Raw genomic sequence first — 72,089 nt, forward strand, 5'->3', positions numbered from 1 at the left:
CGCACGTCAAATGGGTTTACTGCGAAAGCTTTTTCGGGTAACATAATGCTCCAAGTGATCTTAAGTGTTACTAATATTCCTTAGTAAGCCTCAAACTGCAGGCAAAGTTCTTTGGAGATTTAGTCACCCATACTCGTTTCTGTGTGTTATTTCGTCGGGAATAACTATCTTTTATATTAGAACTAGCGTAGAATTTACATCAAAATATGAAATTCACTTAATCTTTAAGTGGGCACTACCAGAAATACTGTTTCCGCCATCCTGGCAGGGGCAAAAGCTGGCTTCACTTCTGTTGGCAAGGCATTGTGAGAGCTGCCCCTCCAGCATTTTTTTAATCCTCCTTGGCTAAAGTGTGCAAAGAAAGAAAAAAAAAGAAATGGCAAATCATATTTCAGAATTATATAAAATAATAACAAAGTAAAAATAAATCAATCAATGAAAACGAGAGGTAGTGCTATATCGAAAGACAGTAATTTTGAGCTAACCTCAGCCGATCAACATTGAATGTATGTCCTACATTTATTCACTTTACTAATTATATCGCTAGTGTTTGTCGAGTATATGTGACGCAGGAGGCGCGATGGCTGTACGATGAACCATTTATTTGTCTTCGTCTTCCTCCTTCTCTACCATTCCACCACACCGTTCTCGTGTGGTTCGTCACATATATAATAAAGCAGACGTTATATTAGCATTCGTTATTATTCTTCAATAAGATTACATACTGCATCAAATACCTTTCTCTGGCAAAGTCTGGCGACAGAGGCACCAAAACTTACACCATGAACTTAGGCTGAAACTTGGACATAAACCTACCTTAGAAAACGCAATACCTAGAAGTCTTTTCCTAAATAATGAATAGTTCCGACATGATATAATTCTCGATGGTGTATGTTTTTTTTTTTCGCATAATGGGCACAGTGGAGACGTCGCCAGACCAGCACGGTGTAAATAAAGTTTAATTGGGCGACACGGTATCAAAACTTGGTCAAAATAACTACTAACTTTCTATAATGACTCCACTGTGGTTTCCAAGTTTATCTGAGGTACTGATAGCCTGATTGATTGATTGATTGAATAATTGATTGATATCTGAGATTTAACATCTCAAAACCACCATATGATTATGAGAGACGCCGTAGTGGAGCGCCCCAGAACTTTCGATCATCTGTGGTTCTTTAACGTGAACCCAAATCTGAGCACCAGGCCCACAGTATTTTCACCTCCATCGAAAATGCAGCCGCCGCAGCCGGGATTCGACTCCGTGACCTGCTGGTCAGTAGCCAAGTGGTGCTGATAGTTTGTCTATTTAGTAAAACTCTTCATCAAACCTGCACAAATAGCCGATTTTCTATATCTGATCGACGCTAAGAATTCTTTTTCCTGGAGTACCGAAATCATAGTACCAACAAGGGAAGCTCGGGCAAACGCCAGCGCGATTTGATTACTTTTTCGTCTGTTCCATTCGAAGCAGGTGTTCTGCCCCACTACGGAGCAGAGTGGAAGCGCTAGTATGCTGTTCCTGGGACAGAGAGGGGTTGGGATCAAGGGGGTTTACAACGTTTGGATAGTAAGACAGGTCATTTACGTGGAGATTACGCAGCGATCTCCCGAGATCACCAAAATCCAAACTAGGGTCAGTGGCATCCGAAGTTGTTAGTGAAAATCTCGGGGGCCAGGTATTTTTGTGATGACCTGCAAATGTGGCCCCCCTTCCCAGGGACCCCCCCCCCCCAAAGAACAAATTTGCGTGACGTCACTGCCACTTCGAATGCGCAGGCTAGTATCCTGAAAAAGTCCCTTTGGCATGGTCTTAGCCCCAGTGCCTTTGTTCGTTTGTTTGAGCCTAATAGAATATGGTACATGCTCACTCTGGGGGATTAGCCAAAGCTAAGTACTGTTTCTCTTCATTTTTAACCGTTCCTGTGCTGCTCCTGTGTTTTCTTCAAAAAGCACACACATTAAAAAGCTTCATCATTGCGGACCCATCGTGTCAACCTAAATGGGTGTGCTCGTCGCAGACTTTATCATCCGCCAGATTACTAGGCGACACCGAAAAACATACAGTAAGTATAGTGATTTGTCAACTGTATGCCGCCTAGAGTAAGTTTTATTTACAGCCGGTATCAATAGTCAAAACCCGATGAAGAAGAATACGCAGTGAGTATACGCGCCGGCTGCCAAGTTAATGCGTTGCACGCACTAGGTGCATCATAGTTTCCTACTTATAGGAAATGATGAAATGAAAACCTCAAAGTGCTCTTCAGTATAAGAGAACCTTCAGCATAGGATCTACCTGACTTCTTGTATATAGTTGCGGTTAGGAAACGAGAACGATACAATCCGAACTCGAAGGGCGTCGTTGGGGGTTATGAAAGAAAATAAATATTTTTACGTAAGATAATCAAGCATCGTGTTCAACGCACTGAACTAGGAACATTTATAGCGAGTTATGAACGAATAACTATTAGAAAAAAATCACAAAAGATATTCTAATATGCGAATGTGATTAGTGCTGGAATATGAAAATATTTCTGCCCTCGCCGGCTGATGTATACGCACTGTCGCGCGCATCATTGACAATCTATAGGCAACCTCACGAGCCCCACCATAGCAATACACCCTTGTTAAGTGCTCTGTGCGAGCCGTCTGAAATGAAAAACGCGGGATCACTAGTTTCTTTGAGCCAACAACGCTTTATAGCTTTGCTCCACGAAAAGAACGCAGGAGGTAGCAGATCTGCGCCGAGCAAAACAGCTGATATTGGCCCGTATTTTGAAGTCACACGAAGGTATGAGCACAAATGAATATAAGCATGATGTATTTGCAGTGTTCAGCGTCGGAAAGTTGGTTAAATATGCTAGGCTTTCTAAGCAATACGCTGCGAAAGCTGAAAGTCAATGGTCTTATTTTTAGTCTTTTCTTCTGCTCGAAACTGCGTGGCAACAATGCAATGCGTGGGGTAGTTAGCGTATACGCACACACGCACGTCTTCGCCACACCCACCTTGGCAGCGAGTGATAGCTTGAATTCCAGTCATGTTAACCCTCTCACTTATTCTTCTCCTCCTACTACCCATGTTCAATTGCTATACCATTTTCTTCGAATAACAGCCGAAGAACTCTGACAGCGTCCATGAATTCCGCTCCACCTAGAAGATCATTGTCGAAGGCTCCGTAAGACAGCACCTCGCTTTAGTCGGTATTCCCTGTGCTTGGAACAAATAACTATTCAAAGCACTGCGTACTCTGACAACGAGAGAGTGGAAAGTCGTCGCTATATATCGTAACAGCCACACGTCACGGTGTTGAAAGAGAAAAGCATACGGGTAAAAACAGTTCAAAAAAAAATGACTTCATTGGGACGCACAAAAAAGAGATCATAGAGGCAATGTAACTTACAACATTGCGATACTATCCCAGATCACGGATTACTGAAGGAAACAAGGAGAAACGGGAACACAAAAAAAACACTATGCTCTAACAAAATCACATATTTTTGTTAATAATAACACAAATTTTCACCCACTAATCATTTTAAAATAACAGTAGAGCAAATTAAATATTGTGCTTTTATAAAAAAAGTGTGAAACAACTTAGAGTGCGTGACACTCGACTACATTTTATGAGGCCGGTTGAGAAAGCTTACGCCGTGGCGTTCGCACGTCGGCGAGAAATGCATAACCCCGCGCTTTGTCCTTGACACTAGAGGTAATGGAAGTTGGTACTAATGGTTCACTATAGTCTGTTTAGGAGAAATTTTCGATGATTTGGAGTGCGATGTACTCTACCCTGGGAGAGCGGTGAGCTTTCCCAACGGTCACCATGAATGTTCTAAAGGAGTATAGTTTTGCCAGCACTTGAGTTTGGTGACCGTTTAGAAAAAGTGGGCAACGGTTTAAAGTACTATGAGTGCCCTTCTATGAAAGAGCGTGGAGCCTTCTCGTGGGCCGCTCACTTAATGGGGTCTGGTTGACTAAGATAGCGCCGTGAACGAGTTAGTGGCGTTGGGTATTGTTTACAAACACAAACACTTGATGACATCTTGTTTCGTCCGCTGATGTGCCGTGATAGCGTCGGTGGACAAGAAGAGCTTTAGTGAATAGCCTGCTGACTTTCTACACTTTTTTCCCTTATTTGGCTAAATATATTAAAATAAATGTTTCTTTGAGCTACATAAAAATAATAAGAGAGTCCTTGCAACATTACGCACGTTTTTTTTTATCTGAAAAACTGACGACAGACTTCTGATATCTTTGGAAGAAACCTGAAAACGCGCTTTTAGTTCGATGTTAGGAACTGGTAAATTAGGTGACCGGAAGTTTTTTGGGTAGAACGTTTGCAGTCTTGAAACCGTATATAGGCACAGACACAAGCGTTATCGTCCACGAAACAGTGAAGGACACCCTTGTACTGCTACATTGTGTTTATGAAAAGTGACCAACTATTTGAAGTACTTGGTACGTCACTATGGGCGAGCTCAAAGCCGTTCCGTGGGCCTCGCACTTGATGCAGCCCTGTTCGCGAAAATCCTCTAGAGATAAATATCCAATAACGGGACGATTTCAGAACAAAACAACCGTTTAAACTATAGTGCCTGTTCACCACTTAGTTGGTTTATAAGTATGGTTAGAACTACTCTACAAAATGGGGCAGCTTAAGAGGAAAACTCTGTTCAAATAAAACTAGGTTCGAGCAGATATCGGAGAAAATACGTCCCTAATGATCACTCTTTTTGGTGGCAGAAATCGTCTTTCAGTTAGGTTCTGAAGAACTATAAAAAACGCAAGCATTCGTGATAAAAGAAAGCAGATTACTTTTACGGTGAAACTGAGTGCGTTTTTCTTCGCAGAACCATATCCCAGTGAAAAGTGCAGTTCGAGACCATTTCTGTCCGTCAACTTTAGCAATGCGTTTAGCATGAGAACATAAATCAAACGTCCAATAAACAATATTCTCATGAAACAATACCACATTGTGGTTATGTAAGTATGCGAATTCACTAATTTCTGACATTAACTCAAATATCCGGCTGCTGCAGTGACTCAGTGGTTGCGATTCTCAATGATGACCCGATAAGGCCCGATGAAATAGAAGAGGGTTTTAAAAAACTGATGGAGTTCAAGTTATTGTTCAGGAGTGAACCCTGTCCACCAAGAAATGGCGGCTGCGGCCGCCATTTTATTAGTTGCTAGATAAACCATCGGCGTTTGACAGGTTTATTTGACAAGTAGGCAATATTGTTGACCTCAGAAAAAGGTCAGGCAAACGACACACATTCGAGCTTCAGCACTTCCCCGCTAAGTTTAGATTTATTTAGAGTAGACCTGTTTTATTTAGTTGACAGAATAAGGAACCGATGGCGTCCACTGTTTTCGTTTGTTTGTTTATAGAAATGAGGTAATGATTTGTAGCCTGGTGACCGAGGCACATACCTTCTCTGGGGGATAGGCCAAGGAGACATATGGTAGCTGTTCTTATTTGAATAAACGTGGGGTCTTCTTCGTCGTCGTCCATGATCGCACGTTCTGTGGTCATTAGCACTGTCGGAAAAGAAGTTCATTGCATCAAGGCAAGTTAATTTTATCTTTCTGTAGAAGGGTGCCACCAGAAGCTATTTTGAAATTTTCTAAAGTTTTCTTGCGTTTGGTGAGTTTTCTCGAGTGGTGTGTGACGCTGGTCAACGAACTTGTTGATAAGCCAGATAAGGGTAAAATGACGCGCTTGTTGGGGTACTTGTGTTGATGCCATATAAATAAACTCTGAAAGTTAATCTGTGTCGTTCTTTTATAAAATCTTCAACTCTATAAAATCTTCAACAAATTTTACTGTTGTGCTCAGTGGCTATATTTTGTCTCTCAACGCCATGTAATAGAACGAAGTTACAAATAATTGCTTCATGGGCATGTGCTTTGTGGGCATACACTTGTCGTCACATTTTTTGAAACTCGATTCAGTTATATGGCAACAATACACAAAAAAGCTGCCACTCATGCACAATAGCTAAAGATTTGGCCGACTGTACAACATAAAATGAGGCAGGTTAACAGTCTAGGCATCTTTTTTATCAATATTTTAGGCAGGAGCGCTGCCCTAATGTACGGATCGGAAAGAAAACTGCGAGAATGGCGCTGTTTCCACTTCACACAACTTATAAAATTTTCATGTAGACTATTTGTGATTTTTTTAGTGAATTATGCGCACAAACTAGAATTAGAGATGTTTTGTTGGAAGCAGTCGGTTCTTGTAAAGGACTTTGAACACGCTTATCTCACTCATTCAAAAATAGCCAACTGAGGCTTTTGGGGTCAATAAAGCACACGACGCGCACATTTATAAAGAAAAGAGGCATCACTAGAATATAAATAGAAATAACATAAGAGAAAAAAACCACTACCCATAAACTTACCCATAAATTTCCGGAAAAATGGAGTGTGGCTTCTGAAGTGGCACTTTTCCCGAAAACTTCTTTCCGGCCATTATAGTAGCGATGTCTTCTGCCGCCCACCAACAATGAACCGGTGCTCCTAGAAACTGAAATTAAGAAAAACTGTTTTGAGCAGTGTTCACAAAAAAAAAACAGGCAAGTTTATTCAACTTACAGCAAGAGCAATAAAGTGCCACCAGAAACCTACATTTTAAGTTATGTTCTACCTGCTCCAGAGGCCTCCTTTAAAAATCAAATTGTCCGGTCCCTTTCCTGGTGTCGCATACACTGTTGAGACTTTTCTCTTCCATCATATAGCTTTAGGTGTGTAGCGCAGTTTCTCGCAACTTGTGAAGTACTCTGCAAGATTGACAACTGAAAATTACAGAATTTCCGACAACGCAAGTAACTTATTCTCCAAAGGTTGGCTTTCCACAAACGCATGATCTTCACATATTCGCAGAATCAGAGGCGCAGACGCACGCAAGCTTTGGCATGAGGACGTTTTCACGTTCACGTCCACACCTTAGTTTACACCAAGGAGGCTTTAAAAGAATTTTTTAACCTTCCTGGTTTACACTGTGGTGTTTACATTTGAGTTTGCCTTTTGAACACTCTATCTGCAACGGCAACTTTGCTATAAATACCTCGCACGTGACGTGACAGATGTATAGCTTCCCAAAGTAACAGTACTGCAGCATAGCGGGAAAGAAAAAGAGAGGGAAAAGTCTTTATTGAATTATTAGGTGGACGACTGTACTGATGATATTAAAAGCTCGATTCACACGAGCAGAGGGAGGAGGAATTCTCACAGCGGATGGCGCATCACATGACGCACACGTTATCACCCCCCCCCCCCCCCTCGCGCCGTCCAGCCTTCTCCGCTCACTCCACGGGTCTAAATGCCACGCGGACAAAAATAGTTTTGATATCGTGCCTTGGAACTATAGCTTCGAACAGCGTCCCTTCTTGGAATGCTCTCTTGTACCCAGCGCTCTAGCAAGACAAGCGCTCCGTAAGGACGAGAGTCGAAAGTATATCTGCATGCATATTCCGTGAGCCGCGCTCCAGTAGGGTGTGCGCTCCGGCAGTGTGCATGCAACACCTCCGCGTTGTCGTCGTGTGGAAATCCGTGTCCCGCCATGCGGTATTTCCACGTGGTAGTTTTGGTGACGTAATTATCATCCAAATACACACGAAATGTCGCCTTTATAACCCATTATTCTTACTTCCACACTGTCGTCATCATCAACATAGGCAAACCCAGCGCGACGAACTGCCCTGAAAGGTGGCGATTACTTTTATTTGCGAAGAATAACGTGAGAGGCAGTGAAGTTTAATGACCCATACTGAAATATTTGGGAGCGCTAACTAATGGAACACAAGAAAGGAGACAAACAAGCGCAGCTCGGTTTATTCAACGAAGACATTACATACCAGAAGGAGAAGAAGAAAAAGGGAAAACTAGGGAGAAGGTTCCACCGTGATCGAGTGTCGTCCAGAAACACGATTTCACAATCTAACAGTGATATAGACGGTGAACGGACACAACTATCAATATTCTTTTTAACAAAAAAGGCTTCCACAATCTCTCTAGTTTTAGTGTCATCCTGGCTGTAAAAGACAAAGGTGAGCGAGAATTCAAGTACGCAGCCACACTTTTTGCAATGGGCGGACAAATGTAAATCCGGGGCTGACTTCAGCGCATTGTAGTGTTCTCGCAGGCGAACATTCAGGCAGCGCGCAGTCTGCCCAATATATAACATGCCGCAAGACAGTGGAGTACAATAAACGACGTTAGTCCGACAAATGGTGAAAAAATTGGTATGATTAACACCTCAACCTTTCTTCACGAGGCCTGCCTTCATTCTGCTTTTTAATTGAATTCTAGAACACGTTTGCTGTAATTTTCTACTTGCGGAAAAACGCCCCGCCGTGGTGGTCTAATGGCTGAGGTACTCGGCTGCTGACCCGCAGGTCGCGGGTTCAAATCCCGGCTGCGGCGGCTACATTTCCGATGGAGGCGGAAATGTTGTAGGCCCGTGTGCTGAGATTCGGGTAACGTTAAAGAGCCCCATCTGGTCGAAATTTTCGGAACCCTTCGCTACGGCGTCTCTCAAATTCAAGTGGTAGTTTTGGGACGTTAAACTCTACATATCAATCAATCAATCTACTTGGGGAAAATACAACGTCAAGGTTGAAGTTTTTAGCTCATTTCTTTATCTTATGTGAGAACCCATGCACATATAGAACTACCGGGAATTCCTGTGTCCCCTTAGTTTGCGCTCCTAATCAATACATTAGGAATATATACGAACTAGCCCACCTTTGCACCTTTCTAACATTCAATTAGATAAACAATGCGGCTACGGCAACATTTATGATAAAGAACATCTGTTTCGAACGTCATGCAGCAAGATAAAGCCATCCATATATAAACTGTGGAAGACGTGTATTTGTTATTGACTTGATAACCACGTGTCCGACCTGTAAGGAATTGCAGCTCTTGAAGCACCACATTTAACAACCATACGCTTCAGCAGCGTTTGTGGGAAAACGCTTATGTATAGTAATGCTACATATTGTCGGTATTGATGCGAACATTGTCATGTATATTAGGGCAATGATGTCTTAGTTGCAACATAGGGATGTTTGTCTTGATACAGAGATGTGTCAAAGTGTATGTGCCCTTATTACTGAAATGTTATAAAATCTTTGTTCTCTGTACATAGTGTAAATAATCTTTTTCTAAACAGACAACAGGCTTGCTACGAGTGTTATTTCTGTAGATGCGGCCTCGTCAGGTGCAAGGCCCAAGGAAAGACTTCCAGGTCTCGCATAGTAGAGTACCAAGGAGACAAAAAGGCTTTTCCGAAAAACAATTGGCAGATCCCACGTAGAGTGAGCATAGATGATACGCGAAGCACGAATGAGAAATGTTGATATTTCACTTTAAAATCAGCACAACGTTACGAGGTTGAGGTGAATTATGCCGTCCATGGCTTCCGTGTCGTAATTATCATGTTTGGATGTGTCATTTACCTTTGTTTTCGATTCACGTCACGTGATACCAAATTTAGTATATGTGGAGCTAGAGAAACGGCCGCGAGCACGCTTTGAGCGTCGTATGTTGTCATGTTCTTACATGACACACTTGTCAGGGTTATCATGTTTGCACCAGTCATATATATAGTCGTTCATTGACGTCACGTAACTCCAAATTTTGCGTATGTGCAGCTAGCAAAATGGCCGCTAGAGCATCATGAAGGTCCCAATATACTCCTGTGTAGCGCTGACGCGCATGCACGCTGGGCACAGCGACGCTACGTTAGCAAAACACGATCACTCTATTGTCTGACGCCAGGTGCGAACAGCGTCCCTCGGCGCGGCCTGATGGCAACCGGCACGAAGTGCGACATGCTGCATTTCCCGCCGATGCGTTACCCAGGCAACACTGCGTCTCCCTCCTTTCGTGACAGAGGGATGCTGGACGCGCTGAAACACGCATGCGCCAAAGCAGTGCAGCGCGGCGTGCGCCTGCGAGTGTATGGCAGGACCAGCACCTGGCGTGGCAACGCCGGCATGACGCGACGAAACAAACGCTGGCGAGCACGCGCGCCACGTCACGTCGAAATGTGTTGGTGCCTTGACTGTGGCATGTAACCATTTTCTCACATGACGCATCTATCATGTTTGCACCAGACACACACCTTCGTCATCCATTAGTGTCACGTAATATCACATTTGGCATAAGTGAAGCTAGCGAATCGGCCGCGAGCACATCATCAGTGTGGCATATAGTCATATTGTTACATGACACGCATGTCGTGATTATCATTTTTGGATGTATCATTTATACCTATGTCGTTCGTTCGCGTTGCGTAATACCAAGTTTGGTACATGTGAAGCTAGCAAAATGGCCGCGAGTGCATCATGAGCGTGGCATGTAGTCATGTCGTTACATCAAACGCACCTCATCATTATTGTGTTTGCACCAGTCACATACCTTCATCATCCATTCACATCCCGTAATACCAAATTTGGTATAAATGAAGCTAGCAAAACGGCCGCCAGCGCATCATGAGCGTGGCATGTAGTCATGTTGTTACATGACGCGCATGTCATGATTTTCATGTTAGGGTCTGCTCTTGTGTTCGATAGAGGCGGAAATGTTGTAGGCGCTTGTGCTCAGATTTGGGTGCATGTTAAAGAACCCCAGGTGGTCGAAATTTCCGGAGCCCTCCACTACGGCGCTCTCATAATCATATGGTGCTTTTGGGGCGTTAAACCCCACATATCAATAAATCTCTTGTGTTCGCCATGCAATCATGTCATACCATACCAGTTTTGCAACGAGTCATGCGAACGACACCACCGAAAGAGCAGCAAGACCATGAAATGTAAATCATGACATTCTTGACATACATTTCTTCATTTTCATGTTATGACTAGTCAAATATGTTCTTCATACGGTCATGTTGTGCCATTCCAAGTTTGGTGTTGATACCATTATCGAAACAGCCAAGGGAGCTCAAAGTCGTAGGCGGCTAGACCGATAGACAGTTAGATAGATAGATAGATAGATAGATAGATAGATAGATAGATAGATAGATAGATAGATAGATAGATAGATAGATAGATAGATAGATAGATAGATAGATAGATAGATAGATAGATAGATAGATACGCTCAAAATCGCCGAAGTTCGCTAAGAAATGTTTCGCATCTAAAATAACGGAGTGTCTAGCGTTACGTCTATGTTGAATAGTCAGTTACGCATCGTACGCATCGGTACTGACGACAAGGTCTTGAGGTGGATTGTCAGGTCCCGCAAAATCTCGAAAATCTTTTGCTTGGGAGACATAAAACGTTTTCGCGCTAAAATATCACGCTTGAGCGTAACCAACACTTTACTTGTGTATTTATTTATCATTTTATTTACATTATTAATAATCAATTTACCTTCAGGGCTGATTGGCATTGCAGAGGGGGGTGAGTTACTACATAAAAAAAGATGTATTTGAACAAAATATTTGAATACGGTGAGATTGTACAGATGCGTCTCGCATAAATCGCAGACAGCAACAGTGGTTCATCTTGTCATCGCTCTTCCGTTATTTTTGTCGACGCGGCCTCATGAAATGTGAGACTCTTGGGACGGCTTCTACAGCGAAATCTGTCACGAGATCCCAACTCGGGTTCGGATCCCAACCGTAGTTGTCTGTCGCCGCCGCCGTCACCAACCACAACCACATCGCGCAAAAAAAAAAAAAAATGGCCCCGTATCTGCATGTTACGCCGCAAATGTCGTCTAAAGACAATAGTCTTGCATCTGGAGAGAGTGAACAAAACGTTTATTTGATGTTCTGCGCAAGAAAATTGGTGAATGGTATACTGGAGGCGCTGCGTTAGAGTGCCTCGAGCGTGCAGCGGAGGCGAACGAGCGCATCAAGTCACATCACACGTGAGAAAATGTACGCTATTTGGCAGTTATCCTGGAAAACGAAGGGCGCGCCGTGCGTGCCTGTGATAAGGTTTAAAACGCAAGACGACGGGTAGGTGCCGCCACCGTGTCGTCTTAGCAAAGTGCTGAAACGCTTTCTTTTTCGTGCAAGCGTTGCATGGTCAGCGCGACGTGATAAACGCTAAGGTCTTTAGAATTACTCATGTATAAGTTTTCTAGTAAGAGATACACATAGAGAATATTGACGTGTTGTTGTGGTGGCTCAGATATGCGCAATTTTGCTTTTTAATTGACAATCGCACAAGTATGAACGCTGAACCTTGAGCAATATTGGTGGGCGCTGCGGATGGGGTCGGTCGTTTGGAGTATCGTTTGGTCTCTTCGCTGCCGTTTAGGGTACCGTTAAGGCTAGACAAACAGACAAGTGTACAGACAGACCAAAATTTTTGCGTCGAAGGTCCCCAAGAATGACTATCCTCTTTAAAAACCCAATACCAATGACACAGTGGGGCTCGAACTCGGGTCTGCTGGGTGCCAGCTCAGTATTCTACCACTGAGCCACGCTTGTTTTTATATCTTTTCTTTCTTTATCGTCTGTGTACAAACAACATTCACTAACAAATGTACATAAAACAAAGGACAAACATGAACAAAATAAAAAAGCTAAAAAGCATCAAACTTAACAGGCTTTTAAAAAATACTTCTTCTGTAGAAGGCTTTCTAGGCTTCACCAACTGAGCCACGCTGCTTGGGGCTTATTGGCGAACTTGCCATAGGCAGGATTGATAAAGGGAAAGCAAACACGGTAATACTACTTAAAATGGTTTTACAACAGCTAAAGAACAAGCAGTCGTCGCAGAATGCGAATAGCATAACGAGTGCATCGTCTTATGCTCCATTACAAAAGCTTGTTTTTGTTCAGCTAATAACTGTGGCGGATACCGCTTTTAGGCAGAATTCCTAATCGTCGTCAGCCACTGCTTGAACAATTGGCACACACCTCGCAATAGTTTAGTGGATACCACGCTCTTTAAGCATCTTTTTGGATGAAGCTTGACTACAACCTACCCAGTACAACACAGTTGTAGACATTTGTAAGAAAGCTAAAACATTCCCTTATCGACAATGTAGAGCACACTTGCTGGAAGGCTTTTGTTTGTTTATTTTCCATATTTACCTTTAAAATACGTTTTATTATAAGCTATTGTTGAAAAAATTTTTATTTGCTGATGTTTTATTTTGTACTGGACATGTTTGTCTGCATAATTTAGACTCTTCTATTTCTTTTTTTACACTTTTTGAACAGCTGCTACAGATGCATGTTATGCTACAAATATCTTCGGTAGGGACCCTTTAACAAACCTGCTTGGTCTCAAAAGTGTGTTTTTCTAATCAATACATGTTTTATATAAATAAACTTTCAAACTTTGAAACTTTCAAAACTTTCCAATGAAGCTCAATATTACGCGACGGCAGTCACTACAGGTAGGCAGGAGGCACAAAATATAATTATTATGGGGTGATAGCCTTGAAAACAATTTAGAAGCAATAAAAACGTTCAGACTGACTGACTGACCAACTCCGTCTATGATCAGGTACTACCCGCTACCATACCAACTTCCCATAACCTCTCAATCGCCTCACAGGGGATGTAACGAGATTGCAAGATTATTTAGGAAGTTCCGGGTGTTTTCCTAACAAACATATGTTAGGAAAACGCTTCTGCCGATGGCATCTGGGATGTTGCCTACTGTACGAACCAGCTGTGGTTAGGAGATGATTAGTTGAAGGTTACCGGCTCTTGTAAATTAACTGCACAACGCGAAAATTTCTTCGAAGAACACTGCTATTACAAATCCATGCAATATTGTAATTGATCTCTCCAGCAGAGAAACTGCTTCCAAACATTGCACATTATGTTTATTTAGGTGTGGACACATGCGACGAATGGCTGTCTACTGAATGCTTCACATATATATATATCACCACATGTTGTACTATTTGCGCTAAATCCTTGCCAGTGAGTTCTCTGCAAGCAGACTTGTAATCTTGCATCTCTGCTATATTTATGTACGTGCACATGCTGCAAAATGAAATGAGCAGGAATGCGCCTCACTCATTGTTTTTCTTCTGCGTTAGTTTCTTTTTCTTACCTTTTTGTTCTCTTTTTCTCCCCTTTTTTTTTAATTTGCTCTTTTGTGAACACAGCTGCTATATAATTATGTTTGCTGTTGCTGCCTACTATAAGAGGTGCGAGGCTTCTGTCAAGCGTTCCTCACTTTTAGTCTGCCAACCTCCATGAAACGTGATCCCATCAAGTGGAAATAAATTATTATTATTAATAATAGCATTTTCATTCATGATTTGATTGATATATGAGGTGTCGCGTCCAGACACTAAAATATGAATATAAAAGACGCCGTAGTGGAAGGGTTCTGGCAATTTCAACTACCTGTGGTTCTTTCACATGCACAAGGGGCTGCAGCATTCTCGCCTCTATCAAAATGCAGCCGCCACCACCGGGATTCGATCCCGCAACTTGCAGGTCAGCAGCGGAATACCTTTGCCTCTAGACTTCCGTGGCGGGGTGCTATGATTATTATTATTATTATTATTATTATTATTATTATTATTTTCGAAGAGGAAAGAGCCCAAGGTCTCTTTAATGCTGCATCAGTTATCGCAGTATTAGTTTCTTTTCTAGTTTCTTGCATACAGGGTATAATGTGTTTAAAATTTTTCAATTCATGGCTTCACATTTCTGCTGTTTAGGTAGTATTGCTTCCACTAATTTGATTCTCGATTGTTATTGTGCTTATATGTAGCGTAAATGAGCTACATGTATTCTTTTTCTGATTGTTGCCTGTTATTTGTTTTGTACAACTCAAGATGACAATAAAAATTATTATTATTATTATTATTATTATTATTATTATTATTATTATTATTATTATTATTATTATTATTATTATTATTATTATTATTATTATTATTATTATTATTATTATTATCATTATTATTATTATTATTTTATATTATTATTCCAAACATGTGCAGACTATTATTACAATATTTTAAATTTATTTATTTTATATATTACATACTGCTGACCTGTTTACCAGGTCTTAAGCAGGAACGGGCATACAGAAATGTTTACTATAAAAAACATAATTGACAACACACAGCATACTGACAGTGGGTACAATCCAACACTTTTGTATTAATTTACAAAAAACTAAGGAAAAACATTACAACAATGGCATAGCTTTGCTGGCAGAAACGTACTAAAAAATTGGAAGCATTGCGTAACTCTGGGCTGCATGACTGTACAAAAAAACTGTTAGTGGTTATTGAGAGCATGTATAAATAAATGAACTGTTAGACACTGTACAGTATCAGTGATAGGCAATTCCACTCACGAGTAGTTCTTGGAAAAAATGAATACCTGAATGTGTTTGTGTGGTTTACGTAATGTAAAACTTTCTTTGAATGATGTGAACGCACAGAATATTCACTTATTTGTCTAATGTGCACTGTTTTGTTGATACCGATTTTGTTGTGGAAAATGAGGTAAAAAAGCTTGAGCCTCTCCAATCTTCTTCTCTCCTGTAGTTTTTCGAGATCCGCTTTAATTAGTAGAAGTGAAGGGGAAGTACGCCAACTATAACAATTAAAAACAAATCGAACAGATTTTTTGGACCATTTCTAATTTTTTAATATTGGACTGAGTAAAGGGATCCCACACTGCAGCTCCATATTCTAGTACTGGTCTAATGAAAGTTTTGTACGCGAGAAGTTTGATGTGTGGTGTGGCATTCACAAGCCTCCTTCGCAAATAGCCAAGGCTTTTCATTGCCTTTCTTTTAATATATTCTATCTGTTCATTCTATTTTAGGTCTGATGTTAGTATGAGTCCTAAATATTTGTGTTTAGTGACTTCGGATAAACCATGGGCATTGACGTGATAGATAAACAGAAGCGGCTGTTTCTTTCGCGTAATTCGCATTGCTACTGTTCTTTTTATGATAATTGTCATCTGCCAATTTTCGCACCACGTTTGTAGCGTTGCTAGTGCAGTATTTAAAGATTCTTGATCACTGTAACTATAAATTTTCTGATATATTATACAATCGTCTGCGAAAAGCTTTATTTTTACTAATACTAATATTTATAATATTATTTCTCCTAATTATGTCTTCTACAACTTTTGTATACGTCTTAGATCTAGAATGGTATTGCTAACTCTGGAAGTGGTACCATTCAGCGAGTCGACAAAAATCCATAAGCACTTACAACCATCGCTTCGCTAAAAGTGACTCTAAAGCTCGTGCTAACACTGCGAGATTATTATCATTGCCTTAGGTTCACTGCCGATGAAATGCTCCTGCCCTATTATTTCTTAACAAACAAGTTTGCGGTATACGATAACCTGTCCTGTAGTTCTGAATCGTGTAAATTTTTGGATTCCGCATAAGTTAGCTAAGAGAATCGACCATTTTATGTATCTACGAACTTCTTTGAACAAACTACCACTCTCAAAACGCAAAGTCTCTATAATGTTAACTTTCATGATCTTGATGCATTTCACAGCCCAGTGTTATTGTTTTTATCTCAGCTTTGTACGGTCTTAACATGGTTTTTCACAATGTACAGATTCTTCCTTTTTCCATCTTTCAGGAGGCCTTCCGAATAGTTCTGTATTTTCTCCTGCATTTTTCACTCTCATTCCACGATTTTTAATGGTGTTTTTATTCGTCCTATATTGCGCTGATTTTGTTTGGTCTCAGGGTTTTCATTTTTTTATTTCTTTATTTTTTCTGAAGACTCTCTCTATGGTATAGCTTATTTTCATTGTTTATCTGCGTGCGCTTGGACAAAGACCTCATTGACGTTCCTAGGCATGTTAAATAAATTATTAATTGATTGATTGATTGATTGATCGATTACAAGGTAATATAGCGAAGCGACGTATCATTGAATACGTCGAGACATGCGTACTGTACATGCTGTGATAGTGTTTTGGAAAACTACTTCAGTTGCATTGTTATTTTCACCAGATACAGGATACTTATCAAGCAATGACATTTAATTGTCATTGGTGCAACTTACTCCCGCGAGCCTGATTGATTGAATGTCACGCCAGGGTAGTCTTTCAGAGCTGGGACTTGAACAAAGGTGAGGAGACGGATTAAGGTCAGGTTCGGATTACTTTGTTCTGGTGGTCGAGCATCATTGAGCTCCACGCCCTGCATCATACGTTATACCGACTCAGTCACACCCTGCAGCAGCCTCTCTCGACACTCGCCGCAGACTTCTGTCATTCCTCCACAAGCACTGGGTATAGCGTATTCTACGCACGTATCTTGGCTACCAATCAGAAGTGTCGAGAGGCATGAGCGACATGTACGAAAATTGTTCTATAGATAGGCAGTGCATTGTTCGGGCATACCACAAAAATTAAGCACATTGCAACGACCTTCTATACGTACCACAGCACTCGGAAAGAACAGGCAAACGGCCTAAAACCGACAGCGCAAACTAACCGCCGACCTAATTACCCCATTGCATTAGAGAACAATATTTCCCACAGCACGTGCTTCGCCTGGGTGGTGTGCAATGTATAAGCCGGATTAGTCGCCGTTTGTTTTCTTCTTCCAGCAACAGTGGTCTGCTCCGACAATAGCTGCAGAATCACAGAAGAAAGTACGATAGATGAGCTGTTCTGTATGAAGGACAACTGAAAAGCAGAACCAAAAAAATCTGGTGTTATCTTATCATCTGCCTAATGAATTGGAAATATTCCGACTAACATGAATTTCTCTGCATAAAGAGCGAATTAGATGGACAGGAAGCAACACAACCTGCTGCGCTTTTATTGATCAAACAATATTATCAAACAAAACCGGCCCCTGTCTGCTGGCCGGTTTTGTTTGATGCATCTCAAAGCATCTGTGAAGTCCACAACATTCCTCTCCGGCCGTAATGCAAGATTATAGGTAATGAAACACAACACTATATGTTATTGCATTACAGCATTTGCCATGTCTGGTTCTCGCGTACAATTTATAGAGCAGAACTCATTTGGTCAAGGGTTCCCGTGCTTCTGGATATCACATGAGCAAATGACGCACTCTGTCATTTTTACCTTTTCCTTGGGTGGTGGCTAACAAGAGAAACTGAAACGTCTGGCCAGTAATCGGGGTTCGCCCCTTGCGTGTTCCCTTAATTTTGGTGGACCGGCACTGTGAGTAGTGCAATTTGCCCAATATCTGTGTCACGTTAATATAGAAGGCATCAAGCATATCCATATGCAGTGTAGTGTAGAGTACAGTGTAGCATAAGGTTAGAAAGAGACAGGGGAGAAGCTTAGCCTAGCCAGGAGAATAGCTAGATTCATAACAGCTTTTTAACGAGCCTTGTGCGACTTTGCTCCACCAGCGTGAAATTTTAATCGAGAGTGCCCCTGTCTCCTTATTGGAATTGTCTCCTTATGGAGACCTCCTTATTGGAATCAGAATTACAGATATATGTAAACGCATACAACAATTAACATAGGTAAGCATCAAATGTTTTACGAGGTATCTTCCGTTTTTATAAAAAAACCTTGATATTAGCCTCAATTGTTTCAAGACTTCTTCCCACCTTTTATTGAATGCACTGGCATTTATACTTACTCATTGCTCCTCAACTGTCATGTTATTTTTGTCCAGGGTAACAGTGAAGTAATTGGTGAAGATAAACAGTATGCCAGGATATTCAGAGACAGTTGTTGAGCTAGCCGCGTGATCTTCCCTCAACTGAAATCGTTTCAAAGCAGTGCAGACAAACTGAGTCTTGAAAAATTCATTTGGCTGCATTGTATGAATGAATCGGTGTACAGATGGCCTATAACGAGGAACAGCGATTCCGAAGATCACAAGCTGATATTGTCATTAAGTGGCAATACGTATTCTAGGCCACTTTAGCAATACTTCAAAGCCAGATAAGGTGCTTCGCATGAGCTTGGATTCTCCCGTTGAATATAACCGCTCACTCAACTAATAAAAGGCTAGTCAGTTCAACTTTCTGAATTACTGTCCCAAAAGACGTCTTTAGTTATCTCTAAACGCCTGCCGTTACAGAAAACGTAATTCTGCAGGCAAGTAGCTAATACCACAATTAGTGATTTTAAAGAATTTCGGACACATTTGCTGAAACACCTGGTATAGAATAGCCATGTAAAGTATTGGAATGGTTGGGAAAGGGAAGTCGGGGTGAGGAGGAGTGGTGTGAGGCTGAAGAAGCAAGAAGCACAGGTACAAGGTTGTGCACAGCATAGCCGTGTATTGAAGAGTACCGCAAAGGGTTGGGAACAGGTAGTAAGGGTGATTAAAAGGCGTGTTTATTGATTGTCAAAAGCCGTGTACGATATCATACTGCATGAGAGAGTAAAAAACGCCCGTTCTAGTGAGAGAACGAAGCATAGCCTAGCCATGTATATAGTTAAGCAAGGCAAGAGGCAAGGTAAGTGAGAGAGAAGAGGAGACATTTGAGGAGAGAAAGGAGGAAAAAAAAGGAGACAAGAAGGTGACATTGCCATTGAGTTTGCTAGAATTAGGTGGAGGGGACTCTGGCACTGCCATCGTTCAGCCACCACAAGAATGATGGGTACTACACAAAATTGCCTAGTCATCATGCTTGCGGGCTTCCGACGCACCTAATGCTTTCTTTATTGTGTTTTCGTTTTGTTTCGAATAAAAGAACACATCTTTGTGAAAGACGTCACGCGACTTGAATCGGTGAGCTAATAAGGTCGAGGTGGTGACGCATACCTGCTGAACCTTTGCTGAATTTCGTCTCGTGGTGAAGTGGATTCAGGCCCCGCGGAGCCATCCAGAGATTAAAGAGCGAAGATATTACATGAATTTGTGTATATACTACCCATCATTCTCATGCTGGCTGAAGCTTGCGGGGCAGATATAACAGACACTATAGCACCTTTGTTCTCACCAGAGTATATATAGAAAATTATACGACCACTGCATCACAAATTAATGTTTTATTTCCTGCCATGAATGCCGTTCAGGCTGCACCTGTGGGACGTCAGCGCGTTCTTATTCCAAAAAACGTGATCGTCGCTGAAAGGCAGGTCAATCACTGCTCCACATGCATCCTATACAGCTTTCACCTTCAGTCGAACTGTTAACTTTTGTTTCGTTTTATAGAGCTCGGCGAAGCCCATATCACTCACCGCGCCCCTGTACACATGCAGCGATTTTTTCGCAGCGAGACGTACACTGCACATGCGGTGATAAGGCAAGTATTCATCCTGCGTCAAAATATAACTGCGGTTTACTCTCGACTGCTGAGACATATCTAGACTCTGAAACGAGCTTCACAGAATGCCTTCTATTCTGACCATAAACGATGGGAACATTTATGGTATTCAATGCCTCGTTCTACTGAATAGCCGGAACACAAATGTTTAGTACGAGAGCTGGGCGGACGACTGCTCGTGTAAACAAAGCTCGAGTTTCCACGAAAACAACCACCTGTACTTGACAGGATAGTGATTGCCCTGGAGGGAAACAAACTACGAGCAACGGTAATGTCATTCCAGAAATGTGGACACACCAAACTGCGGGTGGCAGTTGCGCAAGGGGGCGGAAGGAAGCAGATGGGTTTTTTCCGCGTATCGCAGATGAAAACAAAGCGTTTCACGGACTGCACAGCGCACTCCCTACGCCCCACAGGTAAACATAATCTACTTTATTATATAAACGAAAATCATTGACACTGGGCAGCTTCGCACCAGAATGAAAAATAAAGCACTATATTTCCCGCAGCACCAGAATAAGTTCTTTGGGCTCGCGGGCCGATTTTACAGAGCGCACAGCTCATAATTGTGTTAAGAGGACGTGGTCTGTGTTTTGCACGGTCCCAATTTAGGGCCAAACATTGTGTTGTTATGCACACTGGGGATTGTTAAAACGGCTCCATTATACTGTTTACTATTAAAAAGCAACTGTATTTTTACGTATATGAACTTCTTCACCAGACAAAATAAATAAATAAAATGAATCCTAAAAAGGCGCCTTACGCGTGCCTATAAGGGTGTGGTACAAAAAATGGGCTGTGTTAAACAGGGCAAACTGTTTGGACCCGGAACTAATTTGCCGTTTCACCTAAAGGCAACTCTACGCTCTCAGAAATATATGTGTGTAGACACAGCCACCCGTGTAACCAAAACGAGTCAGAGCGTTAGCTACGCACAGAATTTTCACAGATGGGATTGGGTGCTCCCAAAACGTGACATCCCGTACCTCGAAGAGTTTTTCCCGCGGTCAAAGCAAACCACGTCCGCATGAAGGACACTGTATTCTCAATGCTGGAAATAAGGGCTTAATCGCGGTTGTTAGTGCCACTGAACCAGCGAGGACCTAGAACAGGAAGTACTACACACTATAGTTTCTACTGCACAGATAGAACTGGAAGAGTGGAATACAAGAAGGAAACCTAAAATCCTAAATATCGATCCAATAAACAGAGGTATTTCCAGGGCCCAGATAAACTTGCTGTTTTGTGAATAGAGCCGCTAGAATCTGTGTGGGTAATGAACTAAAATTTCTCATCACAGTGCTGACGAAGACAATGGCCCGTAGCTACACATAGGGCAGCTTTAAGTATTATAAAAATTACAGGGAATGATAAGAAAAGGAAGAAGAATTAGTCATATGCCTGCAGAAATGATGTAGGAATGCACACAGATGAACTGATGAAAATTGCGCCACAAAATAAGGTCCGTCTAAGACACTCAAAAACACAAGAGCCCTGTTCTTCAGCAATATTGTCTTATATCATCACACGGTTTTAATAAATATAAATTCAAAAAACCTCGCCTAGATGTCAGTCCAGCAATATCGAAGGCAGACAAGGGCCCTTGGAAACAACGTGCATAGATGCACTTTCCTCTCTGAATAGCATGCATTGCACTCAATTTAAAACAGACAGCAGAATACGACGATCAAGAGAGCACAGCCCATTTGTCATTGTGATGATGTGGATTGTGTGGCCCGTGACGGGGCGAAGAGGGAACAGCAGTTCTGCTCTGCGGTACGCCTTCGAGGGGAAGACGAGAAAAAGGAAGCGCGAGCGGGGCGTGCGGCTCGGGCAGTTGGAGCGTGACACGGTTCGAACGGCAGCTGCTGGTCGGCGGTTCGGGTCGCGACATCGCTTCACCAGGCGTCCGGCAGCCTTGCGGACCTGGTGAGCTGGCTTCCTGCTTCGGGCTGCGTCACTCAACCAGGTATCCGGCAGCCTTGCGGACCTGGTGAGCTGGCTTCCCGCTCTGTGGACGGCGCTGACACGGGGACCGGCAGCATAGTCTGTTCGTGGACTGAGTTCCTGAGGCCCAAGTGGTGGCACGAGGTGGCCACGGCTCATGTTGGCGACGGGCCATTAACCTGCACTGCAGTGGGCTGGTGATCTACCGGCCTGCAGCACCACCATCACCACCACCACCACTTCACCATGGTCAAGGCAGCGTGACTGCACAAGGAACACCGGTGACGACCGACCTCGCCGCAGTGGCAACAGTCATAACGGCGAGTAGGACAGTTCGTGTGCCGAGGCGCGTAGGACGTTTGGCATGTAAATAAGGAACGCTATAGTGTGTTGTGTGTGAATTGTAAGAGTTATCGGTTGTGTTAAAGTCTATGTTGTGTGTACAGAGTCACCTGACTGCCGGTTGATTTATTCCGAATCCTGGGCCCACATTACACCACAACAAACTTGGCGAGCTTGCCAGGATCCCGCCAGTAACATCTCGAACGCGGAAATCGCCAGTCAGGTGTGTGCACGCAGCACAAGACGAGAGACATGGATCTCGATAAGTTAGCGGCTGTAGCAGCTCAGTTAGGCTTGTCTGGCGCGGAACTTCGCGAATGGATTGAGCGAGAGCAAGTTAGGCAGAGAGATGAGCGCGCAGCTGAGAGTGAAGAGGCCAAAGAAGCAGCCGAGAGACAACGGTTAGCAGACGCGAGGCAGCTGCAAATCCTCCAACTTAAGCTCCAGCTTCAGGAAAGTGCTCAAAGTCAGCCATCTGCGGCGGCAGCACTCGCCGCATCGGCAAACCCGTCATGCCTGAATCCACAGAAGTTACTACCGCTATTTGACGAGCGACGCGATGACCTGCACGCGTATTTGCAGAGGTTTGAATGCGTGGCTACTGGTCAAGAATGGCCAAGAGAGAAATGGGGAGTAGCCGTAAGCATGTGCTTAACTGGTGAGGCGCTCACTGTCATTGGTCGAATGACTGCTGACGAGGCCCTCGACTATGATAAAGTGAAAAAAGCCCTACTTCAGCGCTTCAGATTCACGGCACAAGGATATAAAGACGAATTTCGGAAAGCCCGGCCTGAAGATGGCGAAACAGGGAAACAACTAGCAGCAAGGATCTCGAGCTATTTTGATAACTGTATTGAGATGGCTTATGTGCCCAAAACATTTGAGGGTCTTCGTGACCATGTTATAGCCGAGCAATTCTTGCTTTGCTGTAATCCGAAGCTGGCCATCTTCCTGAAAGAGAGGGAATGCAAAACCCTTACATCCCTTTCAGAGTGCACCAACCGCTTTCTCGAAGCACAGGGAGTCAATAACATTGGTAAAATTGCAGATGATACAAAGGAGGCAAATAAACCCGGTGCTATGTCACAGTACAAACAGCCAAGTTGCTTTCTGTGTCACCGCAAAGGACATAGCGCTCCGGATTGTCGTGCGGTTCCGAAAAAGTCTGTGAAATGCAAAACATGTGGGCGGCTTGGCCACAAAGCCACCGATTGCAAGGATCAGAGCAAAGACAAGTCGGTGTCTTGTGCCATGATAGCACAAAAAAAAATTACGGCATATTCACGGGGTGAATGATGATGAATGGGCGAAGCTCCGGAGGGATTCATCGGTAAACTGTGAATCTTCCGTGTAATTCGCCCAGTCGATCATCATGTAAAGACGTGAGAAACGCTGTGTGTGTATATACACAAATCAACTTTTATTTGTTCTTAGACGATGGATGGCTTGCGATGTCCCTTCATTATGACGGCTTTATTTTATAAGATCTCGCGTCTTTCATCAACTACAAGTACCGCTTTCTAGTTTATAACATCTTGCATCTTTTCATCATCAGCTACAAGTACCACCATCTAGTAAACACTACAAGAACTAAACGAGAGGTGGCTACATACAGGAGACGGTACCGCCATCCAGTGAACACTGCAAGAACTAAACTAGAGGTGGCTACATACAGGGGACGGTACCGCCATCTAGTGAACACTGCAAGAACTAAACTAGAGGTGGCTACATACAGGCTACAGGGGACGCACAGCCCACGCCCTAAGGAGCTTCGCCCTTAAAAAACAGGAGTACTTCCCTATGGCCAAGTCCAAGGATGAGACATGCGCTGCTGAATGCCCCAAGAAGTGCGAGAACCAACCTATGTTCTTAGTCGACAACATGCCAGTGGTCGAATTACGGGTGCCTGGACAACGCGCACGTGTCTTACGAGACACAGGGAGCAACACGACCATCGTGCGACGCGAGTTCGTGCCGGATCGATGCCTGGCCGGGAAGACGGCAAGAGTTATGCTTTTGGATGGAAAGGCCAAGGAACTACCGGAAGCAAACATACAGATACACACGCCCTACTTCGTTGGTGATGTAAACGCTTTATGCATGACTAACCCTTTGTACGACCTCGTGCTCGGCAATATTCCAGGAGTAAAAGGACCACAGGAGCCAGATACTACCTGGGAGTACTCGGACGTCCTGTTCCCTGAATCGACTGGTTCGAGCAAAATCTCGGCATGCTGGGAAAAGTCAACCTTGCTTTCTGCCGTCGTCCGGATGCAGGGGAAGACGGAGAGTATGATGAAGATTTCGCTAGTTGGTTCGCCAGATGTGACCCGAGTGCAGCTAACTGAGAGCCAAAAAGACGACCCAAGTCTGAAGAGTTGCTTCAGCAAGATTGGGAAGGAGTTTCACTCCAATAAAGACACGACGTACCACTTTTCTGAAGAGGCTGGTCTACTGTATCGACATTACCGCCTTTCTACGGGGAGAACCTTTAAGCTAGTAGTCGTACCAAGGACACTTCGACAACACATTTTGAAGCTTGCACACGAGGGCATTATGGCTGGTCACCAACGCGTGCGACGTACCACAGACCGTATCCTTGGGGATTTTTACTGGCCAGGTATGCATGAAGAAATCAGACGGTTTGTCAAGTCGTGCGACGTCTGCCAGAGGACAACGCCGAAAGGGAAAGTCGGAGTCGCTCCGTTGGGCAACATGCCTCTCATACGGACACCATTCTAAAGAGTCGCCATTGACCTGATCGGACCGTTATCTCCTCGATCAGATAAGGGAAACCGCTATGTGCTTACCCTCATTGACTTCGCTACTCGCTATCCTGACGCAGTAGCCCTACCCAGCATCGACGCTGTCAGTATTGCAGAAGCCCTCCTTGAAATATTTTCCCGAGTGGGCCTGCCTCGAGAAGTGGTTACCGATCAAGGTAGAAGCTTCACGTCGGAACTCATGAAATAAGTGGGCCGACTACTAACTGTAAAGTTTTTTCGTACCACCCCATATCATGCGATGGCCAATGGATTGGTCGAAAAATTCAACGGTACGCTGAAGGCCATGCTCAAAAGGGTGTGTCAGGAGAAGCCGCGGTCATGGGATCGCTACATTGCTCCTCTTCTCTTCGCTTATCGCGAAGTACCGCAAGCCAGCTTGGGCTTTTCACCATTTGAGTTAATCTACGGAAGGCATGTGCGTGGACCTTTGAGTGTTTTAAGAGAGCTGTGGACGAACGAGAACATTGAGGATGAAGTGCGAACAACGTACACTTACCTTGTGGACCTTCGAAACCGACTCGAACACACCTGTAACCTCGCTCATGAAGAGCTTGGTAAAGCACGTGAAAAGCAAAAGCTTTATTACGACCGTAAGACCCGCCACAGAAGGCTACGGCCCGGTGACAAGGTTTTAATTCTCCTTCCTACAGACATTAATAAGCTTCTCATACAGTGGAAGGGCCCATTTTAAGTTGCTGAAGCCAAGAATGATGTTGATTATGCAATTGACTAAGGGCAGAGCATCAAGGTCTTCCACGTGAATATGCTGAAGAAGTATGAGGAAAGAGAAATAACGTCTCCTCATCAGGTGGCTGCAGTGAATACTACAAGTGCAACAACTGGGAAAGAGGCGAACAGTAAGACCAACGACTCTGAGGATACCATCCCCTCTCTCAGTCTATGCCAAACACAAACGGCATCAGACGTCAAGATATCGCCCAAACTGCAGACAGACCAACTTCAACAAGTTCGACAATTGTGCGAAGAGTTTGCAAACATATTTTCGGACCTTCCCGGCAAGACACAACTTGTCGAATGCTCTCTTGACCTCGTCATCGAAAAGCCGGTTCACGTGCCCCAGTACCCGATTCCTCTAGCGCTGCGTGAGAACGTCGAAAAAGAGGTACAGGAGATGCTTCGAATGGGCATAATAGAGAAATCAAAGTCGCCATATCATGCGCCGATCGTTTTTGTCAAGAAGCCCGACAACACCATACGGTTGTGCATTGACTTTAGGGAGCTGAACAAGACCTTGGTTTTCGACAGTGAGCCGATTCCGAGAATTGATGTTGTTCTAGCTCTTGTGAGGAAACAGAAATTTTTCTCGAAATTCGATTTCACGAAGGGCTATTGGCAAGTGCCCATGGCTCCAGACAGTCGTGAAAATACGGCATTTTCAAGCATGTCGGGGCTCTACCACTTCAAATACATGCCTTTTGGGATTAAGACTGCCCCAGCGATATTTGCACGCCTTATGAGGAGAGTTCTAGGCGATTTGCCGAATGTGCATCATTATTTTGACGATGTGGTCATCGCTACTAACACATGGCATGAACATATGGAAGCCTGACGACTTGTCTTCGAAAGAATCCGCAATGCAAACCTCACAATCAAACCGAGCAAGTGTGAGATCGGAGAGCGTACCATTACATTCCTCGGACATCGCATTGGCGAGGCGAAGGTAGAACCAATGCTGAAAACGCTGGACAAGATTCTAGCCGCCAAGCGCCCCACGACGAAGAAAGCTGTACAATCCTTTCTCGGTCTTACGGGCTATTACAGGCAGTTCATTCCGAACTACGCAGAGATTTCCAAGCCCTTGACTGACCTTACCAAGAAAGGCCAACATCACATCGTATCGTGGGGACCGACGCAAGAAAAAGCATTCACCGTGCTGAAACACAAGCTCGTCGCAAGTCCCATACTGCAAACACCGGATCTTTCGAAGCCTTTCGTGCTCCGTACTGATGCCTCAAGCACAAGCATCGGCGCAGTGCTTCTGCAAAACAGTGGGGACGATATTTTACATCCGATTGCATATGCTAGTCGCAATCTGCTGCCTAGAGAGGCCCGCTATTCCACAATAGAGCGTGAATGCTTAGCGCTCGTGTGGGCTGTTCAGAAGTTCCACATTTACTTATGCGGCAGACCCTTCATTATTCAGTGCGACCACCAGCCACTCCGGTACTTGCAGTCAGCCAAACACGTCAATAATCGAGTGTTACGATGGAGCTTACTAATGCAAGAGTACAGCTTTACCGTAGAGTACATAAAAGGCTCAGACAATGTAGGAGCAGACTACTTAAGTCGCATCTGAATTGCTCTAATCTTTCTCCACTTGTGTATTTTTCATGTGTGTTTTTTTTCATTACGTGCTGTGTGGATCACAACCATTCGGATTCGTGTGAACTTGTTCCCTCTTTACAAACGCGCCTGCACTTTTGCCTACTCACCGCCTGGCGTGGAGTGGAATAGTTGCTCACAACTATCTTAAGTGGGGGGTGGTGTGATGACGTGGATTGTGTGGCTCGTTACGGGGCGAAGAGGGAACGGCAGTACTGCTCTGCGGTACACCTTGGAGGGGAAGACGAGAAAAAGGAAGCGTGAGCGGGGCGTGCGGCTCGGGCAGTTGGAGCGTGACACGGTTCGAACGGCAGCTGCTGGTCGGCGGTTCGGGTCGCGACATCGCTTAACCAGGCGTCCGGCAGCCTTGCGGACCTGGTGAGCTGGCTTCCTGCTTCGGGCTGCGTCACTCAACCAGGTGTCCGGCAGCCTTGCGGACCTGGTGAGCTGGCTTCCTGCTCTGTGGACGGCGCTGACACGGGGACCGGCAGCATAGTCTGTTCGTGGCCTGAGGTCGTGGGGCCCGACTGGTGGCACGAGGTGGCCGCGGCTCATGTTGGCGACGGGCCATTGACCTGCACTGCAGTGGCCTGGTGATCTACCGGCCTGCAGCACCACCATCACCACCACCACCACCACCTCACCATGGTCAAGGCAGCGTGACTGCACAAGGAACACCGGTGACGACCGACCTCGCCGCAGCGGCAACAGTCATAACGGCGAGTAGGACAGTTCGTGTGCCGAGGCACGTAGGACGTTTGGCATGTAAATAAGGAACGCTATAGTGTGTTGTGTGTGAATTGTAAGAGTTATCGGTTGTGTTAAAGTCTATGTTGTGTGTACAGAGTCACCTGACTGCCGGTTGATTTATTCCGGATCCTGGGCCCACATTACACCATAACAGTCATTTTGATCTTCTAGCGGCGCAGAAACGCGTTTCTCAATGCAGTAAGCTAGGAGTATGTTTTCAAGAATTCCACATTTAAACAGAATCGGCATATCATAGCTGCGTTACCTGACAGTGGCGCTGCAATTGATCGCTATATTTGAGGGTCATACCTGAGGTACATATTAAGTCACTCGGAATTTTTCAAGAAGTTTGTGACTTGGTCTCGCAGGTCTCGCATGGTCTCGCATGGTCTCGCATGAAGGGGTATCGCACCTTTTGTTTTTGACAGTCGTATTGGAGCTGTCAGTGTTCTATCGTGGGCTTACCACGTGGTAACATCTCTATCGAGTTGTTGCCATTCCTGATCATAACCGTAATTGGCATGCGGTATGTACCATTGCGCTTGGTATAAGCTAAACCTTGCGAGCGCGTGGCCGCGCTCTCTCAAAGATTTTACAACAGAGCCGATTTTGAAATGTTTTCGAGTTATCGGGGAAAGGTCTCGCTGTTCCTGCGAGTTCGCATCTCCTCCGCTTGCTTCAACGTTTGCCCCTCGTTTCTCTCTGTCGTGATGCAAGCTTGGAAAATAAAACTGCCGCCATGGCTTGAAGCCTACAATTCGATTTTTGTTCAGTAAAGCTTCTTTCTAGGTCTCTCTGGTAAAGCTAAATATATGGCAACAGACCCCTTCAGGTAAAGCAGGGCAAGGGGGAAAGCAAGCGATTGGAAGTGATGCGTGCTCATCGAAATTCAACTCTCTCCCGATAAGATGATATGATACCATTGGCGTTACTGTCGAACCTTGCAGTTCGCTGGGTCACGAGTTCCCTTGATGTAGCTCACACTGTGTGTGATAGTACCACCTTCACATTTATCTGATCTTTACCCAATGAAGGCATAACCTCCCAGCACCCATTGAAAAGTTGTGTCGTCATTTTGAGATGGGTTCTTGTAAATATCCCCTTACATCAAATACCAACCTTCGCGGATTCAGCATCATAACGCTCAATGTGGGGTATGAAGGCCTGCATTTTAGTCCCAAAAGATACTACCTAGGGCCTAGGCTGTGACCCATTGATATAGTAGCAGCAAGCTGGACGGCAAGGGTACCTTTATAGACGTCTTGTTCAGGAATTAGAGGAAGTGGGCTATCACGTGTTGTGACAGGATAACCACAGCAGCCGTGAAACCGGCAGAGACATCGAAATCGTCATAGGCACGGGAGGATGTGTCCAGCGCTTATTGTCCAAAAGCAAGTGTGGTTTCTTGAAGTGAAACGGCTGAGGAGAAGTTGTTCTTTTTCAATTTGAAAAATCGTACGGCACAGTGCGCGGCTGTTGTAGCAACCATAAAAATGACAATGAAGAGAATTTTTCGCATTTTGGAGTACCCTTGCACTCAAAATATATAAGTTGCCAAGCTCTACCACATGGAAAAGCAGTCACGCTTCATAATTAGATATGAGGCATGATAGTTTGTACGCACTGGAATAAGGCTTGTGCCAAACTGCCTCTGTAGTAACATGCACAGTTAGGTACAATACTGAAGCCTTTTTCAGCACGCTTTGCGTGAATATATCCCAGTGGTACATTATTTAGCCAGCTACCGAGGTGTTTTTTGTGCACATATTCATCAAAACGATTAAATTAGCCCTAACTGCTTGGTTTTAAATAAATGCATGAGGCTGCAGTACATTTATAGTCACTGCACGTGTTATACTAATAATGCTCTTTGCTAGGTTCTGGCCACACATCTCAGCTAACAAGGAGAACACAGGAACGTAAGAATATACAAAGATACATAACGTCTTTACACTTAGGTGATTCTGCGTCATCCTTGTTTTTTTTCGTGAGCGGCGCCATAAGCTATCAGGACTAACCAAGCAGTATACCAATGTACCTGAAGCTAGTTCTCGTTGAAATCGCAAAATACTAGTCTCCGTACTGGACAGCACAGAAATTGTTATGGGTGTCCATGTCCCTAGGAACGCGATTTGCTGAATCAACGGTCATTGGCCGCTTCCAGATTCGAAGGGGACTAGCAAACGAGAAAAAGAAAGAACGCAAAGAGAGGCAGTGCCCAACGACAAGCCGATCTTAAGAAATGGAAGCTTCATGGATCCGGACCGAGAACCTTTGAAAGAGCCGTTCCCCATGTAGCAAGAAGGAGTTTTTTTTTTTTTTGTCCGGGGGCATATTACACGCGTGCTCATCCTGACAAATGGAGCGGAATACGAATGTAGGGAAAAAAAGAAGAATGATGGTCAGGGGATTTGAACATTGCTACGTTGGCATACACCAAGCAGACAAATCAAGAAAATGAAAAAAAAATGAAAATTGACTACTGTGGCAGATGAAAAGCTGAAAATACTTTGTCCACACTGCTTCGGGCGGTAGAGCTGTGCCGGGTTTATTGGATTGACCGGTGCACATTATCCGACTGACTGGTGCCGGCAAAAGGTTGCCTTTGTCCAGCTCATGCGTTTTTGCTGCTTTCTTTTTTTTTACTAGTGCGTGTGTGTGCTAATGGGCTTATATGGGCACGTCTGCATGTATCTGCACGTGCGATAATTTAAAGATGTAGGAAGATGACGAATGTCTCGACATATTGTAGAAGTGTTTTTGTGCTTATCATGCTCAATATGTTAAAAGTTTCAGCAAAAAAAGTGAGCGTGTGTTGGAGGTTGCAATATTAACAAAGAAAGCGCGAAAGTTCAGGAACACCATAAAAAAGTAGTAGTCGACAGAAAGACGCTTCTCATAGCGCCTCGGTGACGCCAGTCTGACTGCTTTTCTCGTTTGTTTTTACGCTGTCTCGTTTCGTTATTCCGTAACTTAGTTTATGTTAATTCGAGCTAGTCGTCAAGCAAAACGAAGAGAAAAGGAATGAGTAATCTGGGGGCCTTATTGCTGAGGCTTCCTTGTTTTACTTGACGCTTCCACGATTGAAAGCACTCCGAGAATTTCGAGATTTAACTCGCTAAAGAGAATAAATTTTCATAAGCGTCCTTCCACAATCGGATGGCCGGCAATCCTCAATGTCACAATTGTCCAAGCGGGGATACAGTGCAGCACACGTTCTCCGAGTGTCCTCGCTAACGCGCAGGGAAGATCCCTCGTAGTCACTTCGTTAATCATGCCCACAAACCGATGACAGCAGAGATGTCCTCAGAAGTCATAGCGGATGAAGACAATACAGGCATTGCTAAAACTCTTCAAACAACGGACTTGCACAAGCGGTTATAAACCAATAGCGATATCGTGACTGCAACAAGTGTGACTGCGTGTGTGTATGTGTGGTTCCTCTTTCCATCTTTTTCTCTCTCTCAATCTCTCTCTCATTTCCTATCGTGTGTCTTTGAATCTGATATATCCCTTTCCCCAGTGTAGGGTAGCATACTAGTCTTTCTAGACTACTCACCAACCCCGGTTACACTTTCCCCCACGTTCTGTTCTTGAACAGTGTGCTAAGCTAATTGATTCCCACAAATGCAAGGTGACATTTCTCGCCATAGAAAGAGACAAGGAAGAACAAAAAGTTCTTTCTCCTCCGTTCTGCAAGGCTTGCGTACGAGAGCACACAGGAGAAAGCTTAGCTAATCTCCCCACGTTTCCTTATTCCACTCTCACTTTCTTACAGCCAGATAAATTGTAGGAATGACCTCTGTCCGATAACTTCAAATAAGCAAATGGCAAATTTATTTTTATATGCATACACATATCTTACAAGGACCCCTTGTGGATGTTTCAGTTCAATACGAACTGAGTTACAAGTATTTGTCACAAGCTGCGATTGCTTGCTCTTGTCTCTCGACTTGAGGAAAGCCGTGTAAGCTAAGCAGGCAGGAATAGCACGGGGAAGAAGGTACGCCACCAACCCTCATGATCTAGCACATTTTTGTCGGTTTTTTTTATCGTGTGGCTTTTCCGTGTGATCTCGCACGCAGGCGCGGACAGGTGAAGGACCTCCGCGGTGGTACCAGTAACTCTCTGTGCGCCATGTTCAAATAAACGCAAGCGCCATACTTGGGTCTGTGGCACCATGGCTCTTTAGCATATAGCATCGTCTGTCGAGAGAAGAGAAATCAGTTTTAAGCTGCATCCTTTGAGAATTTAGGGTGAATTCCAAGCCATGTGCTGCGCTTATCGTTTGTCTCGCTGTTTTTGGGAGCCTCGACTACCGATCGGCAGCGCTTTCTGACCATGCTTTAAAACTGTTGTGGGGCCCCTTTAAAGCCCATCTTCGGCGACTGCTTCCGTGACGAGGCAGAATTACAAGAGAGAGAATAAAATGAGGGAAAAGCAGGAAGATTAACCAGAAATTGGAGCATCCGGTTGCCTACCCTGTACTAAGAGAAGGGAGAATGGGGAATATAGGTAAGAAAGAAAGCTAACAGCGAAGTAGACACGCGAAAGAGAAAACAAAAAAAATGAGCTGGGGTGCTATAGCCTATTCAATAGGCCACTACCACGCAACAAGTTCAATAAGGCCTTCACTGATTTTCTGTGCGAAGTCAGATTATCTCGCCTTTCAAGTAGAACGACATGATGGTGGCACCTACTAGCACACCTCCAAGCGCACGCCACGTTGAAAATAAAGTGCGTGGTGTGTCACTTGATGCATCAAATCCAAATTTTGCAGAACGGCAAAATTTGAATTTGAGGCATTAAGCGACAAACCCAGCACTTTACGAGCAATGAGGTTGGAGCTGTGCCATCTTCTCGGACCATGGAAAGAAAGCGTCTGTGTGATGCGCAGTCCAAAAGCGCTGTTGGTATTCTTGAAAACGCTGGACTTGACGAAGGTTGTGAATGACTATTCTGTGCTTGCATGCCCGTCTGTGCATGTCTGCGCATGTGTGTATGTGAGTGTACTTACTATATGTATGTGCATGTGATCATGTATAATATACTCACAACTCAACACCTGGAGCAGGCAGATAAGTCACAAATTCAGGCTCGGGCAAATTGATCTCCGGAAAGTCAATAAATAATAACGACCCTCTATTTCTTGCTTTTAAAAGAAAATGCGTGAGTAATCGGAAATTTTCTTGGAAGTTTTAGCAATGGTTTTTTTCTGCATGTGCGATTGTCCAATGGAAAGGAGTAAAATGAGAAAGACAGTTTTTACAAAAACAAAAGCAGCAGAATACCTGCTGTCTTGTTAATGACCATGCATCGGCTAACCATTTGTTGTTCTTCGGCCATGCACAGTAGTCTCATATTTAGCCGCATCTACGAGGTCAGACCATTCGAGCTGCTAGAACGCCTAAAAGCATTAGCGTATTGAGGAGTGGCACGAATGCAGCGAGACAAATCAGGATATTTCAGCAGACAAGAAATAGCACGAAAGTAAACAGGCTGCACGGTTAAAAGAATGAAGCGAAACAGAAATGTCCGAGAATGCGATTTTCCTGCTTTCATTGCAGAGATGGCCAAAATGCGCGAATTCGAAAGTCTGCCCAGGCAATAATAATGTAGTAATACCGGCATGTATTTATAAGCCACGCTGCGCTTTTACACGCACGTTCCTACATTTAGAACGTTTTAGCCTGCAGGAACTAATTTGAAGCGTGTACATATTGAGCATATTTTTTGCTGAAACGACCATATTAAAATTGAAGTTTTCCTATTTCGACACCGAATGAGGTGTACACGAAAGCACAGTAGCGTTGTTTGGTTGTTTGATTTATCGCCAACTTGTGTAAGTTACTGTTGTCTGCACTTTAATTTGACCATTAATTACTACTGGCATAAGACTACATAGTATTATAAAAATAAAAAAAAATCGTTCATTTGAATCGACATAATTCGCTCCTTGTCCTCTAAGGCTCGTTTTCTTAACTGATATGTTCTTCGAGCTGGCATAGCTTTAAAAGACAGCACGAACCCATCCTGGCTCTCAAAGATCAAGCAGCCGTGGTATAACACACTGAAACTGCACTTATATGCCTGTGCTACGGGTCTCAGCTCAAGGCATGTCCAAAGCAGCAACGCTCTGTAATACTGCTTGGAAATACGGCAAGCACGCTCTGCCTTTCGCAAAAGGCGCACACATGCAAGACAGTTTGCCAGCGCAATCTTTCGCGGCAAAGATCTTCACGACGTGCCGCTCGCGTACACAGTGTTAGATAAGTTTCGCCGGCAATATATTTGTTACAGTACTAATTCAATGAAGTAACCCTGTATCTGTGAGTACGGTTCATTGTTGCTCTTTCATTACGACGAGAACGTAGTTTCCATCGTATCGCTGCAGTTAGGAAACTCTCCGTCATGCTGTCATTTGCAAGAACACTGCGTGCATAGTGCAATATCCTGCGTTCCTCTCTTTCGGAAAGGTGCGCTCGTACTGAATAGCGAGTGGACTTGATTACGTCCTCCCAGCTGCGGGATGCCGAATCGCTTTTTCTTGGAAACTTTAGAGACGAAGCGCAATGGAAATAGCTGTGCCTGTCACGACTGAGGATTGTGCATCTGCTATAGAGGAAGATTGAACTGCATGATCCACTCACCTTAAAAACAGCGCAAAAGTCGTACGTTTAGGAAATCAACAAAGGCAGTGTTCACAGTTTACAAACCATCCCACTCCGTGGAACCAATGACAGGAGGCAACAACCCCAGCCTATGCGAATCTACACAGTAATCTGGTGCGAGCAGCCTTGGTAACACGCAAATTTCTGCCTCCATATCACAGGTTATGCTATCAAGTATGACTATGCCATAAAAGCGCCTTCGTTCTCATCCGTGAGTTCGTTAAGGTAATTTAGCGTCGGCCCCACAATTCGCCGAGGTAGGTTTTCAGCTGGGCGCACGGGAACATACGCTGAGAATATGTCACACGTGTGGAGCTATAGAAAAGGTCGCAGAGTCGACACCGGATATACTAAAGAATACCTGCACGCGAATCAATAGTTCCACTGCATGGAGCATGGGGTGAGGGTCGGAACGACATATAGAACTTAAAATTTCACATACTACGCATCGAACACAGGAGCATCAGTTGGAACTATTTCATCCTGTGCCGAGGTTCTCTCTTCCAATGAAATGTACACTATTATGACGTAATTGATGCCCGCAGCCCTAACGGGATTATTCACTAAGGCAGAGGGTGTGCAGCTACATTCGAAACTGCCTTCGCTATATAAGCGCTGTTGTTGTCTTTGTGGCCCCATTTGTGTCTAAGGTACACAAACACACAGACGCTGATGTTACCATGACCTGGTGTTACTGCAGGTTTTCAAATAATTTAGCACAAATGGAGGAGGTTGTTTGGCACAAATTGAAAAGCGCGCAAGAGTGTTGAAACGAAAAACATTATTTTGACAGCAATCGGAACTTTATATGTTCAGTGTTAAAGCTCATGCGAATCGGATGCAGTGGTGTTAACATGCGAATCAACCAGGTCTCTGCGCACGTAAGGCTACCTAAAGCTCTTGCTACGAGACATGTCTAACACTTGAAGGAAATAATTGTAAATATAGAGGGTCGTTTTTAAATGCAGGGCATTTCCTGGCGAACTTCGGCAACTTTGAGCGTATCTATCTATCTATCTATCTATCTATCTATCTATCTATCTATCTATCTATCTATCTATCTATCTATCTATCTATCTATCTATCTATCTATCTATCTATCTATCTATCTATCTATCTATCTATCTATCTATCTATCTATCTATCTATCTATCTATCTATCTATCTATCTATCTATCTATCTATCTATCTATCTATCTATCTATCTATCTATCTATCTATCTATCTATCTATCTATCTAGCCACCTACGACTTTTAGCTCTCCAGGCCGTTTCAGATACTGGTATCAATACCAAACTTGGTATGATATAAGATGACTGTATGACGAACATAACTGACTAGTAATAACCTGAAAACCAGGACATGTATGTCATAAGTGTCATAACATGTCATGGTCTCGCTGATCTTGCGGTGGTTTCATTCACGTGATATGTTGCAAAACTGGTGTGATATGACATGACTGCATGGCGAACACTAGCAACAGACCCTAACATCAAAATCATCACATGCGTGTCATGTAAGGACATGACTTCACGCAACACTCATAATGTGCTCGTGGTCGTTTTTCCAGATGTGCTCGAACAGGCGCGTGCCGCGCAGCGTTTCTTTGACGCATGTGCATTTGAGCGCACACGGCATCCCTTCGTCACGAAGAGAGGCAGACGCGGGGCTATTTAAGTAACATCAAAATGCAGCATATCGCATTTTGCACCAGTTGGCACCGGGCCACGGCGACGGACGCTGATCGTGCTGGTCGTGCTGGTCGCGCCTTGCGTCACACTATACAGTGCTCGCGTTTTGCTAGCGCGGCGTCGCTGCGCCCAGCGTGCGCGTGCGTCAACGTTGCGTCGAAGTATATTGGGCCCTTCATGAAGCACTTGCCGCCATTGCGCTAGCTCCACATGTACCAAATTTCGTATCATTGGAAGTGAATAGATGATGAAGGTAAATGACACATCCACACATAAGATCCTAATATGCGTTTTATGTAAATCATGACTACATGCTATGCTCATAGCATTTTCGTGGTCGTTTCACTAGTTCCACATATGACAAATTTGTTATTACGTGACGTGAATGGACGATGAAGGTAAATGACACGTCTAAGTATGATAGTCATGATATAGATTTCATGTACAACATCAATACATTCTACGCTCAGAGCGCGCTTGCGGCCTTTCGCTAGCTCCATATATACCAAAGTTGGTATCAGGTGACTTTAATAGATGGTGAAAGTCAATGAAACGTCCAAACACAATATTCATGACATGGAAGTTGTGTACGGCATAAATTATCTCCGCCTCTTAGCGTTGTGCTGATTTTAAAGTGACCCATCACCCTTCCCCATTCGTGCTTCGAATATTCCCACTGTACGTGGGATCTGCCAATTGTTTTTATTGGGCACAATAAATGAGAACCACCTTTTGTCAATATCATTGTCAGTTTTCGTTGTTATTTTGTATAATAGTTATCAATAAGAGTATGCCTATTCTATAAAAGAGAGACTTGAAGTGTACCTATTCTATCCATCTTCTGTAAAACATGTACAAAGCTTTCAGCAGTCGAACACAAATATGAAGGAGAGTTTGGTCAGCTGAATGGCATGAGTTTTTTAGTACTCTCTCTTTTCCCGAAGGTCAATAGATTGAGTTGTTTAAAGCTTTCTATTAGTTCGGAACATACTAGCCAGCTGCTTACCTGGATGGTGACCTGATTTCACATCTTTTTGTTGCTTTTCACTGCAAAATATGCAGAACGTTATACTAAACGTGTCTCCCCTGCGATAATGCCTGTGAGTCAACGCAGGTATCCTGCAAAGAAATATCGACGAAACAATGAGAAAACAGCTGAGATAATTTTATTGCCTAAGTATTATACCTATAGAGGATAAATATTGGAAGACTGAAAATTTTTATGCTCTAGGATGCGCCAAGTGAACTATGAGTCAAGACATGGCACATGAACGCTTTAAAAACGTGCTGCTATAGGAACATGAGCAAGACTATAATTCCTAGTCAGTAAATAAAGTCCGCGCTTAGTCCGCGCAATCGCACACTCTCCAGTGTACCTTAAGTAGACTAATTGGTAGACGCTAACTATTGCAAAGACACTGGGAGTCTTACCTGACAATTAAAAACCCCCTAAAAGAGCACGGGCTCTCTCCCTGTGCAGAAAACTTGAACTCGAAAGTACGATTGGCAAGGTTCTTATAAGCCTTGTATAATCAATTTACGAAAGTTAACTGCATCCTGAAAAAAGGAGTGTTCTGCAGCACAACATGCACAATAGGCTACGATAAAGCATATTTTCACGTCCCAGAGAGGCTTACAGTAAATAGAAAAGCACACAATGTCTCGGAGAAGAACACGTTTCATAATTATGCACACGCTGTCGCCCGTTCCAAAAGGACTATTTTCGACGTCATTGTGACGCCTCATTTCGTCTATCCCTGCCCTGCCCTGCCCTGCCCTGCCCTGCCTGCCTGCCTGCCTGCCTAAGTGAGTGTTAGATCTAGGTGGTCACGTAGCAAGAGAGAGATGCATGTACAGACCAACGGCTTAAGGAGCTTTGGCCCTAAAGGTCCTCAATTGTTTTCGCATTTAAACTTATGATTTGTGTAAACAGATCAAATACGTCAATCAGAGCCATACTGTGACCTATAGCGGCCTATAGTCAAATTATGCGACGTTCGTTACACACCGATCCAGTTTCCTCACACCGATCCACTTTAAATCTCTTGGTTCTGCTGGGTGAGTTTTCAAGCTTGTTATTTTTTACTAGCCTTCGTATAGGCATACGTTCAATCCGAATGAAACGCCAAAACTACAGCCGTCACGTTTGGCACAGTGGGAGGTTTTCTCGGGACAAAGTTCGGGTAGTGAAATTCGCCTCTTTTCGGGTTAGGCTTCTCAAAAGACTTATGCGGGAAGTTTTTTCATAAAACCACTTTGGTGGGTACATCCTTCTGCTCTTTTCATCACCACTCTCCTCGTTATTGACTTAATCTACTGAAAAAACAAATATTCTTTTGAGCCCAGATGGCTAGGAAGAAAACGAGGCGATGATGCTGGGGAGTCAGCAAACACTGTTGAAAGCGGTTTGAATGATTGATGATGTGTGCCTTGTTTGCATTGTTCCACAACTTGCTGGTTGACGAGGTTTTTTTTAATCATGAGATTTACCGTGTCATAGAGCAAACAAACGTTCTCTGTAGCATTGGGATATTATACTAAACACGTGCGCCTAATTGGATTATTGGTAGAAATAGTTTGAACGCATACCCTAGCGGAGAGTATATTTATATGGGGATATAGTAGTGTTAGCCAAGGTTGCGCATGTGCTCCTATACTTCATAGCGACACAGTGAGATGCTGAAAAAAACCTCTTCCGCACGCAAAAACAAACACCATGTGTAAGTTATACATCTATGTTGTTGAAACATGCGCTTTTATCTTAATAGCTGGCTATTTCATGAAAAATCATGTCACACGCTAAAATTCTGTTTTCTTCTCATAGTAGAAAAAGGGGGCTGTCATCAATGTACTGCTCTCGTACTCTTGAGAGATAAACTATCATATTTGTAACAATTGAGGTTTCGTTTAATTGTTGCATCAATATGAAAATAAAATGACGAACCTTAAAAGAACCCTGTAACACTTTTCGATCATGGTCAGAAAACGATGCCGATCGGTAGTATATATAGGCTCCACATGCGAGTCAAATATTATAGCGCAGCACGCGGTCTGGAATTCACAGTAAGTTCTAAGTCAGCTAAAAATTGCTTTCTTTTATCTAGACATATGACGGCAGCTGCGAAATTCCTCGTCACAGCCGTTTTATCAGCCATTGGCTGATTTGACCACGGGGAGCTCTGTCTTTACAGGGATCACACCGGGCGGCTATGACTTGTCCATGCGTGAGTGAGCCAACCCATTCAAAACCCAGTATTCGAAAAAAAAAAGAGAAAAGGGGCTCAATGTCATGAGGTGCTTGTGACGTTTTTCTTTTCCCGTGTCATCTCTCCCTGTTTAGCTTCTGGCACATTCGTCGGGCGAGAGCAAAGAGAATGCAATTGCAGCATGCGATAAATCTTTCTAACTACGCTCATAGTGAACGGATTAAAATAAACACGCTGCATTGAATTCGCGAGACAATAACCCTCTTTAGTGAGTATATTTTTTGCTTACTTCAAAAAGTATTTAAGGGCCCTTTCAATTATTGTATTGACAATTTAAATGAGACTATTTCGAATAAGGATAATGAAGTATTCTCATTTTTGCGCTAGGTGAGCACGGTTTTTGAAAATTTATTTGTTTATTTATTTATTTGGTAATACTGTCAAGCCTCACAGAGGGCCATAACAGAGAGGACATACATAAAGAATGTACAATTTTTATAAAGTTTCTTGATATTTTGATAACCCACAATGAAAACAGGTATTCTCTTAATCAACAACTTGACAATCCAAATAACAATTCAAGAACAATTCAGAATTCCCAGTCATTTTTCAAAATACTTGCTGTGAACATGAAGTCGCTTACATCACTTGGCACTGCAGAAAAGTTAATTAAGCAATCAGGCAAAAGCATTTCTACCACATTTTCGAAATCAGTGACATCTTTCAAAACAACCATTTCGTTAGGCTGTTTGTTCCACATTTCTATGCCCTTTGGAAAAAAAGAATATCGAAATGTGTCAGCATTTGTTCGGTATGGTTTGATGACGCAATTTAGTTGGTTCAGGAATTTATGTTGCCTAGAGCGTGTAAATATTTGAGCTTATTTAAGTTGAAAGTGAATTAATTATTTGAGACATACATTCAGCCCTTATTTATTTCTATGCAGTTCGAGAGGATCTCGGTCACACTACTGTGACATCAGTGTGACTGATTAATTCCTTCGTTACGTTGAAGAAATAAAGCACGCCGCTAGTCTCTGTATTCTTTGTAGCTTCTTCTTAAGAGTAACTTGATGGGGACTCCAACAACGAATAACTATTCTAATACTGTCTTAAAGAAGGTGGTGTATGCAATATGTTTTACATCGCGTGATGCATCCTGTAGCTTCTTACTCAACAGATATAACTTTTGATGAGGTGCAATATTTAGGGGTGTGGCGATGGCGTAGTGGTTAGAGCATCCGCCTCGCATGCAAGAGGTCCGTGGCTCAAATCCCGGTGCCACGCAATTCCCGACCGGATTAAAAAAAAATCCGCGTGCTGATGGAACTGCATTAAGAGGCCTGGTGCGGCCTCACCGGTAACCACCGCCGGGAACGCACTCCCTCACCAGAGAAGGATTGGCCACCCTGGTGCAGTATCTGGCCACTACCTCTCACATGCATACGTCAAATAACTCACGGCCCTCAGTCCCCAGCAGCTGCGAAGCAACTGACCACGGCGGCGGTCAGATCTGCAACGCAGCAGAGGGTGCTAAGAATCTCTGGATGCGGACAGGCCGCCATTGGAACCTGAACTTGGGAACATTTAATGCTAGAACCTTACCTAGTGAGGGAAGTCTCGCTGTACTATTCGAGGAGCTAGAGGGTGTTAACTGGGATATAATAGGGCTCAGTGAGGTTAGGAGGACAGATCAGGCCTATACTGTGCTACAGAATGGGCACGTCCTTTGCTGTCGGGGCTTGGCAGACAGAAAAGAACTGGGAGTGGGGTTCCTAATTCACAGAAACATAGCTGGCAACATAGAGGAATACTATAGCATTATTGAAAGTATGGTAGGTATTGTAATTAAACTGAATAAAAGATACAAGATGAAGGTAGTACAGGCTTACGCGCCTACATCCAGCCATGATGACACTTCAGTTGAAAGCTTCTATGAAGACGTGGAACCGGCAATGAGAAAGGCAAAAACACAGTATACTATAGTGATGGGCGACTTTAATGCAAAGGTGGGGAAGAAGCAGGCTGGAGACCAGGCAGTAGGAGATTATGGCATCGGCACTAGAAACGCCAAAGTAGAGCTACTAGTAGAGTTCGCAGAACGCAATAATTTGCGGTTTTTGAATACCTTCTACCGAAAACGAGAAAACCGCAAGTGGACATGGAGGAGCCCTAATAGCAAAAATAAGAACAAAATAGACTTTATAATGACTGCACACCCAGGAATCGTAAAGGATGTGGAAGTTGTTGGCAAGGTACGATGCAGTGACCATAGAATGGTACGGTCTCGAATTTGCCTAGACTTGAAGAAGGAATGACAGAAACTGATACGCAAGAAGCCAATCAATGAGCTAGCACTGAGAGGGAAAGTAGAGGAATCCAGAGTGTCGCTGCAGAGCAGGTATTCGGCTCTTAGTGAGAAAACCAACCTTAGCGTAGATACAATGAATGATAATGTGACGAGTATCATTACGGAGTGTGCAGGGGAAGTTGGAGGCAGGGTAGTTAGACAGGACACTGGCAAGCTTTCCCAGGAAACGAAGAACCTAATTAAGAAGCGTCAAATCATGAACGTATCAAGTACAACAGACAAAATAAAACTGGCAGAGCTTTCGAAGTTGAATAATACGCGTAAGGTATGCGATGTAAGAAGGTATAACAGGGAGAGAATTGAACATGCTCCTAAAAACCGAGGAAGCGTCAAAGCAGTGAAGAGGAAACTTGGGATAGCAAAAGTCGGATGTATGCACTAAGGGACAAAGAAGGAAAATAACTACCAATATGCATAGGATAGTTAAAATAGCGAAGGAGTTTTACAGAGATCTGTACAGTAGCCGAGACAACCACGACCTTAATACTATAAGAACTAGTAGTAACCCAGATGACACCCCTCCAGTAATGATAGAAGAAGTTAGAAAAGCTTTGGAGAGCATGCAAAGAGGCAAAGCTGCTGGTGAGGATCAGGTAACATCAGACCTGCTGAAAGATGGAGGACAGATTGTGTTAGAAAAACTAGCCACCCTGTTTACGAGGTGTGTCCTGACGGGAAGGGTACCAGTCTTGGAAGAACGCTAACATCATCTTAATACATAAGAAAGGAGATGACAAGGACTTGAACAATTACAGGCCGATCAGCTTGCTCTCTGTAGTATACAAGCTATTTACAAAGGTAATTGCTAAGAGAGTAAAGAAAACATTAGGATTCAATCAACCAAAGGAACAAGCAGGATTTAGAACAGGCTACTCAACAATTGACCACATTCATACTATCAATCAGGTAATAGAGAAATGCTCAGAGTATAACCAACCACTATACATAGGCTTCATAGATTACGAGAAGGCGTTTGATTCAGTAGAAATATCAGCCGTCATGCAGACACTGCGGAATAAGGGCGTAGATGAAGTATATATAAACATTCTGGAAGAAATCTACAGGGGATCAACTGCTACCATAGTGCTTCATAAAGAAAGCAACAAAATACCAATCAAGAAGGGTGTAAGGCAGGAGGACGCAATCTCCCCAATGCTATTTACCGCGTGCTTACAGGAGGTTTTCAGAAGCCTACAATGGGAACAGTTAGGGATAACAGTTAGTGGAGAATACCGTAGTAACTTGCGCTTCGCCGATGACATTGCATTGCTGAGTAACTCAGGGGACGAATTGCAACTCATGATTACGGAGTTAGACAAGGAGAGCAGAAAGGTGGGTCTTAAAATTAATCTGCAGAAAACGAAAGTAATGTACAACAACCTCGGAAAGGAGCAGCGCTTCGAGATAGGTAATAGTGCACTTGAAGTTGTAAAAGACTATGTCTACTTAGGGCAGGTGATAACCGCAGAGCCTAACCACGAGATTGAAGTAACTAGAAGAATAAGAATGGGGTGGAGTACATTCGGCAAGCACTCTCAAATTATGACAGGTAGATTGCCACTATCCCTCAAGAGGAAGGTATATAACAGCTGTATCTTGCCGGTACTTAGCTACGGAGCAGAAACCTGGAGACTTACAAAGAGGGTTCAGCTTAAATTGAGGACGACGCAGCGAGCAATGGAAAGAAAAATGGTAGATGTAACCTTAAGAGACAAGAAGAGAGCAGAGTGGATTTGGGGACAAACGGGGGTTAAGGATATCATAGTTGAAATAAAGAAGAGGAAATGGGCATGGGCCGGGCATGTAGCGCGTAGACAGGATAACCGCTGTTCATTAAGGGTAACTAACTGGATTACCAGAGAAGGGAAGCGGGTTAGAGGGAGACAGAAGGTTAGGTGGGCAGATGAGATTAAGAAGTTTGCGGGTATAAATTGGCAGCAGCAAGCACAGGACCGGGTTAACTGGCGGAACCTGGGAGAGGCCTTTGTCCTGCAGTGGACGTAGTCAGACTGATGATGATGATGATGATGAATATTTAGCTAAGCAAAACAATATTCTCTCGTGGTCGTTGCCAAGGTAGCAGCATTGCAGTGTCGTTTCCTTCTAAAAGCACACATTATCAACAAAACTGTACAACAGCGCTGAGCATACGAGCTAAAATGCATAGCCTATACGCTGTATATGTGACACATTGCATATTGCATATCAAATATACATATACAGACAAAATGCATTTTTATACATAATAGCTACTAAAATTTTCGTGCAAGTTAAACGAAAGAGACTATAGAAAAATGCACATACTTAAAAAAATTTCCCACAATTTTACGTTTTAATATGAAATTATTTATGTATTCAACAATGCACGCCCAAAAATACGAAAATACCTGCATGTCATGAGAAACCAAGTTGCAAGTTCATGCTTGTAATGATTTTTCAATTGATGATGCTTGTTGCACATTTAACGAGCGCTCGTCATAAGCATGCGTGAAGAGGATCGCAATGCAGAACGGAAACCTGGGAAGCACTACAACGGCCTCCCTCGGTTACTAATCATTTATAGATTTCTCTTTTTTTCTTTTTCCGTTTGGGCACTCTATTAGTATGTTTTTTTCTAGATATCGTGGTGTTTCTTTCTGACCTGGGTTGGTATTTTCTGAGCTTTCTTATATATCTATGTTTTGTGGCTCTTCCTTATAGCAACGTTCAAAACATATGCGAGGAAAAAAATTGTAAAGCAAGCAAATATATTAGGAACACGAGTTGTTGAGAGAGCGTGTAAGTTATGGACAAAATCACTCTGCCACAGGAACGAGCTTCTCATAAAAAAGAAACTATTTCTGGGGATTTCATTTCAACCGAATTGAGCCAGGATATTTATGGAGTAAAAAGCACCTATCGCTACAATCTTTCAGATGGAGTGGTGCAACCTAATATAAGTAGACCAGCCCTGATTTTATGTCACTTGCATGAACGTGAGTAGAAATTTGCGTACCGCACCCCGCTGCGGTGGTCTAGGGGCTAAAATACTCGGCTGCTGACCCGCAGGTTGCGGGATCGAATCCTGGATCTGGTGGCTGCATTTTCGATGGAGACGGAAATGTAGGCCCGTGTGCTCAAATTTGGATGCACGTTAAAGAACCCCAGGTGGTCTAAATTTCCTGAGCCTTCCACTACGGCATCTCTCATAATCATATGGTGGTTTTGGGACGTTAAGTGTCCACGTATCCATCAAAGTTGCGTACCGGGATTAGCGGTCAATGCCTTCGAGGTAAAACACCTTTCTTTCGTGAATGTTGTCGCAGTTGCTTCTGTGCACAACCTTATGGCATTCCAGTACATGTCTATGCACATGGCACTCTCAGAGTCTCTTTGAAGAACAGTCACTGTTCAGTATGTCTTCACGTGAGTATGCTGTACCCGAAAGGACATGCCACAGTCGTTCCATAATGAATATAACCTGCAAGCGACATGAATAACATGGCGTGCTATTTGTGCACGTTCAAAGAGGTTTAAAAAGAAAAGCTGGAGTGGAAGCTCCCGCAATGTTTTGCCAGCCGTAGTAGGCCAGCTTTTGCCCTGCAAAGATTGCAAAAACATGCTATTTTCTTCTGGTGTCCACATAGACATCAAGTGAATTTCAGTTGTTAGTCTGAAAACTACGTTAATTATAAATTAAAAGATAGTTGTTTCCGAAGTAGTAATCCAGAGACAAGTATCGATGACTTATCTCCAATGAACTTTGCCTTTATTATGAGGCTTACTAAAGAAAACTAGTAACACAGGGATGCACTTTGAGCACCATATAACCCGAGAATGCTGCCACGTTAAACTCATTGGGCGTGCAAGGAAAACGCTATTGCTCAATCGCCGAACGCCAACTGCCCATCATGCCCCTAGTAAGATGGCTGCCGCAGCCGCCATCTCACGGCTGGCACGGCTTCATTCGTGGGCAAGAGTTTGAAGTCCAGCAAATGTTTTTTAAACCTCCATTTGTACGTCCAGAAATGCTTTTCCCAGTCACGTGCGGTACATACCTGTATAATACGACTCATGGTATGCGGGTATGCGCCACTGATTATACACATTGATGAAACTTAACAGACCCCAAAGCACTTCCCCTTAGGCCACTTCAGATCAAATCCTATCCAAGTCCCGCGTTTCTCCTTGACAAATACCCTGACGTCTTCCCGAACGATCTGTGCTCGTCGCGTCCCAAGACATGATCTCAAGCTTTACACTGGAGGAGTGAAAGATGCTTCTACGCAGCCTCGCTCTCACTGATTAGCTCATGGCTGTCCAGTTAGCCCTCGAGGTGGCAGGTCGGCGCGGCTTGCCGGTCCCTACGTGGGACTGAGCCGGGTTCGCGACCCAGTCACGTTCTGCAGGACCAGAATAAAGTTATTTTCCTTCCTCCGTTTCTTAAAAACGTGGATATGGGGGTTCAATATTTATAAGAATTTTTGAGTGGCATGAACAGGAGAAAGGTATACCGTTCCTAGTAGATAGTGATCGTAATGCAGCACAATAGGCTCGCATATGTACTCCCATAGATGATTGAAGGATTACAGCCAATAGTGTGTGTCGTCCCTGCAAGAATAAGCCAACTAGCGCTTCATTTTTATGAAAGTGACGTTCACTATTTGAAGTGAATGCTGGCTTTACGTTGAATTTGAGTTAACGTATAGGCGCTAGTATAGCTGGCTCTCCTGGGAAGTAGTTTCACGCGTTTGACAGGCGCGCGCATCCTGTTCGGTTTGGTTTGGAAAAACTTTATTGACAAGTCCGAAGGCGTGCGCCCTAGCACACGGCGGGCCGCTCCCACGATGGGACAGTAAGGCCGAGCCCTAGCGCCGCATCGTGGGCCCTCTGGACAGCCCAAAGTTGCGATGTTATGTCTGGACTCCGGAGAGCGGAGTCCCACTTTCTGGACGATGCTGTATCGGTGCCACGTACCGAAGGGCACTCCCAGAGCATGTGGTGTAAGGTGGCTAAACCGCCACATTTTGTACACGAGTTGGTTAAATAAACATCAGGATAAAGCTTGTGAAGAAAGGCAGGGTTAGGGTACGTTTCTGTTTGAAGTAATCGCAATGTAAGTGCCTGCGCTCTATTTAGCTTCGCATGTGGAGGTGGAAAGATTCTCCTATCCATAGCGAAATGTTGGGTTATTTCATTATATGTAGTTGGCGGATCCCTGTTTACGAAATCTCCAGTTCGACCCAAAGGTCCTCCATGGCCGCGGACAGCTAACCCTCGCGCCCTGGAGTGGGCCAACTCATTGAGATTTATGATCCCTCCGTCCATGTTTCCCATATGAGCTGGGAACCATGTAATGGTATGGGTTGTAAGCAACTTATCACCGAGTATATTTTTGGCCTCTTTGCACACAGCTCCAACACTGAAGGCACGAATGGCAGCTCTAGAATCGCTAAATATGTGTTCATTACGCTGATCTAAAAGAGCCAAGGCGATGGCAACCTGCTCAGCTGCATTGGCAGTTCTGGCGCATACCGACGCCGCATTAATTGTAATGCCTTTGTGGTTGATTGCCACTACCGTGAATCGGTCTCTCTGGCCATCATATTGCGCCGCGTCCACGAAACAGGCCCCCCCGTCAAGATCCGCAACTTGGCGAAGAAGGGCCCGAGCGCGCGCTCTCCTCCTTCCAACATTACGTTGGGGATGCATGTTCCGCGGGGCAGGCGAGACAATGATGTTTTCCTTCTGATCCCTCGTCAACCCTTGGTACAGAGCCTCAATCTGAGCTGGTGGAATACCCATTTCTGCGAGAATCATCCTCCCCGCTTTTGAGCCAGACAGCCTAATTACCTGTGTTCTTTCTTGTGCTTCCGCAATTTCCTCCAATGTATTATGAATTCCCAACTGCAGGAGACGATTGGTGTGGGTGTAGTTGGGGAGCCCAAGGGCATTCTTTACAGCTCTCCTGATCATTGCATTAAGCTTGTCCCTTTCCATTCTCTTCCAGACATGCATTGCCGCCACATATGCAAAATGACACAGCAGAAAAGCATGTATAAGCCTGACCAAGTTGTCCTCTGATAGTCCTGTCCTTCGGTTAGCCACCCGTCTTATGAGCCTAATAACACTGTCTGTCTTTTTTTCCAACCTTTTAATCGTGATGGTGTTGGTGCCCGTTGCTTCTAGCGTCATACCTAAGATCCGAATGGAAGCGACTTTGGGGATTGATCGTCCACTTTTGGTACGTAAGTGGATGTCATTTTCTAGGGGCGGCACCCAGCCTCGCGGTCGACGGCCCCTCCTGACCGGTTTATAGAGGAGAAGCTCAGACTTTTCCGGAGAGCAAGAAAGGCCTGTGTCTTCCAGAAAACTCTCGGTAGTGTCGATGGCCTCTTGCAGGGCCGCCTCTACAGTGCCATCACTTCCTCCTCTACACCAAATGGTGATATCATCGGCATAAATTGTATGACCAACATCTGAAATTCCAGAAAGCTGCCTCGAGAGACCAGCCATGACGATGTTAAAAAGTAAGGGTGATAGAACAGATCCCTGCGGGGTGCCCCTATTTCCCAGCGCTTGCACATCCGATTCTAGATCTCCAACTTTAAGTATGGCTTTTCGACCACACAGGAAGGATCTGACAAACGCATGAAATGAGGAACCTAGGTTGAGACTTGAGATCGCATCTAAAATAGAATCATGGCGGACATTATCAAACGCTTTTTTTATATCCAAGCCTAGGATCGCCCTGGTGTCTCTGGTATGATTATCTAAAATTTGACACTTAATGATTTTCATAGCATCCTGCGTACAGAGGCCTGGCCTAAAGCCAATAAGGTAGTGAGGGAAGAGATCATTGTGCTCTATGTAGTCCGCGATTCGGTTCTGGACAACGTGTTCCACCACCTTTCCCACGCATGACGTGAGAGAGATGGGGCGCAGATTGTCCAAACTTGGTGCTTTACCGGGCTTGGGAATGAGGATCACCTTGGCCAACTTCCATTGTTCCGGGATGTCACCTCCCTTCCAAATCCTATTAATCTCATCAGTAAGAAATTCAACAGAGTCATCTTCCAAATTCCGAAGCGCTTTGTTGGTGACCTTATCTGGACCCGGTGCCGATCGGCCATTAAGTTCGTGCAGGGCACGTCGCACATCGCTGATGGTGAAGGGTTCATCCAAATGGGCACAAGGTGTTCCCATATACCCCGGATAGGCTTGCATGGAATCAACTGCTAGCGGTAGATACTTCTCAGCAAGCTGCCCCAATAGCTCCGCGCCCGAGGAGGATTTTTGAGCAAGATGAAGTATTCTAGCAAGGACCCCCCTCTGATTAGATTTAGTGCCCGACTCGTCAAGCAAGTGTTTTAAAAGATTCCATTTACCTCTGGTTCGCATTTGTCCATCGACTGAATTACAAATTTCATCCCACTGCTGCCTCGACAAGTTTTTGCAATGTTCTTCAATTTGTGTATTTAACTCTGCTATCTTTTTCCGAAGCCTACGATTAAGTCTCTGACCCTTCCATCTGGCCAATAGCGACTGCTTTGCCTCCAGTAAATGCGCAAGCCGACTGTCCATTTTGTTTGTCCGTACCTCTGTCTCAATGGTTCTGGTAACCGCTCTAACGTCCTGCAGCAGCATCTCTGTCCATTGCCCCAGAGAGTCCGGGATTTCCCCCTGTTCCGCTCGAGCGCTGCGTGACTCCCGAAATTTATCCCAATCCACGTAAGTAAACTTTCTTTTAGATTTTGCCTCCATCTGTAATTTAGTAACTGTAATATAATGATCACTTCCTAAATCCGTCAGAAGATTTTCCCAACCTACCGAGCCAGCATTTTTCACGAAAGCTAGGTCCGGGGTGGAGTCCCTGGTGGTGGATGTGCCGCGCCTAGTAGGAAACATCGGGTCCGTAATTAACGAGAGATCCGCATCTCCCGTCTCCTGCCACAAGCTCCTGCCTTTAGCTGAATCATACGGGTAGTTCCACGCCCGGAAAGGCGAGTTAAAATCCCCCGCCACAACCAGAGGAGAGAGCCCAGCCATTCTGGTTGCCTTAGCTATGATCGTCCTAAAACGCTGCCTATGATCACTAGGGCTACTATATATGTTCAGTATAAAAATGCTGGAAAGGTTGGAAGAACTCGGAATGACCTCAACTAAGGAGAGCTCCGTTTTATTAGGTCTTACCCCTAGATCATGTGTCACAAAGGTGAACTTGTTGCTGACTAACGTGGCAATCCCTCTGCCTTCCCCTTTAACTGCATGTGCCTTGTACCCCGGGAGGGTTACACTATCAGACAGCGTCTCCTGCAGTAGGATCACTTGCGGCTTCTCGCTGTGAGAGCGGACAAATTGCTGCAGGGTGCCCCTTTTGCTAAGGATCCCCCTGCAGTTCCATTGCCATATACGAAATTCAGCGTGCGAGGCCATCTTGATCATTGGAGGTGCTCCCTGACCCTGCCGTCAGGTTCTGTACAGAAGCAACTGTACTATTCGAACTGGGGATACTCATGGGAATGGGCGCCGATAAAGGCGTTCCCTCTGGAAAGAAATCCGGGTGAATCCGAGCTGCTCCCCTGATATTGGGGCTCTGCACCATAAGGCCGGCGTTCTGTAATTGATTCTCCACACATTGAATTCTGGCATGTTGAATATCTATTTTCTGATCCATAACTGTGAGACGTTGATCGACCGCCGAGAAACGCTCATTAAGTTTGTGAATCTCAAGGCAAATTGAATTTAGAGTCTCCTTAATTTCAGATTTAGCTCTAGCCTGCACATTCTCGGCTGAAGTCGCAGCCTTACGCTTGGCTGGGTTACCCGAGGGGCCCGCTTCCACGACCATGGGAACCTCCATGGGTTGAGGAGAGGGAGAACCTACACACGGAGAAGCAGATGCCAGAGTAGCTTGAGATGTACTGACACGTCTAAGCTCAGCCATTTCGGCTCTCAGCGACTCAATAATGCTGCGCATTTCGGCATTCTCCTTCCTAAGCTGATTTAGCTCCGCTAGACCATGCTCTGGCGCAGTGCCTCCCGTTACCTTTTCACCTCCTCCGCTGCGCACCCGGTCAGCCCAGGAGCCACCCTGCATCTCCGGTTGGGGTGGGCTTTGGAAACGGACTGTGCCATGCGGGTCCCTGGACTGGCTCCTCGAGTGCGATGGGCCTCTGGATTGGGACCGACGACGATCTCTGGACCGGGACTTGGCTCGGCCTTTAGACGAAGTTCCCTTTCGCTGGCCTTGGGAGCGACTTCTGGACCGAGATCTGGATCTGGACCGACTGCTTGCCTGTTGCGATGAGTCACGGCTGGCCACCCCAGTTGCAGCAGAACGACTGTTTGAACTGGAGTTGCGGTGTGCAGGCTGGCTCACACCCTCGTCGGCGTTAGCAGGTACCGTTTGCTGACTACGACGCTCTGATTCCGCACGGCGCTCTCTTCGCCGCCTTCGCACAATAAATGGAAGCTGAAACCTTTGCTGGCAACTTTTATCCGTCGTGGCGTGTGGGCCGCCACAGAATCCACAGGTCGGGGAACATTGATGGTTCTCATCAGGGTTGTTGATTCCGCACCTCTTGCACACAGCTTCGTCCGGTGTTGGACAGACGTCCGCCCTGTGCCCGAGTCTGCCACAGGCATAGCAGCAGTCATGCTGCCGATGGTAAAGCGAGCATCTGACCAGCGCTGTGCCGAAATAAATGAAGTTGGGAACTTTGTAGCCATCGAAGACAATAACCACCGTCTCAGTGTTCTTAATACGTCTGACTCCCAGAGCCGTGGGGTTTCTTTCAGTAAGGATGCTCCTCTCCAGCTCCGTCTGGCTCTCCGATGCGTCAATCTTACGGATGACCCCCTTGCAGGTCTCATGCGGGGCAGCCTCGTAAGTGTTGATGTCATACTTCTTCATTCCCAATGTAAGGCAGCTCATCCTGAGGTAAGAGTCAGCGTTCGCACGGGACGCCGTGCTAATAACTATGATATTTTGCGTTGCATTCGGGCAGACAATGTCCTGACTGATGAGCGTGGGTACAATTCCAGCCGCCTCTGCGATTGCCCGGCCAAGTCTAGCTGAGCCCGCCTTCTCAACATCCAAGCCACCCCTTGGACGGACGATAATCTTCCAGTGCTCGCTAGGCAGTCGAGGCATTCTCGATGATTTGATAACTTGATTCTTCAAGTGTAGAGCTTTTCTTGTAGCACTGAAATTGCCCCTGGCATTCTCGCCGCATGCCGTGGCACGCTCTGTAGCACTGGCGTTCGTGCGCCTCGAGCTTTTCTTCACCGCGGCGGAACGCCAGCCGTGTTCCTCTCCAAACTCTTCCGGAGGGAGTTCATCACCGTCCATAATAACAGCAGCACCGTCCAGCATATTGGCTCAGCAGGTGGAACGAAGGGCGCGTCCAAGGAAGGGCGCGTCCTGCCCGGCAGACGCCAACTCGGCGTTTGGTAAGCACGCGAGGCGTGGTCGGTGGCGTAAAAGTCCGAAAAATGCTCAAAAATGAACCTACCGGTGAAAGTCCGCTACCGACGTGAACCTTGGCAGCTTATGAGTCGACTCGTAGCAAGATCTTGAGGCACAGCACACGAAAAACCACAAAAATCATTTGCTGAAGCGGGAGCCCAAAGACCCCGGACTGCTCCGTTCTGCGCCACCTGGCGTTCCCCCTGTTCGGTAGCTCTGTGGATATATGCGTGCCTGGTTCCTGTTCGCGGTGATAGCTGCACGGTACGCACTATACCATAGCGAAGTCTCGCCGCTGTTCTGGTTTCATTTGGTGCTGAGTGTAGTTTTAGAATCTTATCAAGTCACGCTCCGCTGTCCTCCCAACTCGCCTGCTCACTCGTAAACCCGCCCAGCTAAAACTCTCTGCCGAGACGTCTTCCCGTTCCCGCTGACACACTATTGTCGTACAACGTGCGCTGTCCACAACCGTCAGTTTCACAATGTCGCGCGTACGTGACGGCTATTCGCTTCATCTGAGGCCATTGCGGCCAACGAAAGAAGTCGCAGAAATGCAAGATGCTATTTTATGAATCAAAATGTGTTGAGAAAGCACCGCAACAATAGAAGACAGCGAACTCCAGCAAAAAACCGAATGCTGTGGATATCACGGAAGCTTTATAGAATTCTGACTGTAACTACAGTGTTCTTTATTTTCTGAACAGCGATGGGAACGACGACGCTTTTTTCACTCGTTGAGAGGAAACCTTCATGGGGATTCCAACAAATACAGTGATAATAATGGCATTAAAGCTGTTACGGCCGCTTACTAAGACACAGTCGGGAAGTTAAAAGTTGTATATCTATTTGGTACTCAGAACCTTTATGAATGCTAAAAAAAGGGGATCAGTAATTACCAGAAAAGAGAGAGGGAGCACCTTTTACGTCCATTATACCTAATATTACTATGTAAGAAATGAAAAATTGAGGGGCCCTTAAGCTTTGCCTTTAAGAGCTGAACACGATAGCGAACTCCAGCCGCTAGCGCGTCCTTTAACCACAAAGTGTATAGTTATTATTAGGTTTTTTAAACACATACACACACACACACACGCACACACACACACACGCGCACACACACACACACACACACACACACACACACACACAAACACACAAACGCGCAAGCGTGACGTGCCTATTCACCTTTTATAAACGCTTCCCTGGGCGCCGCCATAGCCCTCCTTGGGCTGTGCAAATTGGCGCTTCCCCTCGAAAGTGCACTGACAACGCTTCGCCCTTAGCCTTTGTACTCTCGCGCACAGCCCATCATGGCGGTGTTTTTTTCCTTCCTGTGAAAAGGTGTATAGTAATGCAGTGACTGTGCAGTGTGGCCACTTCCCTCTGCTCAAACGGCGCTCTGCAGTAGTCGAAACGCGTTTTTCACAGACACACAACACACACGCGCGCACATAGTACTATCAGTCACAGAGTTTCCTAATACACACTAGAGGGAACGCTGGCGCTAGTGTCTATGGGAGCTGCCACGCACGGCGCTTTAGTGAGCATGGGAATGATGGGTAGTACACACGTGTCTAATCTTCGTACTTCTGGCCTCCTTCTGACTCCTGTGTGCCTTCGTGTGGCTTGGAGCTGTTTTTTCCCGAAAGAGAAATTAACCAATGTTCAGCGGTTGAGCTTCGCCACCCTATTGTTTTACACTTACCTTTCCAAATTGGGTCGCGAAGTTCAAAGGGGTTTAATCTTTATTTAAAAACAACACCGAAACACAGTAATAAACGAAGCCACAAGTATGATTCGCCGCCCGCAAGTACGAAAACTAGGCAAATGTGTGTACTATACCCATCATTCCCTTGGTCGCCGAACGATCGCAGGGACAGAGTTCCCTCTAGTTAATTTAGGAAACTCTGTGCTATCTGCGTCAAATGAAACCTGAACAGCGGTAAGTCTTTGCGACAGTGTAGTGCATGTCGTCCAGTTATCACCGTTGACAGGCGCGTGCGTTCTGTTCGGCAGCTCTGCACGTATATGCGTGCCTGTTCGCAGTGATAGTGGATGGCGCGCGCTATATATCCTGGAGGCTTGCCGCTGTTCGGGTTTCATTTGGCGCTGATAGTACATACAGGTTTAGGGGCGAAGCTCCTTAAAGCGGCACCCATTCGTCTCTCGTAGTAGTAGTCGTAGTAGTAGTGCGTGACCAGTCTTACGTTTCGACCTGCAAAGTGGTGCCGGTGGGAGGTTTCTCCTGTGCGTCGTTGAACAATGAAAATTTCGCAGCGTGCACGTTAACTAAAAGCCAAATTCTACTGTCTCCTATTTTCCATTAGCAACCACTGGCATGTACATTGAGCACCGTCTCACAAGTAAGGGTTGCTACGTTATACTCGCTAGGCGTAACCTCCTTGGTTTTAGAAAGGTTTAGCGAGCATTGAGCCGCAGTGCCATCAATACAATAAACTAGTATAAACCATGAACTCGAGGTTGTTAAAGGTGGGAAGTAGACACGAAGCGCAAGCGATAAGAAACTGTGCGTGTGCCACCTCTCATTTAGTCCTTGGAATGTCCGCTGGATGGCGGTGCTTCTATATGGGGAATATATGATCAAACGATGCGAGATTGTGGTACTTGGAGTTTAGACTATGTGGATGAACGGACACACAGACAGATGCATGGACGGACGCACGGATGGCTGCACGGACGGATGGACGCATAGACGGACGCAAGGGCGGATGGATGGACGAACAACGCAGAGACGGACGCACAGATGGACGTGCGGAAGCATGAAGAGACGCACGCACGGACGGGCGGATGGACGCATGGACGGTCAAACAGGCGCTTTTTCCTCGATTTTTCGCTCACAGACGAGTTTTCTCTCACAACGAACGGTGATGACACCGACGGCAGATTTTTGCGGCACGAGCTCTCCAACGCTATCGCTTTAATGTGAATAAAACATATGTTGTTTCATATGCCTGGGCCACAGTTTTTTTCCAATCGTTTTCTTTGAAAATTTTAGGAGCGTGCTCTTTTTGCTGGTGGGCTGTCTCTCGTCGTCGCGCCGTTTTTTACGCTAGTGATCATTGCTTCCGCGAAAAGTGAAGCTTAGCTTCTAGTTTCAAGAGCACTCACTAGATGGCGCACCACTACTCAGGTGATGCTTGCTCGCCTGAGCGCAGCGTGCAACACTCCGTACTGGCTCCACGCTGTGGGTGAGCACCACGTAGAGTGCGCGTCGCTATGGGCAGCTAGCAAGGACGGCATGCACGTCCGAAATGCTGGTGGTGGAAGTTGTGTGAACATCATGGTCGAGGACACTTGGTAGCGAGAGCATGCGACGGACGCGAATCACATCGGCTCCGGCTCAGGTTCAATTTCAAGAAGAATTTCTTCCTGGCGACCTGTTGCAACGATAGGAACTTGTTCCTAGCATCACCACTGTCAAGCCTATACCGGACTTCAACCTGTGAGTGCGCTTTTAAACGTTTTAACGCTTTCGAAAGTTCTTGAAGAGGTCCACCTCGCTAACCCTAACAAGCCGGAGACGCGGCTTGGACGGAACGCCGCCCCGCTCTACAGCGGATGGCGAGCGTCTCTAGGAGCGTCGCAGCCGACGAGAAGCACTCATTGCCCTCTCGCTCCACGGACCACATGATGGATACGCAGACCAGTCAAGACGCCGATACGCAGGTGAGCGATGAGCACAACGCAAATCCATGGATCACTGTTACCAAGAGAGCGAACAAACGCCGACAGCTGCAACCCCATACCGTACCGACTCAACAGCTTCCCTGCACGCCGTCTGAGCCCGCTCTACGCCAGAGCCGGCCTAAGACGCGTCTACCAAGACTCCCACCACTCCTTGCCGAGGACTACAAGCTAGCAATCCGTCCCCATGGTGGATTAAATCTCAGCAAGGTTAGCCCCAAGACATTACTTCTCGCCGTAGTTCATGCCGCAAATATACGCAGTGAGAAGCCTGATATCAAGCTTCGAGTTGACGAAAATCAAAATGTGCTAACAATAACCACCTCATCTGAACACATCGTCATGGCACTTGGACAAATCACCAAAATTACAGTGCACGCAGCAACCTACGACATCACCTCTTATGGTATTGCGCCTGATAATTCGTGCAAAGGGGTGGTCAACGGAATAGGCCATGAAATCACACCAGACGACTTCCTGACAGAAGTTGAAGTACCGGGCTACGAGGTCCTTACGTGCAGACGCCTCGGCAACTCCGGAGCAATGGTGCTCACATTTTGTGGCAAGCGAGTCCCTTTCTTCGTGAACGCGTACGGACAGGCTCTCCGCTGCTACCTCTACAAACGGACTATTTCCCACTGTAGAAAGTGCAACAAAACTGGACACCGCGAGGATGTGTGCCCACAGCCTCCTGACACACCGAAATGTCGAGTGTGCGGGGATTCACTATCACCCAACAACCACGAGTGCCGCCCTTCTTGCATGCTTAGTGGTGGCGACCACCCGACGGCTGCCAAACCATGCCCAAAGCGGTTTTTGCCACCTGTCGACCGACGCAAACCACCCCGGTCAGCTACTCCCACCAAGAAGGCCCAGTCACCATCTCCCAGCCCCGGACGGCGGAGCAGTGCGTCTGGGAGTGCAGCCAGGCGAAGGAGCCATTCCAGGGATAAGTCGGGGCCCAAGCGAGGAAACTCGTCATCGCGGAGTGGTTTCGCTGGCCAGCCGGGATCTCAAGGCTGGCACACGCACGGGACAACGCATCATCATGGCCAGCAAAGCGGTTCCCACAAGAAAGCACAAATGGTAAGCTGGGCAGGGCAGTTCCCTCCTCTCCCTCCCTCTCCACACCAGTCCCACCCCCTAACACAAACATCAACGCAGGAAAGAACACCACAACCAACGCCACCTCGACTACCACAACCCATGTCAGTAGACACTCAGCTTCACCCTGACATGTCGTCAACTACGGCACGATCCGACTATTGCACACGAGAGGCGTTGAACGAAATGGCTACTTCTTTAAGGAACGAATTCGCAACTATGATGCAGGTAGAAATGCAGAAAATGAAGGATAGCATTATGGCTGAACTAACAGCTCCACTCCAACAATTGATCCAGTAGGCCCTGCAACCTGCTGTCCAGCAGATTGTAACGGATGTTAAACAGCAGATATCGGCTGCACTTGGCCAACTTGATATTTCGCCATCTGCACCAAAACGCACCACGTCTCCGACACGTGAAACACAGCGACCGCATCCTTACATACGCCCCTCCCGTTTCCTATCGCCGTCCCGAAAAACCATCCCAACAGCCGCAGCTGCTGCAGTCCCGCTTCCCACCACCCTCCACCAAGATTTAGCACAGTCCGAAATGCCTCCGTGTACTACCGAGGCCCCGCTATTGCATGAACATGGCGAGAAACCGTAGGTCGACGCGTGACACCCCTCAACTCCTACGTGTGTGGCAGTGGAATTGCAGGGGGTATCGTAGGAAACGCGGAGCTCTAATGCAATTCATTGCGACGCCGCAGATTACTCCCGATGTCATAGCGTTACAAGAAGTACAATGTACCCCTACGCTTCCGGGTTACACCACATACATGGACGTAACGAACAATACACCACATCGCACAGCTACATTAGTTTCTAAGCATGTCACTGTCATAGAACACACCCTTCAAAGCACCTCCATCTCACACGTACTTCTCGAATTAGTCCCGTGCTCTCGTTCCAGTAGCAGCCTGTACGTGCTTAACGTTTACAGTGCACCTAACGCCAGGAACGATGACTTCGGTAATCTATTCGCACAAATCTGCAAGTTGGGTAAACAAATAGTTATTGTAGGAGATTTCAATGCCCCCCCATCCGGCTTGGGGCTACGCAACAGAAACGCCTAAAGGCCGACGACTCGCACAGGTTCTCGCGATTCATCGCATGACCCTGCTGACAGAACCTGATCAACCCACTCGCCTAGGTAATAGTGTGAGCAAGGACCCATGCCCCGACCTCACGATAGTCAAGGGCGTTAGCCACCATTCCTGGTGCAACCTCATGGTGAATCTAGGCAGTGATCACCATATACTAACTACAGAGCTCCAAGTAGCAGCCACGCGTGCCCCAGAGCGCATCATAAAACTAACGAATTGGGATGCATTTAGGCGTAATCGTACAACTACACATCAGGACTCTCCTTCCCTTGAGGCTTGGATATTACAACGTCACTCCGATTTTCAAAGAGCTACCAAACTCATCGCTGCGACGACAGAAACGCCGGATGTGGACCGGCATCTGCTACATCTCTGGGATGCCCACAGAGGCTTGACACGGCGGTGGCGGCGACAGAAACATAACCGAAAACTTCGTCTCCGAATCGCCAAACTAGCTACTGAGGCACAGGACTATGCGAACATCCTCACTAGCAACAATTGGCATAACTTCTGTGATCGACTCAACGGCTCACTAAGTACACCTCGAACGTGGCGTATACTCCGTGCTCTTTTAAATCCCACGCAGACAAAATCACACACTGCTAACGTAATCCGCACCATTCTCCACAAATCAGGGCTCGACGATAACACTCTGCTGCACACTTTAAAGCAACACTATGTATCCACGGGCCCCCGTCCCGCCTACCGTGATTATCCACACGTACACGATACGCATCTAGATGAGGACATTACAGAATCAGAAGTTAGGGCAGCTTTGCAAAGCATTAAGCGCAACACAGCACCCGGTACAGACAGGATTACGTACACACTTCTGCGTAATTTAGATGACCAGACCATCGAATATTTAACCGCTTTTTACAATGAACATTGGAAAAACGGCACGCTACAACAGGAGTGGCGACACGCAGAAATCATACTTATTCCAAAGCCTGGCAAGCCGCTATCCCTCCAGAATCTTCGCCCTATATCCCTAACTTCATGTGTAGCTAAACTCTTTGAACGCGTTGTTCTCTCTCGACTACAACCATTTCTCGAAGACAATCACTTTTTTCCTGATACACTATTCGGCTACCGTCCTGGTATCTCTACACAGGACGTATTAATACAGCTTAAGGAGGACGTGTTGGATAGCCCCACTTCAAACCAGGTCCGAGCTATTCTGGCCCTGGATCTGAAGGGTGCTTTTGACAACGTCTCCCACGACCTTATTCTTGACAACCTCGCTTCATCTCAGTGTGGCTCACGTATCTACAATTACGTCAGGTCCTTTCTTTCTGACCGCACGGCCACTATTGGGATTGGAGACCTCCGTTCGGACGTCATTCGTCTCGCAGGCAGAGGAACACCACAGGGCTCGGTTCTCTCGCCCACTTTGTTCAACGTAGCTATGGCTAAACTCCCTTCCCTATTACAACAGGTTCCCAACATCCAGCATGCCATCTATGCAGATGACATTACAATTTGGGCGACCAAAGGATCAGACGGAACCATTCAGGACGCCCTACAGGAAGCTGTGCCTGTGGTACAAGACTATGCTGCTGCCGACAGCGTTACGTGCTCAGTGGATAAGTCGGAGTTGTTATTAGTATACAAGCGGAGCCGCAAAACCGCTGATTCTCCTGACATTTCGCTGTTTCTTGATGGCCATCCTATCCCTCTGGTACCACGAATTCGCATTTTAGGCCTATACCTTCAGTCCGACGGCAAGGCCTCGTACACTACACACCTTCTGGCTCAGCAGATAACTCAAATTACACACATGATCCAACGCATCACCAATCGCAGGAAAGGCCTCTGTGAGAAGGATGTTCTCCGCTTAGTACAAGCACTCATAGTTAGTCGGCTCACCTATCATCTTCCCTTTCACAATCTCACTCTAGCTCAAATAAAAAAGATGGACATCCTTCTATGGACAGCTGTGAAGGCGGCTATCGGCTTGCCTCCACACGCATCTACACAACGCCTCCTTCAATTAGGAGTCCACAACACCATAACCGAACTCATCGAGGCCCAGCACAACAGTCAGCTCCAACGGCTCAGGCAGACCCGTCAGGGCTGCGCCATCCTGTCTCGTCTTGGCTACCCGATTCCTCAAAAACCCGCACAAGTACCGCGATATAAACTTGCTTCTACTGTCCGCGCACTCATCAAAGTGCCTCCAATTCCACGCAATATGAATCCCTCCCGCCACGACGGTCGTCGACGTGCCCGAGTTCAGGCTATGACACGCGTCTTTGGTGATGGTACATCGGACTTACAAGTAGTTTACACTGATGCAGCACGCTACCCAGAGAAGTCAGCCATGTGTTTAGCCGTGACAGATGACACAGACGTCCTTGTGGCGTCTGCCACACTTCGCACCACAGACAGTGGTCTGGCAGAGGAGGGAGCTCTCGCTCTGGCAATTGTTCACGCTACGACACTGTCACATGACTCCCCTGTCACTATTGTAACAGATTCACAAGCTGCTTGCCGTGCTTTCGCTCAAGGACTTGTGGCTGCACATACACACAATATCCTCTCTTCCGTCTCACCGTCCGCATTACGTCCTGTGCGTGTCGTCTGGACTCCTGGACACGCCTCTCTCCATGGTAATGAACGCGTTCATGCGGTTGCCCGAGAGCTGACCGACCGGGCTCCATTGGAAGAGCTGTCCAATCCAGACGACGCATCGACAGAACCACTAAACTACAACGCTACGCTGCAGTACTATCGACAGAGCCGTTATACGTATCCTCCCCCTCATCCTTCACTTAACAGAGCAGATGCTGTCGCTTGGCGGCAACTACAGACCAATTCATTTCCTTGCCTTTATATGCTAAATCGCTTTCATCCGACTCTCTACCCCTCCTACTGCCCCTTCTGTGGATCCGTACCGACGGTGTACCACTCCACGTGGGAATGCTCTGCCCCACAGGGCGTGCCTCCCATTCCCAATCCCACCCCTTCCTCTTGGGAGTCTGCACTAATCAGTTTACGCCGGCAGGAACAGCAGCAGCTGGTCCAGCGGGCTCGCAGGGTCGCGCAAGGCAATGGAGCACTGGACTGAGGGCCCCACCCAAAGAAGGCTCAGTGTGCATTTGTTATTAATAAATGTTTATTCTCTCTCTCTCTTTCTCTCTCTCATGGTCGACGCCGCTGCAGGCGCCGCGCGTTGCAGCTTCTTGAGTGCCGACAATGGCGCGTCTGCCGTCAGCCCGATGTGTGGGCTACGCAGACGACGAGTTGCGTGCTGTGCATTAGCTGGTACAGCCCACCATGAAATCGTGACAAGAGGACGGATGCGTAGGGGAATGACTGTCCAAGGCAGTGGATGGTATCATGCTTGTGGGCTGGTAACAAGGCGTGGAGCATGGCTCTTCAAAAAAAAAATAAAAAACCACATTGTGTTCATAACGTGTGTATACAATCACACCACAACAACTTTCGTGTCACATTTTTTTATGATGCCGATTGAGGTTATGTACAAAGGAATCAGTGTTTACCTGATCTAACTTCTGGAGCAGGCTCCTTCATCATCATTTACTTCTTGAACATACAAAAATTTTATTTAAAATGCTACTGAATTTTTCAGTCGAGCTATGTCAGGCATCCGGCGTTGTCCGTGGCGTGCACGTGCCGGCCGGCGTTATCTCTCCACTCTCACTTCCTCTCCCTAGCAACAGCTGCGGACAAGCGCGCTTTCCTCGCCCCTAGCAACCGGAGCTTGTGGAACAAGAGAGCAGGAGAGGGTAGGTAAATCTTCACCGCTCCTTCTCCCCTCGTTTGCTCTCTCTCCTCCCTTCACCTTACTCTCCCGTCCACTCGCGCCTCACTCTCAGCCGTCCACTGGGTGAGAGCCTCTTAAAGACATTCAAAAATGTGTGCTTGAGACAACGTATTCTTGAGACGCTGCTGTGGAACGCAAACGCCAAGCCAACATCGCTGGCGCCCCACTCTCCCATCAACTCGCTTCTCACTCTCGACTGTTCGTTGGCGGGGTGCCAAGGCGATGGCCGAAGTCGATGAAGGCAAAAGTCTGACGGCGATGGTACCATCTCTCGGTGAAAGAAATCCATTGGCAGTTTCTGACGATTTTCATCGGGCAGGTGGGGGCATTCTTGCTTTGTATGACAGTGCACTTAATTTTGGGTTGTCGAACAACATGCATGTTCTGCATGTTGAGATTAAATAAAAATAAAAGTGCAAATATACCTTTTAAAGGAAGCTGCAACCTTTTTCTGCACCGAAAAACAGAAAGTTAGGCTAACGACTTGATTTTGATTTGATTTCCGTACATAATGTTGCTGAATAAAGGCTACTTACAAAAAAATTTTTAAGCTGGACTTCATTATAACTGGTGCCCATACGAATGACAGACATGTTAACGACGAACGCCACAAGTCGACAGCAAAAATGCGGTAATGAATCCAAACAATTCGTTCTTTTCATTGCATATAAGTATTTCGTGAATACTTAGCACTCTTGAAGCAATGCATATGCCAGGTTTTTTTATTTTTCTTAAACCTGCAAGATGATCTTTCTCTAATTTATTCTTCTCTGCAATTGCAGATGTATCAGGACCTAATACCCCTGATATTGTGATATATATGCAGACACGTCTACAAAGCATGGCCTGAATCAAATCCGGGACATGGTCTTGTAGTCTTCGCGCATAAATAAACATAATAAATAGCCATTACGAATATGCCTCATGACAGTGAAAAAAAATTGCCCGCAGCTTCCTTCGGGGAACACTGAGGAGGATGCGGACCATATAATTGGTTAACGGGGTGTTAAAGTGCGACTTACTTGGGTCGATGGCTAAATTGGTTAACGTGGATGTGGAATGGGGTGTTAAATTGCGACTTACTTGGGTCGATGGCTAAATTGGTTAACGTGGTTGTAGGAGGGGGTGTTAAATGAGTGAACACGTACACATGTATGCGAAAGGGCGGCGCTGGTCGAAGGGACGTCGATCATTGTGTTTGTGGATTCGTTGGAATTCATTTCACCGCGACCTTGGACGTCGACGCGCCGTACAAACCAACCGACGAGCGGCAACTGAGCGAGCGAGCGCCGACCTTGAGTATATATACAGCACGACGGCGCATGCACTGTCAGCTGTTGAATGTTCTCGAAGCGCGACGCCACATGCGCGTCCACTGGAGAATCAGGAGAATTGTAGATGTCGAACGCGGTGTGTAGAGGAGGAAGGGTGCACAGATGGTGGAGGAGTGAAGCGCGCGCGGTGTGTAGAGGAGGAAGGGATGCACAGATGGTGGAAGAGTGGGCGACGGCGCGACGGCGCATGCGCGCGCGTCAGCTGTCGAATGTTCGAGAAGCGGTGCGGACGGCGCGGACGGCGCACTACAAGGCGCGAGTATAAGATGCTCCGCATCTAAAAAGTCTCTCATATTGAAGTAAAGTGATAATATTGATTCTCTGTCGACTCGAAGGGCAAGCGTATCAGCGCTAACCAACTGTGGTCCGATAACCAGGGGATGAAGCCTCCAGGACCGTTTCATCGCTGCCCTGAAATATGGTAGTTGTTGGACCTCTGAGCTTTTCTGCTGCGGCGCGGCTCACATCAAGCAAAAACACGTCTTGCCAGACGTAAGGCTTCAATGGAATTAAAGAAAGAAAAAGACAAGGGTGAGCAGGCGCTGCCACGAGGCCAAGCGTCAGCTCGTGAGGAGGCTCATTAATGATGATGACTGATATTCTGCTGCAAGGGATGAATAAAGGAAGTCACAACAGTCTCCCGCGCCGACAGATGACGCTAGGTGGCTTCCAATGGGTAGAGTAGCTGCACAGGACGCTTCAAAACAGTGCCGTTGGGCAAGCGTAGAAAGCAAGTCCTCACGATGCCGTCACGTCCACCGATCAGTTCTTCTATGCGAACCAAGGTCCACAGTTGCCTGGGACAATGTTTTTCTCTGAGTAGAACTACATTGCCTTCCTTCAATATGTGATTTCTTTTTGCTTCATTGAATGTGTAATTCTCGAGTTCATTGATTGATTGATTTGTGGGGTTTAACGTCCCAAAACCACCATTTGATTATGAGAGACGCCGTAGTGGAGGGCTCCGGAAATTTTGACCACCTGGGGTTCTTTAACGTGCACCCAAATCTGAGTACACGGGCCTACAACATTTCCGCCTCCATCGGAAATGCAGCCGCCGCAGCCGGGAATCGAACCCGCGACCTGCGGGTCAGCAGCCGAGTACCTTAGCCACTAGACCACCGCGGCGGGGCCCGAGTTCATTGAGGTACTCCTTTAACCAACGAGACAGAAAGATTGCAGATCCTCTTCTCTCTTGCTCCAAAGTTTCTTCAGTTGATCGTTGGTCGACTCGGTTTTTATTTTGAGGTCGTAAGGTGGTAGCGTTGTCAGTCTTCTTCCAACGAGAAAATCTGCTGGAGATAGGGGGCACAGCTCATCCACATCATTGTACACATATGTTAAAAGCCGAGAATTTAATACTGCTTCCACTTCCGTTAGTAATGTGACCAACTCTGTTTGATTTACCAAACGTCGACCAAGCATTTTCTTCAAGCAGGTCTTCACAGAACGTACGAGTCTCTCGTAAAATCCGCCCCACCAAGGAGCACTAGGGCAAATGAATTTCCACTGAATCTTTGAGGAAGAGAAATATGCAAGTACATCGGGATGCCGAATTGTTCGCCAGAGCTTCTCTAGATCTTTGGACGTTTTGACGAAGGTTCGGGCATTGTTGCTGTACATTGTGTGACAGAGGCCTCGACGTGATACCAATCTCCGAAGTGCACAAAGGAAAGCCACCGTCGTCAAATCTTCAACAAGTTCCAAGTGAACAGCTCTTGTTACAGCACAAGTAAAAAGAGCGATGTAAGAGCGCTGGTGAAGATGCCCTTTGATGTAAAGTGGACCCGCAAAATCTACTCCACCTACAAGAAACGGAGGCGTTTGTTTACAACGATCCTGGGGCATACAAGGTGAAACTTGTTCAACTGGTTTAGACTGTAGGCGTTGGCAGATGACACACCGTCGTATTGTTTTTTTCACCAGCTGTCATAATTGTGGAATCCAGCATTGTTCCCTTATTTGAGTCAGTGTGTCTCGTACTCCTCCGTGGAAGACTTTTTCGTGAGCATGATTGATGATTAAACTAACGAGGTGACAGTCTTTCGGTATTGGGATTGGATGGCGAGAACCGTACGAGTCGTCCGTAATCTGAGCTTTTCCTTGTACCCGAAGCAGCCCGTTGTTGTCGAGGAAAAATCCTAATTGTCCAACTGGACTTTGGGAAGGAATCGGATTCTCGTTTGCGACGCAGTTGGCTTCGTTACCAAACTGAGCTCTCTGTTCTACGCGAACCAAGTAGCACTCCGCCTGTTGAATTTCTTCAGCATACAGCTCCTCGAACCTATCTAGTTCCTTCCTCAACTTTTTAACATAACGGAAAACCCATGCCGTTACTCTTACAAGTTTTGTGAGGCTGCTGAATCGTTCGTTATCAATAGGCGGTGGCATCGATGTTCTCGTGTTAACAGCGTGGATATTGATTTCTGGCCCCGTCTCAGCTGCCTAGAGTTTTCCGTTTTCGAGGTCAAGGTTTCCCCTGAATTCAGGCCAAAATGTATGAGACATGGCAAGCCATCCGGGTCCATACCACCACAACTGTGATTTACTCAGTTTGTGTACAGTCAAACCTCGAGTGAGCAAATCTGCAGGGTTTTCTTTTCCGGGACAAAATCGCCATCGAGAATATTCTGTCAAATTTCTGATCTCCTGCGTCCAGTTCCGTACGAATGCCTTCCAAGAAACGGGGTCCTTGTAAATCCAGCAAAGGGTAATCTGGGAATCTGACCAAAATGTTACTTCACCAATGCCCAGGTCGCAGTTCTTGATGATATAGGCATATAAGTGGGCGGCAAGTAAAGCCGACATTAATTCCAGCCTCGCCAAGGTAACCGTCTTTAACGGTGCAACTCTTGTCTTTGCCATTAATAGTAAAGTGTGGACGGTACCACTTGAGTCGATGGTACGAAGGTAGGCTACAGCACCATATGCTGACTCACTAGCGTCGGAAAAGATGTGCAGTTCTGCCTTTTGATAAGCGCCTTCGCTGCCCGCTGCGAGGAACCTGGGAATACTGATCTCATGTACCATGGCTACCTCCTTGCACCATTTTTTCCAGACAGCTGACAGCTTCATTGGGATGGTGTCATCCCAGCCGAGGTTTTCCCTCCAGAGATCTTGTAGGAGGATCTTCGCCCTTACTATAAAGGGTGACAGAAACCCCAAAGGGTCGTAGATCCTTGCAATAGCTTGGAGCACAATGCGTTTGGTAATTCGACTTCTCCATAAACTGTAGAATATCCTGGGACCTAAACGAAAAGGTATCCGTCTGTTTGTTCTAATCAAGCCCCAAGACTTTCAGAGGTCCAGAAGGTGAGCAAACTGATTTTTCGGAAGACGTGATTCCTTGTACGAAGACGGCAGATACAACGGGGTCGTTCCTGGCCCATTTACGAATGCTCATTGAAGAATCTTTGAAAATTTCAATTATCTCTTTATGCATTTGAATAGCTTGTTCAATGGTGTCAGCGCCAATAAGAAGATCATCCATATATATGGAGTCTTGCAATAGCCGGGCTGTCGAAGGAAAGCGATTTTCTTCGGGCCTGTAGTGGCGCTTTAAGGTTGCAGTCAAAAGGAAAGGACTTGAAGTAGCTCCAAAGGGCACTCTCGTCATTCTCCAAACTTCTGTTTCCGGCAGTGCGCTGTCCACTTGAGGTGAAGTCTTGAACCACAAGAAGCGAAGGGCATCTCTGTCATGTTCTTGCAAGCCAATTTGAAGGAACGCCTGCTCAACATCAGCATTCATTGCTATCTTGTAGGGTCAGAAACGAAGCAGTAGCGTCGCTACGTCGGGATTTAGATTTAGGCCGGCTTCTAGATTGTCGTTTAAGGACTTCATCCCGGATTCGTGAGACGAAGCGTCGAACACGATGCGTACCTTCGTAGTAGATCGGTCCTCTCGTATGACGACTCGGTGTGGCATATAATACCGGGGTCCAATTGGTTGGTCTTGTTTTAAAGGTACTTTTTCAGCATATCTCTCTTCGAGGTACATTAGAATAGTTGCTTCATATTGTTTTAAGAGCTCACTGACTTTGTTAAGCTTCTTCATCAAACTGTGCAGACGTTTGAGTGCAACTGCGTAGTTTTCACCCATCTCAATCCTTTCCTTTCGCGGTAGCGCCACTTCATATCGATTGTTTTTCTTATTGATGTTGTTCTCAAAATTCGCCAGCACCGATTCAGCGACCATCGTTTCTTCAATTTTGGCCTGGATACCGGCGCCTTCTATATCCCAGAAACGAGTCAAAAGTTTCGAGATATCTTGCTCGGTCACTGTGGATCGTAGGACTGCAATACTGGCACTCTGTATAACATCGGCTGCAGTAGACAATGGTCCTTGCACAGTCTATCCCAGTTTCGTCTTGACAGCTTTCAACTTTTCGAACACAGGCTTCACAATACCCGTTACTATATCGCAATAATAGTCTGATCCAATAAGGACCACAATCTGTTTGTCTTCTACTCATTGCAAAGAAAGAGCTCGCGTATCCAAGTGCATTGTGTTCATTTCTCTTATAACGTTTTCTTCTGGTACCGGAATACATTCAGTGCATATCGTGTCCACCACCAGCGCCTCTATTGAAATCGAAAGCTTCTGGTTCGCAGGGAGAATCGATACACGTACCTTCTTCATGGTTTTCCGTATGTTATCACCCCCGAACATGCCGATGGCTAAGGTTTCCTTTTCTATTAGTTCGCATCCAAGTCTTCCATAAGCTTTGGTTGTAATGAAGCTTCGCTGACTTCCGCAATCAAAAAGGACTCGGTAGCGACCGGATGATTTGGTGCCCAATACGGTGGCTGTCAGACTCTGGAGCATTATGACTGACCTTGCCTGCTTGGACACCAGATTGACCGATGCAGATATCGCCTTCTTGTCGTTTTTGATGTCATCGGGTGCGCAAACAGATGTTGCGTGCCTTCTTGCGCACTTGCCGCATTTTAACCGGCTTCTGCAATATTTTGCCATGTGGCCCTGCTTTAGGCAACGAAAGTATAGTTCAGCTTTGATGAGCATCTCCCTTTTCTTTCAGAAATCGATATTCGTCGTATCACAGACTTTGGCAGGATGCTTTTCAGATTGGCAGAACACGCAATGTTGTGGACTTTTTGTTGAACTTTGTAGAGCAGCTGTCGTGGAAACGTCACGTGGATGACTGTGTTTCAGTCCTCCCTTATCTGGGGCTCGACGAGTTTCTGTTACGTCTTGTTCAGCAACAGCTTCCCGACAAGTGAGTTGAAGTTCGAAGAATTCCAGAAGCATTCGAAGATCGTTATCTTCAGGAACAGTTACACGGTTTGAATTGCCTTGCATATTCGAAGTGGATGCAGCCGACGAGGATGCCTTGTGCATCTCGTGAAAACGCAGCACCATGTCCGTCGGTAGAACTCTTAGCAGGATTTCCCAAAGCATGGAGCAATAAGTTGTCGAGTTTGTGTCAAGCGCCTTGAGGCTTCGAATATGAACCTGTACCTTGTCGTAAAGTTGCCTAAGCTTACGAACGTCTGTTGACGACGACACCGGCTTTAGATCCAGAAAACCTTCCAAATGGTCGTGCACTATGATCTGTTCATCTCCCAAACGCTTCTTTAAAATTTCAATAGCGTCTTTATAGCACTCTTCGATAGCTTGTAATCCCAATATGGCCGACGCGGCCACTCCGGTAACCAAATTGTTCAAGTAGTTGAACTTTTCAGCTGTGCTTAACTCGCTGTTGTTGTTGACTGCTGATGCAAACTGCGTCCAAAATCTCGGTGATAGTCTGCGGTTACCATCAAATTTTACGAGTTCTAGTTGAGGAAGCTTGCTTTCGCCAGATGATAACGGGTGAACGTTCGTAAGTAGTGGGGCTGGAGGAGCCAGACATTCATTCAGCTTGACTCGTGGATTCGCTGTGAGAGTAACAACCTTGTCGCGGTATTCTCCTGCGCCTAACGTCTCGCTGTCCAACAGGTCGTCTGGAGTCTCCTCAAAAATTGCCTCATCCACTTTCTCTATCTGACCATAAAATGAACTTATTCGGTCGAGGAATACACTTCCTGCTGCTGCCGTGACGGCTTGATTTACTCGCAAGTGGTCTTCCGCCTCGGACAACAGGACATCCAGCTGGGACCACAGGCTGTGGCGTCGTCTAAGATGTCGTTTCATTCAGCCGCCCGCAGTCGATGCATCTCGCCAAGATCGCAGGCGCCGTCTTCCGAGGTGTTGCGGCTCCTAACGTTGATGATGTTGGTGTCGTCAAAGGTCCCGGGTTTTCGGCACCATGTGTTAGACTTCTGAGCTTTTCTGCTGCGGCGCGGCTCACATCAAGCAAAAACACGTCTTGCCAGATGAAAGGCTTTAATGAAACTAAAGAAAGAAAAAGACCAAGGTGAGCGGGTGGCTGCCACGAGGCCAAGCGTCAGCTCGTGAGGAGGCTCAATAATGAGGATGACTGCTATTCTGCTGCAAGAATGAATAAAGGAAGTCACAACAGTAGTTATTGATGACGAGCTCTTATTCCTGCTACCACAGCCACAGTATAAGAAGATCAAAAAGTGGGAAGGACATGTGGTTCATAACCTAATTTACCCAAGAGGGCCTCTGGCTGATATAAGAAAAAGAGAAACAAAATGACATTAGTTATTATAACGTTAGAGATGTCTGCATTGCGGTGGTATTGCATCGATAAAAAATAAAGAGGATCAAATGTTTCTATTAGCGAATGGCAGAGGAATACGTAAACAAGTAGAATCTTCTTTATGAAAGCGCAGTAGACGTTATCGACGAGGCGAATGAAAGAACTAATACAATTACCAGGGGCAGCTCTCGAAGAAAATTATACAGAATGATGTGTAATCCTGGCAGGATGAAAATAATATGAGTGCATAAGTTCATATCTTACCATAATTAAAAGAAATTTTTCTATAAACTTTTCAAACTCAGGACTTCTGTGCAAAATAATTTACGATCGACTTATTAAGTAAGCAAGAAACTATTTTCGCACGTTAAGAATCATGTAAAACAGCGTGCATTCAGTGGGTATCTTAAAAAGACAAAAGATTTATCTTGTATTTTGGGGTTCTCTTCAGAAGTGAGGCATATAAAGTTGGTTCGCTAACGATGACCATTGTTCACGAAAAAATCATAAACTGCATGTATTGGCATGAACCTGGGTTAGCAAGCTCTCGGCCCTAGAGAGACAATTTATAATTCCTTGAGTCCGGAAAGTTTCATTAGCATACAATGGGTCATGATTAACCGATTGTGAGAACCCTGTAAAGCATCTTCTTCGTTTTCAGGCCATTTTCATGACTGAAAACTCTCAGAGGATATTACGAAAGAAGGCCGCATGAAACTGAATATGAATTTTTTTGTTTCATACTTAAACCGAGAATTTCCAACTTGAGAATCGCACACAATATTACAAGTACTAAACAATACGCAGTTAAACTTTGTTTTCATGTAAATTTCTCTATCATCATCAGCCCTACTATGTCTACTGCAGGGCCGAACCCTCTCTCATATGCCGCCAATCAACCTGATCCTGTGCTTTTTCCTGATAAGTTATACCTGCACACCTATTATTCTCATTTACCCACCAAATTTTCTGTCTCCCTCTCACACGTTTGCCTTCAATTGGAATTCAGTCAGCCAGCCTTATGGCCAGCAGCTAGCCTGCCTAAGAGCTAGGTGCCCGGCCCATTTACTTCATCATTTCAACGATAATATCCCTAATTCACGTTTCTTCTCTGGTGCACTCTGCTGTCTTCCTGTCTCACAAAGTAACACGCATCAAGTTCCCTTTCCTGAATTTCTGTACTTTCCCTCCCGGCGCTACCACAGTATTGGCTTTGTGTGTATCAGTGTATGTTTTCGTTACTCAAGGCTAGGCGAATTCTAGGCCTTACTATTCTATGGAGTCCTTACGGAGAAGCTAAAATGAAAGAAGACCTCGCTGGGTGTACAGTCGTCAGCAAGCTTAACACGAACGAATCGACGCATGACCTGGACTACCTTGACTGATATGAGCCGCGAAGTGCTGGGCGTTGTTGTCAAAATGAATGCCTAGGTTTGCTTGTAAAACATAGGGGCATGCATGGGTAACATCTCGGCAATATAACCCAAAGCTACGCGGCGCTAGCGTTCATAAAACTGTTTTAGTGGCACGCAGCAGAGCGTTCGTGTTAAGCTTGCGTGCAGACGACGGTACATACCAGGGCATCGTACAGGATGCAGAAGTAGTTAACAAAAAGTTTGTTTGATGATAAATCAAACAATTAAGATATTACGACTAACACAGT

The 72,089-nt window shown here is 45.5% G+C and overlaps 1 long non-coding RNA gene across 1 annotated transcript; it reads right to left on the reverse strand.

Annotated features, from left to right (window-relative positions):
• Nucleotides 1-5,334: 5,334 nt before the first annotated feature.
• On the reverse strand, nt 5,335-37,856 carry LOC142803164 (uncharacterized). The gene is made up of 3 exons (XR_012894005.1): nt 37,743-37,856; nt 6,409-6,533; nt 5,335-5,542 (listed from the first exon to the last, which is right to left on the reverse strand). It is a non-coding gene; the product is annotated as an uncharacterized LOC142803164 (long non-coding RNA).
• Between the last annotated feature and the right edge of the window lie 34,233 nt (nt 37,857-72,089).

The sequence above is a fragment of the Rhipicephalus microplus genome, chromosome 3 (genome assembly GCF_043290135.1).
Source record: "Rhipicephalus microplus isolate Deutch F79 chromosome 3, USDA_Rmic, whole genome shotgun sequence".
Classification (NCBI taxonomy): domain Eukaryota; kingdom Metazoa; phylum Arthropoda; class Arachnida; order Ixodida; family Ixodidae; genus Rhipicephalus; species Rhipicephalus microplus.